The sequence below is a fragment of the Chenopodium album genome, chromosome 23, assembly GCF_948465745.1.
Source record: "Chenopodium album chromosome 23, dcCheAlbu1.1, whole genome shotgun sequence".
Classification (NCBI taxonomy): Eukaryota; Viridiplantae; Streptophyta; class Magnoliopsida; order Caryophyllales; family Amaranthaceae; genus Chenopodium; species Chenopodium album.
Genome location: NC_137856.1, coordinates 2,807,222 through 2,865,767, shown reverse-complemented (window position 1 = coordinate 2,865,767; position 58,546 = coordinate 2,807,222). Strand labels below are relative to the sequence as shown.

Below are 58,546 nucleotides of genomic sequence, written 5' to 3'. Positions count from 1 at the left end.
TAGTTTATAGCTCATGCACTCCCTTATTTATATATATATATTTCCTATTTAATTTTCTCAATCTCAACCTCTTTGCTTCAGATACGTATGCACACTCAACACTACATTACTAAAATTGGTGATAGTGCAAAGTATAAATTTTTAATTGTGACTACGAGGAATACCAAAACTTTTTTTTTTTTTTTTTGACAAAAGATACTATTAAAGAAATGCAGAATACGAAAAAGTTATTTGATTACAAACAAAGAAAAAAGAGAAAATTTGAAATAATTATGAGTAATATCAAAGGTAGAATGAGTATTTGATTTATGCATTCATACAATAAGGCCCTGTTCATTTCACCTTAAAAAAATACTCGTAATATTTAGTAAGAATAATATTAATTCAGTAAAATTAATTTTATTTTAGTAAAAATAAGTTCGATTCAGTAAAAATATTTTCAGTTTAGTAAAAATCAGTAAACTTAAAAAAGAAATATAATAGAAAATCAGTAATAAAAAAAATCAGTTCAGCAAAAATAATTTCAATTCGGTAAAATTAATTTCAGTTCAGTAAAAATAATTTAAGTTCGGTAAAAATAATTTCAATTCAGCAAAAATAAGGTGAAGTGAACGGGGCCTAAGTGTGACCATGTGTTAATAATGTACGAAGTACATTGGTGCAATTATTATACAATATCTCATAAAAGTAAAACATAATGCATTTAAGGAAACGAATAAAAGTAATTGAAGACAGAAAATTTATAATATGACTAAACTTTTTGTACACTTGGCGTATATTGGCTAGTCGTAGAGACGTAGGGCCTGTTCACATTTACTTAATTTCACTTCAGCTCCAATCAGTTCAGTTCAGTTCAGCTCAGCTCCTAATTTCCTTCTCTTATAAAATATTCATTTCAGATCAATTCAGTTTAGTTTAATTTAGTTCAGTTCAGTTCAGCTTAATTCAGTAAATGTGAACATGCCCGTGGAGTAGCTGTAAACGATTTAAGGTAACTGAGTGATTTTTATATCGAGAATCGAGATAACTATTGATTATTTTAGTGTACTACCTAAATTTCATCTCAAATTATTTGCAACAATTAAACATTTTATGCTCACACATTATGTCAAAACGTTACAAATAATTTGAAAAGAGATAGTATTTTTTTAAAAAAAATGTATAAAATGACATATATGCCCTTGATATCCTAAAAAATACTTTCCTTAAGACGGCCAACACAATCTCAAGTGTTATAGAGAGAAGAGAGTATAAGTGTATAACTGTAATAAGGACCCTCAAATCCCGGAAAAATAAAACTATAACCCCTAAAAAAAAAAATCATAAGAAAAGTCTCCTTATTTCCTTTTTTTTTTTTTTTTTTTTTTTCCCTCTTTATATATTAATTTTTTTTTGTAACAGTACCCCATATTAAAAAGCTGAAAAGAAGCACCAACAAGATCCACCTCGAACACCCCTCCTCCACCACCCACCACCACATTTTCTCTCTCTTTCTCTCCATAACCAATTGTTCAATAACCATTTTTTTTATAGCGAAATTTCTGTTAATTGGGATTTAGTTTTATGGAATTATCTCAATTGTCTCCTTTTTATTCATACTTCTTCAATTATCCTTAATAAAACCTCACTAATCTTCTTCACTTGTTTGTTGTACCCACAAATAATTTCCCACCAAAATTGAAATTAAGCCATACCCATTTGAGACAATTAGATGAATTTTTTTGGGTAATTGTTGAATTTTTTTGGGTAGTTTGAATTTTTTTTTTTTTGTTGTTGTTGAAGGTTGTGAAAAGTTTTTGTACCAAAAAATACATACACATATAATAAAAGAAAAAAAGGGAGAAGATGAGAGAAGAGGAGTCAAATTGGTTCTCCAAATGGGACGAAGAGTTACCGTCGCCGGACGAACTAATTTCTCTTTCCCAAACCCTAATAACTCCCGATCTCGCCTCGGCTTTTGATATTCAAAGCCCTGGGAGCAACGGGAATACCCCAATCTCTATTCTCCACCACCACGCAACGTCATCGCCGCAGCTGCTGAGCCAATACCACCACCACGGGGGGCAGCAGCAGAGCAGCTCGGCGCCCCAGCCGCCCCCTAACCAACCCAACTCGTCTGAATTCGAGTCGTCCTCAGCCGAGTTGGGCGGGGGCGGTGGGGGTGGTGGTGGAGGAGGCGGGGCCACTTCAGGGAATGACGAACCAGCCCGAACCCTGAAGCGGCCCCGCCTCGTGTGGACCCCACAGCTCCACAAGAGATTCGTGGATGCTGTGGCCCACTTGGGTATCAAGAATGCTGTACCCAAGACTATAATGCAGCTGATGAGCGTTGATGGTCTTACTAGAGAGAATGTTGCAAGTCATCTCCAGAAATACCGCCTTTATCTTAAAAGGATGCAAGGTCTCAACAATGGTGGCGGACCCGGTGGTGTCAATGGTGGTCCCAATGGTGGATCCGGTGATTCTGCTACTGATCATTTGTTCGCCAGCTCACCCGTTCCGGCCCATTTCTTGCACCAGAGTGGGCCCGGTGCTGCTGGTGGTGCTGCTGGTGGTAGGCCCAATTCTGACCATTTCATGCCGTATATGCCGGTTGCGGCTCTTAATCACCATCAGATGGCGGCTGCTGTGGTTGGTCATCAACAAATTCAGGCCCAATATCAGCATCATCGACAGTTGGGCCATTTCGGGTCAGGTCAAGGTGGCGGGCAGTTTGAGCATCCGTTTTTGTCAAGGCAGGCCCAATTGGGCCCGAATAGAAATGGTATGATGCAGAGTAATTCTGGGTTTGTGGAAGATGTTGAGTCTGGAACAGCCAACAATGGTGGCAGGAAAGTCCTCACTCTCTTTCCTACTGGAGAAGATTGATTAATAATTCCCAAAAAAAAAAAAAAAAAAAAAAAAAAAAATTATGACAAACATTTCATCAATTTCAAAAAAAAAAAAAAGAAAAAAATTATAGTTGTTGTGATTAACTTGGGATTATTTGTTGGTTTCTAGTTAATTAATTGGCAATTAGTGTTTGTTGATGGGTAATTTAGTCATTTTTAGATAGGGTGTTATCATGGGGCAGTGTTAATTCTGGCTTCTTTGGACATAATTAAGCTTATATTAATATTATTATTACTATTAATCATGGTGTAATTAATTTAATTAAGGAAGGTTTATCTATTATATAGAGAGAGGTGTTATCATTTTCACTTCTGTTTATAATTAGGCTTTTCTAGTGACTGAGTAAAATTGATCATGATGTCACTTTTTGGAGAAGCAGCCTGCAATCATACTTGTTGTTTTTGAGTATGTGATCATGTGCTGATTATTCTTAGTTTTTTCTGAGGCCTTCTTTTATCATTGAGCAATGAAGAGGCATCATATCATATGTTCAAGATTATGTCATAAATCTTGGTTGCTATACTGTCGGACGGTCGGACCCGGCTATAGAATCGCCTTTTCCGGTAATGTCGGGATTAAAAACATCGGCCTCTTCGTTGAGACGGGGTGGACCGATGTTTCGACAGCCTTCATCTAGTGTCTAGTGGACTAGTGACTGTAGTAGTCTCATATCATGTAACAGTTCAAATGTAGTTTAAATTTTTTTTGTTGCCAATGTAGTAGTAGTAGTACTATCATGTAGATGTTCTTTCTTGTTGTAAATTGTGTCATACAATATATTAAAAGCCTCTGATTTTCATAACTTGCATGAACAAACTAGTATTGTTCTGTTGTACTAGTATTATACTTCTTCTGTCCTAGTTATGATCTCCTGAACATTCAACCTGTATGCATACTTAATTCGCGTTGTTATGTTGGTGACTGTTTTTCCTACATTAGGATAAACAAACAATGTGATTCTTGATCGGATTAAAATATACCGATATTCCTACATTTAATCTTGTATTATCGACGAGTATTTCTGTAATCTATAACTAGATCCATCGTATTCAGCCAGATCTCTTTGCGTTTGCTACATTTTATAATGAAGGTTGAATCATTCAATTTGCATTATTTAACAGCTGTATTAGACAACTCCATGCTGTTAGGACCTGGCAAAATGCGTGTTACTTAACTGATTAACAGGATTCTCTGTTCTCCGATCATGTGTGTGTTCGACAGTATCAGCTTCAGTTTCCCTGCACTCGAAATCGTTTGTGTTTTCTGCTGAAATGTCGAAAATTACGTGGGCACATATTAGTATATGTACTTGCAGCTGTAACTTCTGTTAGATCATGATTCATTCAGCTTCTTCCGCAGCAATTCAGGGGCTGGATCTTCGAATATCTTTGTGGTGTTATTTAGACCTCGCAAAACTAACTCATCCTCGATTCCAAATTATCTCACTCAGAATCAAAGTGATGTCCTCGAGATCATATTGTCCAAGCTAAACAGAATTTGACACGATCCAAGCCCAACCTATAAATTAATATTATTTTTGACGGGTACATAAATTATTGTGATGTGATTGATAGTGGGTACTAATCCGTGTATCATCATAATAAAATATTTGTATGATTCTATCCTAAATTCATCTACTCAAGACCCAATTCATTAGCTCTCCATTCACTCAAATATGGATGGATGAAACGATTCATTTGCCACCTCTAATTTTATTACTTTAGCTACAATCGTATTAATTTACATAACTGAATTGCCACTCATTCACAAGTGATTAAAAACTAATCCTGCAAAGGTGGAAGCTTCGATGTTGCTTCAGGTTTAATTTAAATAATAGAATCTTAAAGTGTCGTATTAAAATTGCTAATTATACATGATTAGGATTATATCATAATTAGGGAAGATACTAGGAATCTCACACATAACATGCATGTTACTGTAATATTTACAGCAATTCCCGGAAAAACAAGTAATATTTGGGGTGTCTTGGTTTTGCTTCTGAATAAATCTTTGTTAGAATTGGTGTTGCCCCTAGTATTACTAGGTCCTAATTTTAAGCCTGTTTATAATAAGAGCTTGAAATAGTAATATTTCTTCGATTATATGCAAATATTATTTATGTCATTTATACTATATGCTAAAATGAAATAAATGTCCCTATTACCAGGGTATGTATCTTAGTAGTAAAGGCTGGCATAAGCAATTGTAGTACGTTTATTGGCAAGGCAACTTTATTAGGCTTATAGTCACAAGGTGCCAATTTTCACTGTCATTTTTGAACCACATAATTTAGCTTTTCTCAAAAGGGTTCTATTCCTCTCTTGTTTACTACTACTTGTATGTAGCACGAACGCAATTATATAGCGCAAAAGTGGTTGTATGGTCAATCCCGGCCCGGGACATATGATCCAATAATGGATGTCCTTCCATCCTAACGATACATAGTGTTTTAAAGATCGCAATGCAATCAACTTCTAGCTAATTATTGTAATCTATAAGACATCTGTTGTTTTGGAATTGATTGGTTGTCCAATCGTCAATCATTTCATATCATATATAAATTTCTAAGTGCACGACATAAACTGAGAGACTGCAACAAGTTCACACTCGTAGGTGTACATGAACGGGTATAGGAGTAGCCTTGTTGGCTATCTAGCATGTGTGATCCACATATCATGGACAATACATGCCTACAACAGGCACTGTGTCACATGTTCAATCATCAGCACTATGGGCCTGTTCTCTTCATATTACTTTCAGTTCAGTATAGATTATTTCTTAGTTTCCTTCTCTTATAAAATATTCATTTCAATTGATAGGTCCTATGTCACGACTTGTATACAAAAGGAAAAGAGAAACAATGCTAAAGGATTCACTCATTATTGCCTCTCATCCTATGATCCATGTAATGCTTATGGATTGAGAAAATCATGGATCACAAAGTGATGTCAATAAGAAAGGTAGCAAACAAAATGAAAAAGGGAGACATACAAACTACATGGTAGGCCTTAAGGGGTAGTGCTAGGAATTTTCACATGGGAGTTTTGAGGAGAACATAAACAAGAAAGGACACTAAAAAATTAAAATATATATATTAAAAAAATCAATTATTTTTAATTTATAATTTTAAATTTTAAATTTGTTGAGGTTTAGGATTTGATGTGGGGACCTCCCAAAAAAAATGAGTAAGAGCCAAATTAGTAGAGAGTATATCTCGTTAAACACATTTGAGATTTGGGACCAAACAAGGCACAAGGAATTTTCGATCATATGTGGCAATGTGGGGCGGCATCAATATCATCATCTAGCTATATGCCTATATATGCTAAGTACTTTATATTATTTATAGTATTTATTTTATTTTTCTATATTTATAATTTCACTCTCATGATCCAAGACCCCCACCAATGAAGGCAAAAGGTTTTTATTTTACACTGTATATAAAAAAAATTATTTTAGAAATTAAATAAAAAAGAAATGACTTTAGTTGACCTTGTGTTTGTTTGTGATCTGGATTGCCTTACTACAACCCTTAAAAATATGGTAATTAGCAAAATTTATGACTTCGTGGTACGTAAAAGCCACACAATGTGCTTCGAATTGACAAATATTAGATTGCTTTCTTCAATAGTAATACTTATGGAGTCGCTATTTAAGATACATATTGTCTTTTAAAAAAATTCTACTTTTTATATAAAATATAATATTTAGAGTTGTGCATTACAAAAGGGATCAAAATCACAGCAAAACATTGCTGAAAGAATGTAAATAATATATATTGTATTAATAAATGTTTGTTAGTACATTCTTTTCCATCCTCTTAAAAATAACAATATTATGGTCAATAAAAAGATTATTAAAATTAATTTGCTATTCATATTGTTATTGTTATCGATGGTCAAATACGTTATCATAACACAATTTAAACAAATAAAAAAAAGGGACAAGCAACTATACTTGTAAAAATCGGCATTCAAACCATGATCACTACATCAACAACTCATATAAGTCACATCACATTTATTGCATATATAAAATATTCAGCATAATTTTCAATTATGAAATTTTGATTGGTAGGATTATTTTGAGCCTAAAGATAATTAGTTGACTTAATCTATTATTAGTGGCAAAAAAACAAAATGTCACATACATTTTAAATTTTTTAATAATAAAAATACTACAATATTAAATGTCACATCTTCGACAAAAATAATGTTCATAAATCTTGGTGATCATGAATCATGATATATACGTATTTACATTTTTTTTTTTTTTTTTTATAAAAAAAAAAAAAAAAAAACAGCTCATATAGTAAATCTTATTTGTCGTCATATGTCCAAGTTCACGACTCCCATCCACATTGCTCATGATCTAAATCCACCAACCATTCTCTCATACATCACACTTAATTCAACTTCGTCCGTTACTAAATGATCTTCTCAATTAGAATCTTTTTAACAGACAAAACAAAAAGTCGAATTATGAAAAACATTTTGGAATAGAGAAGTACAAATGAAGCATATATACATCTAGTATATGTTGTGTTGCCCCTTATATTGTTTTTCATCTAATTATGCTATTGGATGATTGTGAAACAATTGGACAATGTTAGCCCCACAAATTACTTATTAATTAAAAGGATGGTACTATTATATGTGTTTAAAGACATCTTAATCATTTACTAATCTCCGAGGGTTAGGATTCACTGGATCAAATCTGATCAACAAAGCAAAAAGAAGGTTCGAATAAAACAATAATCTTAAATAAATATAATTATACTCCTTAATTGTTTATTATCTTTATCATGATATTCTCTTCACTTAAGTGACCTTTTGATTTTATGAAAAGTTTTATGTGATACCTTTGTATGTTTGTGAATTGCGATATTTATTATACACAATTTTATATCTAACATTCTGTACCATAATATCTTTGATTAAGTTATAAGTTTTCGTACCAATTGGATGTTGGTGTGTTGTGATTGAGACTAAATTTGGTAGGGAGGATCTGTGTTCGATCCCCCGCAACAATCATTGGGAGGGAACTGAAACCTAACCACCCATAACTGATTCTCGAATCCGAATTAACCCAAAAGGGTGAACTGGGTGGAACACTCAAAAAAAGTTTAAATGTTAAAAAGAATAAGGTCAAAATTGTCAACCTACTATTTAAAATGTTACTACACATCTAAAGTTAAAAAGAATAAGGTCAAAATTGTCAACCTACTATTCTAGCTTATTAACTTTCTAGTTAACCACATCAACATTGTTCACATTACTTTTATTTTTCATACATTGTGCATGATTTAGAGTTTAGGAATATGTTATGCACGAATCAATACATGAATATTGCATAGTATAGTCATGTACCATGAAATTTCTGTGTCATTTTGTAATCACTTTGGTTAAAGTGTTCACATACAAGTAATTAACTTACGAACTTCATCCTTTTTTGGCTTTATCTTATTCGACTTTTTGCACAGCTTTTAATTGTATGTAGGTTAAAAATTGTAAAAAAATTTAACAATATTCTATGTAAGTATGATTTTACTCCGTATTACATAAATTGAGGACTATTACTTTTCTCTATACAAATAAAAGACTTTAAATGAAATAAATAAAAAGAAACAAAATGGGTACTCGTAATATATTTCGACATCTGTTAAGAAACGGAAGAAGCGGTATGAAATAAGTTTGGGTATAAGCAAATTTGTAGAAGGGTATTGTACTTGTTCATAAGTTTGGTCTGACAGCTCAGAAGTAGAGACGCACGAAAGCTCCACTAACCCATGCAAATTAACTAATTAATCAATTGATTAATTAATAAAGAAAGTAATGGGATAAGGAATAATGTAATCTTTGTTATGGCGTACTCCATTTAAAAAAGGACAACCTGGCGAATCACTTGTAAACAAATAATTAGGCCATAATTTAGTACACAAGCTAAGTTACCTTTATCTTTTCTATACATTATTATTCCTTCCATCTGGATTTGAGTAATCTAATCATAAAGTTTTTTCTTTTTTTCATGACATTTATACATATGAAATTCGATCACAACTTTTGGTGCCTAGTGGCTGTATAATTGTATTCATTCTAATAAAATCCCAATTTTGTAACTTAATTTTATTGTACAGTTGTACTCGTATTTGTTATTAGTAATTCGAACTGAGCGATCAATTACCTCAAATTATCAAAGTTTAAACATTCGTGAACTAATTATTATGAGTAATCGATACTCGATATTTATATAATAAATTCATAAGTGAATAGTAAAGATGCAAAAAAGAGTGAAAAATATCAAAATTCTATGGTGTATAATCAAAGTGTATCCTTAAAATCATAATAATTAGGTCATATTCATACAAAAGCACTTAAACCCAATGGGAAATTTTAATTTCTAGGTCAACATGTCACTTTGTCAGGATTATCAAATCAATAACTAACAAATTCTCTGTAACTTTAATCTCAATTGGCCATTAAATTAAGGATATAAAGGAAGTTCCAAATCCTGAACCCCCAAGATTTGATCTTATGTAGTACTATATCCTTAAATCTCAACTAGCCTTTAAATTAAGACACCGATCATCAAATCCTTCAATCATATGATTAAATTTAGCTATCTTAAAAAATTAAAAACAATTAATATAGGTACTCTCTCTCTGTCTTTAAAAGTGCTTCCTACTTGAACGATAGTACTCCGTATCTCACAAAAATAGTTATAGAGAGTAACTGAAACCTTGAGACACAGCTGCAGTACTATTATAAACTCATACTATTTCTAAGCCATAAAAAACTTGTCGAAATACTAGAAAATATAACATGAAATAAGACAAAGAATCAGGATAAATTTAGTGAAGCAATTTGATGTTTAGCCTAAACAAGTTCATTCCCATGTGAAAAAATGAAAAGGTTTTTGGCATGGAGTGTTTGTCACTTCAAAGATAGGCAATAACTTTTAGGGAGGTTTGACCGCACTTACCCTTAATCTCAAGGGAACATTTTTAGATCTCCAAGATTAATACTGATAAAGTGTCCCAACTCATTTATAACTGTACCAATTACTTCAGCAAATTCTTAGGGTTTTTTTTTTTTTTTTTTTTTTTTTTTTTTGGTTGACAAAGGGAATCTTTAGCATTAGATGTTGGGACTTTTAGGGTAATGTCATCATGTCCAATATCACAAGCATGCAAAGTATTCAACTACTTTTTGAATCCTAATAATGCCTTGATTTTATGTCACTTGCAACTACTTTTACTAGTAGATAGAAAGAACAATTACCTAGGCTGTGTATGGTGAGCAAGCAGTTCTAGCAAGTAGGGCTGATCGCTTATTGCTGGTCGCGACGTCGCGTACTCGCGTTCCATCCAGGTTTGCATCAACTAGCCTATTCAAGGCTCGAAAAACAGTACTTAACTTGATTCAGCCCCAAGCTTATGCAAGACAATGGTACAGATAATAGTAACCCTGAAGGTTTGCCACACTCTACTACGACTAGTCCCCCCAAATAAAAAAAAAAAAATTGACTCTCTCTCTCTCTCTCTCTCTCTCTCTGAGACTGGTAGTTCAATAAAATAAGACAAATCCTTAAAATATAGAATGTCATTAATATTCTACTGCCTGGCAGAAAGTAACATAAGTTATGGAAAAGGAGAGTGATGAACGAATTTAGTTGATTTTACTACAAAGTCGACCTGAAAAAAGTTCTGAATCTTTGGACATAAGACTAAGAAATGGCTCAGTCGCCAGGTATCAACTGAAATAAACTAGGAAAGGTCCTATTTTTTAATGAAATATAAGTAGCACACAGACTAAAGTTTTCCACATATAATTCAACAAATGACCCTAAACACGTAGCCTAGTAAGAAGTAATGATATAGACCCAACGGAAACAGGTATCAAATCATCCATTGGCAGTCAGACTGTCAAATGTTCTGCGAGTAGTCAAAGCTGAGAGGCTGCTGACAGAATGGAGCCTGAAACAAAGAGAGCAAATTTCCAAACATAACATCAGATAACTGAAAAAAAAAAAAATATCAGATGAACTTATAGTTGACCTCTAAAAGAAGATTTTAAAGTCCAATTTCAGTTACCCAAATCAACCCTTCAATTTGCATGAGAAAATGTCAGATACCGTCTAACTTATACCTCAAAACTATTGCTCTGGGATTATACTAAAAAGCCCGATCCCAGGAATTATCTCGTCATTTTTTTACGGGCCAAGTACAGAAGTGTAGGGGGTGGGATGTAAGGGAATCCCTACCCCAAGCATCCTCACTTAGCAAGATTCAAACCCTAGACCTCCAGGATCTAAGGTAAAAACCTTACCAAGTGAGCCAAGCCTTGCTTGGTAATGACTGTCTCATCATTGCTCATAAAAAGTACATCTATCCTAGTGCGCAAAAAGCATAAATTAAATTGGGATAAACAATTGGTTATGCTTATTTCTTCCTATCAGTACTTACAATAGCATATGCTTGGACACTAATTCAAATGCACAAGTGCAAAAATTACGTGTCAATTAGGACAACCATATATGATAGTTATGTTCGAATTGATTGTATAAATAAAAAATTCCCTAAAACAACATGCACAGGTTGATATGCTGCAACCTTGAGTCCTTGATAAGGATGATAAGTTGATAACTACCAACCTATTAACACATAATGGCCATTAGATGAACAGAATTTTAAAACTGCATCATACCTGGAAAACAGAATGTCTAAATTGATCATATGATTGTGCATACATCATAGCAGGACTAGGCCACTGCATGTAAACGGCATCTCTGGAAGGTTGATTCAATCCCATGGCACAATAATGATTCATACTTGGGTCTGATGGACCATAGTTGAGGGCGTTTTGTGCTCTTGGGATTTGACCCATCTGAGGAAAAGCAGCATCATACTGCACATAGGGAGGCTGAAACTTGGGCATGCTGAAAGGAGGCATAAACCTCTGACCAGTAGGAAAGCTTTTCACATACCTACAGATGACCAAATAGGACAAATTAACTCACATACAAACATCTCTGAAATCCTCAGCAAATGTAAAATGGCCCAACTAACAAATTCAGGACAATAGCACACTTATACCAGACTTGAGTTGGGTCTGAATTTGCAACAAAAAAAAAAAAAAAAAAAACATCCACAGGTTTTACCCAATTACCTCTAATACGAACATACAAAGAGAATAGCATTACAAGGACAAGAACAAATATAGAGATCAAGAAAGATTAGCAGAAGAGCATTATGTCAATAGCCTAGACGTAGCAACAAATTCTTTATTCCTAGAGAAACATAGAAGAATAGGATAATAGAAAAGGATGTTTTCAGCTTCCAAAATCAAATTCAAGAAAAATAAGTTCTCAGAAGTGAGGCTTTCTTAATAAAAAAATCATCCAGCCTTCAGAATCCTCTACGAAAGCGTTACCTCTGATTTCATGCTCCCCAGCCCCCAGGCAGTATTATCAATACAATCCAACAAAGATCTAAAGTAAAATGCAAGATTAAGCAAAAAAAAGATTCATCACAGAGAAGCGCAGATGTACCTGTCATAACTACGGTCATAATCTGGATCATATCGATCTTTTTCTCTGTCTTTGAAGATGGCAGCAACACGAGAAGAAGTTCCTATGTCCCTGACATTGACACTCTTCTCCGGTTCATTGATAAAGTTCTGGCATCCACCCATTTCATCCTTGCTAGGACACAAACTTTTCCCATCTGCTGAGACCTGAGATGATGTATCATCTGACGTAGGACTGCTTGGACTGCTAAAGATGCGAGCTCTAGCCTTATCATACTCCTCCTTCCTCTCTTCGACACTCCTTACAGAGTTTCGTTTAAGATCCATGTCACCTGCACCAGAAGATGATCTACAAGGCCTACGCCTGATAGCAATTTTGACCATCTCATGTTTGTTGTTATCTGACTGTCTAGGTATGTCAGATAAACAAACTGATGGGTACTTGCTCTCCGCTGTTTTCATAACCATGATTTTAGTTCCAGCCCCATCAACAAGATTGTCCAACACCATGGTCTGCAGACCATAATGTTGAGCAACCCTGTGTGCTGCAAGGCGTAAATAGGAAGTAGGGAAATGTTGGAACTCAAATTGCAATTGCTCCGGATTCTGTAAGAATTTCTGAATATCGAGTTCCATACGCAGAACTGAAAATTTCAATTTAAAAATCATTATTCAGTCAAACTAAAGAGATCACATAGGAGCAACATATGTAATGTATATTGAGGAATCTAATCAAAGCCAACTACAACCATTATAAACAAACAAAGAACAAAAAAAATTAATAAGAACAAGGGAACATAGGCCAAGATAATTCACAAACTTTTAGTCATTGTAATTAGCCAATCTCCAGATCTGAAATAACATCAATCCTTAGGATGCAATCAAGGGCATATTTCTTGAGATTTGCTGGGCACAAAAAGATTTATTCAATATTCTGAGTCTGAACACTTCCTAATGATTAATTGGATCAGAACCAACTCTTGAAGATATTAGACCAGCAAAAGAAAAGAAAAGCGTAAACAGAGCATGAACAGATGTAGACACAAGGAGTCAAGGTGCCTTAAACCATGCTTCTTCCATAATCAGCACATTTGAGATTGGTCAAAAGCAGTCATCCAAGAAAGTAGGCAATATAAGATAACTTAAAAAGCCACAGTTGTAGGTACATGGCACTATGGAAGAACGCCAATGAAGGTCTTATAACTGAGTAGTAGCACTGTATTAGGCATAATATAAGAAAGAAATTCAGAACCTAATTTTCAAAGTATATCTGGAGAATGATTGGAGCCCAAGGGATATTCATGGATCAGAAGGCACATAATAAGACTCTAGAATGGAATTAGAATCAAAAGATTTAAGGAACCCCTTGAATGTAAAAATTAATACACTAGCATGTGGAACAGAGCATCCCAACATGACACCTACATCATCCCAACTCCCAGAGGTATACAGAGAAATGGATTTGATAAAAATATAAAACACAACGCAAAAACACGTACAAATACAAACATACAGCACAAACAGTGACCCGCCAGCCAACGGGCTTACTTTCACACCAAAGTTCATAAAGCAGTGTTGGTTTTAACATCAGTAAAGCCTTAAGAAAATATCAATCCTATTTATCTGATCCCTTAACTCCTTGGCAGAGCCATCAACAGCAAAAGCATCGTGTTAGTATAAGAGCAAGGGTGATGATGTTTTAAGATATCCCAAAGTAGTAAGTGAGCAAATAAGGGAATAGATAATATAATTTAAAAATAAGACTTTGCCGTGCACTAATTTCAATTCATAATGAAATTCTTGTCACTGGATTGCTTTACATAAATGAACACTAGTTATCGCAGCTACATAGACAATATCAGCAGCATGAAATCATATGAAGTACAATTACTAATCCAGTTATCTTTCCTCTCCCTTTGAATATTGTCTACACTCTACAGGGCTAGCTATCCATTGAAAGTGTTAAACAAAGACACCCCCCCCCCCCCCCTTCTCTTTTCAACACAAATTAATCAGAATAATTTATACTCAGAGTACCTAACCCTTCTCTAATCTTGGTGTTCAAATTATTTTGAAAAAGTCACCAGTTTACCTACTCTAATCAACTCCTGAAAAAGCGTGCCAAGAAGGTTTATCGCATTTAAAAGAAAACGGAGGAAGTATAATATAATAGTCATTGGGGGAAAAAAACAGTAGCAATTATAACACCTTGACCACAACCTAGGGTAGTGGAGTAAAAATTGCAAAATTGACATCACATGCATGTGCACAAAAGGAGGAAATGAAAGAGATACCAACCAGCCTAGTAGGGAGTATAAAACACGGAAGTAGAAAAAAAAAATGCAACTATATTTCTACCTTACTATATGCACAATTGCCACCACATACAGAATTATCATAATCAACCTTTCTCTCTGTCTGTATCACCCACCCTGTCACTCCCTCTTTGGAACCTTGTTGGAGAATAGCAACAAGGATAAAACAAGTGGTAACACTTGGATTACATCAAAAACCCAGACAAAAACATATTTAGGCACAATTAGTACAATAGCTGGGTGATGCCCAAGCATGTAGCCTACTACCTATTGCAAGCTCCCTTTACTTTACCTTCACAGATCTAGATGTATGCAGTACATAAATTTAACAAGAGAAACAAACAATTTCATTTGGTCATTCAAAATAGTAGGGAAATAAAGCCAGGGGACAACATAAATGCACATTGTTAACAACTAAATCAACCACGCCATATTTACATGCAAAACTTTCTCATAAATCACAATGTTCAGGAAAACCATAAGCAACCGCCACAATACAATCTCATTTAAGTGTCATAGAACCTTTTTGCGAAAGATACTGCCTTACACAAGCATATATTTTAATGGACAGGATACTGACGGTAACTAACCCCACTTTAACACTTTGAGCCTATAAATTGATATCCAAAATCTCCACTAGAAACTCAAGAGTTTTAAAAGTAAACCAATCAAAAAGGAAAGCCCTCTCTATTCAAAAGATGCTCCATCAATTAACCCCCCCCCCCCTCTGTATAGAGAAGACATGCTCCATTATAAAGGTCCACACACTTCTAGCATGCAACACATCCCCTATGGCCTCTAATAGGGTTGATTCCACATTCTTAGATTTTGTTTCCGCATTTAATAAAGAAGCATAGCTTACAGATTCTAGAAAGGTTAAGAGAATCAACTGAGTTGATTCCCTAAAGTGCTGCTTGTTAGGTCAATTTAATCACTCCCTTTACCTTCTCCTTGCCCCCCGATTCTTCCCCACTCCCTCCCCAGGTTTCACTTACCCTTTCTCTTCTTGACTCCATGCTCACCTTGACCACCACTACACCAAACAATCAAGACCACCCATCTTCTGACCTCTCGACCCTAACCACCGACACTACCCTACTCAACCACCATGAAACCCACTAACAAATCACCATGAAAATCACTACTCCACACACAAAGTTAAAAATAAAAAAATAAAAAATAAAAAGAAGAAGATAAAGGTGCACCAATGCAATTTGGAGTTCCAAGCACCTTATGCATACCTTGTTGAGGTGAGGTGCATGTAACAAACAATAAAATACTTTGAAGCATCATTATGCACCTTGCACCTACACTACAAAAGGTGCATGATCCCTAACACCAAGCACCTTAGCGCCTCTGGACACAATTTTTCAAACATTGCACACACCTCGAAAACTCAACCTAACCCTACCCTTGAAATTTCATTGCCCTTTGAAACTTCACTTCATCCACCCGAAAAATGTAACCCCACCCCTAAAAATCCACCACAGCCCACCGAAAATCCACCACCACCCATAAAAAGTTGAAAACAGCCCCACCGACCAACAAAAACTAGATCTGAAAAGCGAGGAAAATATCATTGGGTTTGGCAACAACACACCAAGGGGTGGACGGTGAAGAGACAATAGAAAAAGAGAGAGTAGTGCAGCAAAGATAGAGAAGGGATAGTGGTGAGACAACCCAAACAATAACTTATATCAAAGGGTTTTTTTTTTCTATTCCTTGCTTGATTCTATTCCCTTTCTTTTTAGATTGCCAAACACCCCCCTTAATCCTTTGACATTCACATTCTTTTAGCATTCTTACCAATAAAAACCAAGCCTTGTTCGGATTATGAAGTTGCATCCAACAAGAATAACAACCTATAGAGAAGCACCAATATATCAATGAAAGTGACATGATAATAGAGGCATGAGATTAATTCGCTTCAACTTAAGAAAACATGGCTCTTAGGACACCTAAAACATAGGAATTGCTTCTTATAAAGGATTGATTGACCTGGTTTGCTACTCAATTCTTTGCAATTTTACCATACTAAATTCTCCAAAGACTAACTAATAAATCCATGTTAACCACTAGCTAAAGCCATACTTCACTAGCATCTTCAAACCATTATAAACCTTTACAACAAAACATAAAAGGGTCAAAATAAATATTAAAAAAAAAAATTACGTGAAAGAGTATGCTACACCAATAAAACACCATCAAATACTTACCAAGTACTCCCTCTGTCCCTATTTGTTTGCCACATATTCTATATTTGGATGTCCCTTAAAGATTGCTCTATTTCCTTATTTGGTAGTTTGTCCCCACTATCAACCCCACTTGCCCACTCATAAAATTGTAAAAGACAAAGATACCCCAAACCCACTTGCAAACTTTAGTTCAATCTTTAATAAAACACATTTTGCATATGGGGCAAACAAATAGGGACAGAAGGAGTAATTGATAGTCAGACATGCCTTATGATTGGAGAAGCATTACACAACTACATTTCATTAACAAACATCGAGTGTTTACCACAAAGATGTTATATTCAACTATCCCCACCAATTGCCTACAAACTCCAACACAAATTCTTATAATTAGTAGTAAATTATAAAACACGCACACACACACATCAGAAAGGACATGTGTATGTCCTCATCCCTACAAGTCCCAAGAAAACCTAAAACAAGAATACCGAAGACATTCTAAAGAATTTCCTAGGCAACAATGGGGGGTATCCAACATCATTAATGCATTAAGAAGAGACCTCAAAATACGGATGACATTGATCATTAATCTAATTTATACCTTGTTTGGAAGGCCAATAGGAATAGGAGGGAAAGGAAAAAGTTCCCTTGTTTGGTTAAGAGGCTGGGGAGAGTGAGGGGAGGATCCATTTTCCCTCCATCCTTAATAAACACCATCCCTCCAAAAATGAGGTTCCACCTTCTCCCCTCCCTTTCCTTCCATTCCCTTCCCCTTCCTCTTTCCATATCCTTCCTTTTCTTCTATCTTGCTACCCGAACAAAGTGTTAAGTTTAAACTACATGGTAAGTAGATAAGTGAGTCTCAGCATAGTTATCAGGACACCTCTTATGTATACTACAAGAAAAGACATATTTGGGAACAGAAATATTTGAACATTTCTCTCATCTCTATGCACCAAACATACGTCGTACCATTTTACACCAAAATTGAAAAGCATAGTACATTAACATGGCAGTAGAAGACTATGCTACTAAGAAAAACAAGTTAGGGGAACCGGGGAAGATATCTTTGAAAACCGTGCTCATATTCCCTTTGCTGACCACCAAGCATAAAGATTACTCAAGTAAAAAGGCATAACTGCATAAGTATATGACCATTCTCAACCAAAAAAAAGCATAAAAGCATAGGGCATTCACACAACGGTAGAAAACACTCAACATCTATAGACCTTATCTAACTTTGAGATGCATTCATATTAGAACATACCCAATTTTGAAATATGCATGACTGATTCCACCACAACACATTCACTACAAAAGAACATGATCTAATACCTAAAGAAAGACACATTCTAAAACGGAACACAATCGAAGAAGACTACAAACAATTGGATTCCAAACCACAGGTCCGCAAAGATTCTAACAAAAGCTCATCTACATTTTACACAGACAAAAACGATTCCTCAGCTGGAAGCTCGTCGCTTCACCTGCCATTACAAATACTAATTGATACCAACAACTCACACAACAGCAATAAATACGAAATTAAGCATGCTAGCTTCATACAAACACAACAAATCTCCACAAACCAATCACACATTCATCTATTCTACTCCCATTTACCAAATCAACCAGATCTAAGCCCTAACACAAAACAACCCACCATACATTAAACTTAATTCAACGCAAAAACACCAATAAAATCACAACATTAACATCAAATCAAAACAAATTCAATCCCAAATCTGCAAAAATTTACCCCCAAAATTCCAAAACCACGCAAAATTGAACAAATTACAGAAAAATTAAGCCAAAATTAACCAAACAAGAGCAATTAGAAACTCAACTGGTTAAACGATGACGAGGGTTTTGAAGAGCTTCAACGAGAAAAGGGTCGACCAATGAAACATAATTGTTGACCAACGCCGCCTCCTTTTCCTTCTCAATCAAATCAATTGACGAAACTTGAGTAGAATCCATTACAATAACCCACAAAACTTCAAACAAACCCAGAAAATCCCACAACCCAATTACCCTAAAATCACCCCCAAATTAAAAAATTTCCTAAAAAAAAACGATCCCAATTTTCTCTCTCCAAAATTGCGGATGCTTCTGCTTCTACTACAGCAAATTCCTCTTCAAATCTTCTTCTGGGTAATTGCCTAAATTGACAATTGAGGGTTTAAGAAGAAGAAGAAACTGTGTTGTTTGTTGATGTTGGTTGTTCTAAAACATCCAGGGTGAAGAGGAGAGAGAAAATGAAGAGATGGAGAGAAAAAGAGGCAAACTCTCTTTGGTTTATCTCCCACCCAAAAAAGGGGTATTAATTTATGATATTAACCTCTATTTATATGTCCCCTATTTTTTTATTGTAATGTTAAATCTTTTTCTTACTTTAATTAATTTTTCCCACTATTTTTTTCTTCTTTTGTCTCCCTAATGTTTTCTTTCCTCAATTATTACCCCTTTTTAAATAGGGTTGGAGTGTGGGTGGGGGTATGAGGGAGAGTTTTATTCAATTTTTAATTCGCTTTTGTTTGGGTTTTTAGATCTTAGAAAAAATATGTTGTAAATTATTTTTCGTTTATTACTCTTTCTGTGTTTTAATAAGTGTTATATTTTGATTTTTTTCACTATTCACATAATTACTTTAGTTGGATTATTTTGCTAATAAATTATAAACAATTGCTATTGCATAAGACATTGTTGGATTCTTTAAAGTGTATATTTTTTTATTATAAATTTCCTATGATTTAATTAACATATAATTAGATAAATTAATGATCAAAGTTTTGTATCGGCATGTGTGCTTGGTCAAACTGTAATACTTGTTAAAATACGAAGGGAGTATAAATAATCATGTCATAATATTAAGTTATTTCTTTTAATATGAAGGCTAAAAAGTTCAAAGCCAAATGATCAATTGAAGATTTTTCAATGCTACAAGAGTTTTTTCTCATCGATTGGTAATATTTTTTGACCATGTATCAAAATCTATAAACTATGAATAAATGCGTTGAAAGTTGAGCTTTCTAGTTTCAATGATCTTCAAATAGCATAGCAAGTTTAGCCATTTTCACACTCCATCTTGCTTGAAGTATCATATTGCTAAACTACACCATTTTGATTCTTGGCTTTGTGGGAATTGTATTTGTTATCTCACCATGTTATTGCTTCATTGTATGGGTTTAGAGTTTGGTTGTATTTTGTCAGGGGAATTGATTCACTATTTAGGGCATGGCAAGGAATTTGTAAGAAACGTATTGACATACTCATTCTACGTAGTAGTTGTTAATCAAATTAAAGGCTTAAAGCTACTATATTTGTATGTAGTACTTTATTATTAGTGCTAAAAAATCAATTTTTGCAAGGCGCGATTACCATGTAAGAAAAACACACAATTTTTAAGTACAAATTCTTAAATGGACCTGGTTCACACTAATTTATTGTGGACCACTATCATTAAGAAACTATGGTTATTTTATTTAATACAAAAAAAAGTCACTATAATAAAATAAAGGTCATTATGTTGAAAATAAAAGTCATTTTGGTAATATATAGGCTATAAGAGGTTAATTTTTTTTAATAAAATATTTTATATGGTCAATATTAATAATAAAGGTCACTGTGTTAAAATAAGGGTCATAACGTCGTACTTCAAGTTCACAATTATATTAAACATTATGCAACTTTTAATCAAGGTTACTATGTTAAAAATAAGGTTACTATGTTAAAAATAAAGGTCACTATGTTCAATACAATGTCAATTGCGTGTGTATAAACCTCGGGTCCACAATAATATTATTGTGAACCAGGTCCACGCAAGTATTTCTGATTTTTAAGAACTATATATTTTCATCGGTACTTTTTTTTTATTATTATTAAAAGCCGAAAATTGTGTTTTTGAGCTTTTTTGCATCTCACTTGTATTATACTATATTGGGCTTAAGAGCAATGTTCTTGTGGCCAACTAAATTATATGGGCCTACGAGCCTAAATGGATGTGCTCATTACGAAGCCGCTGACTCGCTAAGCTTTAACTATAGGTTGACTTTCCATTTTCCATTTAAGGTGCAAATTTGCAATACAAGAGGCTTGTATGGTCCGAGCCACTCTTCTATGCCTTAACCAAGCCACGATGTATTGGACCTTGGCCAGCCCAACAGTCACTTTTGGGCCTACTTTGCAAACTACCCCAATGCCCAAGGGTTAAACATGCCTAAAATACACTCATTCACGGTATCTAATGGCATAATGGGCGTGTTCAACAAATTAGTTGTTGTGGAGGTTGGACCTGTTCAGTTTAGCTCAACTTCAGTTTAGTTTAGTTCAGTTCAGTTTCCAATTCCCTTCTCTTATAAACAATTGATTTCAGCTTTATTCAATTTAGTTCCGGCCCAATCAGTTCAGTTTAATTCAGTTGTTTTCAGTAAATCGAAACAGGCTCGTAGTTGTTAATTGTAATAGTACTTGCAAGAAATTATAATCCACCAACAAATTGTTACTCCGTAACTATGAAGATAGATAATTAAATTTTCATTAACTACTCTAATTCTCGTAAGCTAATTCTAATTTTAGCTTTTGATAAAAGATATCTCCAGCCATTACATAGTCAAAAACTCAAACGGTCTAATTTTTTATTAAGTAGTTGTTTGACTTGGTCAAACCACTGAAAGCTAATCAAATCTAGTGTTGAACACAACCTATTATTTAATAACATTTTATTGTACTTGCTCTATAAGCTCTCAACACTCCCTCAATTATTGTATTGTGATCAAGCTAATAAATTAAGCACCATAGGGGTTCTCTCGGACACACCCTATAGGTGCACTCACGACCTCACGGTGCTCAGCCTAGTCAACTTGGGTCCATAGAAGCCTTTAACCCACATTAAAAGTGAGCCGCACACGAGGTGATTGTTTTCAAACCGAAACATTATTTGTTAGAGATGATAGATTAGATACTGGAAAAAAAGTGATCAAAGTTTTTGAAGTTTGACCCCAAAAATACAATGATAATGGGTTAAACAGATAGTGATAGGGAAAGTAATTAAAAATTATTATTAACTATGTAATTGATTATTAATGTGTATTGTGTAACAAAGTTTGTATCTACGTTATGATTTTTTCTATGAAAATTAAAACATTTAAATTTACGCATTTGGTTGAGAAAAAACTCGACAAGACTATACATTATCACCTTAATAATGTATGGTAAGTGTACTAATGTAAATACTAATATAACGTTTTAATTAGGGTTAGTTATAAAAGGTATGAGGTTAATAGGTTAATATCATTAACATTACTACTAGGCAGAAACTCAAAAAGCTTCTCAAAATTTCAATAATAATTCAAAGAGAAGCCACCTCTATCACACTTCATATGATGAACATGCAAAAAGAAGTGATTAATTAGCCTACACTTCATGAACCATTATTATCCATCTACATTCTACACACATTATAATATAAGGTGTGACAAAATAATGGAATCTAAATCTAAAACATAAAAATAATTAAAGCATCAACGATGTACTTAAAAATGAAGGCAATAAATATAATTAATAATATTACATCACATTATGACATTATGTGGCGTAACGTAACAGAAATCTTACATACGAAGTACTCAAAATCTCAAATAATTTTTTATTTTTTTATTTGTAACTGTTTTTTAATTTTAATACACGAGGGAAGTTTCGAGAGACACGCGGGCGTCAAGAGTAGACCCAGCCTCATCCATAATTTTCCACGCCCAAAAGCCAATTAGTACGGAGATTATTGATTTATGATGTCATAATTCAAGGATAACCCACTCTCATGGTGTTTGTGATTTCACTCGCGGTCCCCCAATGGTCAAGTCTCATACTCATTTTCCACGTTGTTTCTTGTTCACCTTCTTTTTAGACCAATTTTCCTCCATTCAAATTAATTTCCTTTGGATATTTGAAATTGAAATTATTTTTGAAGTCATTTAATTCTCAACGAAAATCACATTATTATTCTTTTATTTTCAATATTATATTTGCGGTGTTTCAATTTTTATTGGAGATTATTGTTAGAAACTTAAATATGCAGAAAGATAAATACTTATACATTGTATAATTATTTATCAACTAGATGTCAGTTACTCTTTAAGTTGTGTATCAAACCCTTGTTTAATTAGGTTAAGCCCTTGTGCACGACACTTGGCCCATCAACGTATCTCATTATCTCTCAAGTTGTGTCAGACTTGTGGTGAACTCGTGCTAATAAAGTTGGGTTGATGTCCAGTCCAATCGATTATTAATTTGTCATGCTAGCCTAGCATATGCGTAACTCTGATGATGAACATACATGCTTAATTGTTTGTGACAATTTGAAAAATATGCACGTTAACAATTGCATCAAAATTTGAAAATCCACAATTAATTACTTTATTCACATTCTAGCTTATGTGTTAAATCATACAAATTCCATTGATTTATCGCTATATGTGTTGTGTAAAGCAATAAAGAGATAAACAAAGGGTAAATAGTGCATAAAAGATTCAATTCCAACTATTTTCAAGTCATATGTACCATCTCTGATCCAAATAAAACCTTAACTAACCAAATTAGTTAACACTTACATTTCTCACAAATGATACCTTTTAATTGATTTTTTTGCACACTTTTTAAGAGTCATAGGCCCTCTATATTTTAGAAACAAATACATGCAGTTTTCAAAAAAAAAAAAGAAACAAATACATGCATTTTGATTCTTTTAGCTTTAGGATTTTACACAAATTTAATTCCATTATATGAAATTTATGAAAATTACTACTTCCTATGTTATGCTAATTATGATTTGCATTTACTTATAATCAATAATTGACAATAGTTCTTTCCATATTTTATATAGCCTATAAGTAAAAATCCAAACTATGTTCAATTCACATTAACTGATAAAATCATCTGATTTAACATACGAGTACATGATATAAGCAAATAAATGCTTAATTAAGTTGAAATTTAAGTTGATATCAATCCAATATGATACTATTGATATTGACTATATTGTAATTAATTAATTTATTATCATATTTATTATGAAAATCCTACATGATCTCAATAATTCAATATATCCATATTTTGATTTACTTACACAATAAAAACCAAAAAGACTATTTCCACACTAGTAGTAGAATAAAACAACACCCAAGTAAAGCGCGTGAAAAATAGACTATTACTCCTTCTTCACCACTTTCTCTCTCCTAAAAAACAACCACCCACTTGTCTTATCTCTCCTAAATCCTCCGAAAAACCCCTCTTTTTTTTAATTCAATTCAACCCAAACCCAGAAAACCTCCTCTATTTCCTTCTTTCTAGTGTCTTCCTCCTCTTTCTCTCTCCTCCTTCTTCAACAACCTCCATTAATGGAAGATCCACTACCTTACGATCCCCACCCTTCAACCCCTCTTCCCATCCCTCCTCTCGACCACGCCCACCTTCTCTCCTCCGATTTCTTCCCAGAAAACGGCGATGATTTCAACTTTGGTGCTGACTTCGATTTCACCTTTGATGATCTTACATTCGCTGATGATCTTCTTTTGGACCCGCAAGGAGATGGGGTTTTTGATTCGGATGTTTCTGATGTTTTAGAGGGTCGGAATTCTGGGGATTCCGAGATTGTTGTTGGAAACCCTAATTTGAGGGTTTACGATTGTTCGTCGCCGGAAGGGGGGATTCATCATGGTGGGGTTTCTTCTGAGGAGTCGAATTTTGGGGTGAAGTTGAATTGTGCTTCGCCGGAGTCCGGGAGTTGTAAGAGTAATTCCGCCGTTTCGCAGACGTTTCGTGGTGGTGGTGGTGATTCAGGTAATATTAGTGATGATCGTGATGTTTCTTCCAGTTCTTTTATTGAGAATAATGTTGATGATTTGTCTAGTAAGGTTAAAGTAGAGGAAATTGGTGGGAAGAATAATAATCATATTCATAATAATGATAATGTTAGTAAAAGTGTTGTTTCGAAGAGGAAGAAAGAGTATGATCATGAACAAATTGAAGAGGGTAATAAAATTAATAAGTTTAGGAAATCGGGGATGTCGGAAAATGTGAGTATTGATGTGGGTAGTGTTGATGGGGATGATAAGAAGAAAGCTAGATTAATGAGGAATAGAGAAAGTGCGCAGCTTTCTAGGCAGAGGAAGAAACAGTATGTAGAGGAGCTTGAGGATAAGGTTAGATCAATGCATTCTACGATCACTGATTTGAATGGGAAGATTTCATATATGATGGCGGAGAATGTGAGTTTGAGACAGCAATTGGCCGGTGCTGGAGGGGTTTGTGCGCCCCCTCCACCGCCTCATGGGATGTATCCGATGGCTCCAATGCCATACCCGTGGATGGCGTGTCCTCCTTATATGGTTAAGCCGCAAGGATCACATGTTCCGTTGGTTCCGATTCCTAGATTGAAGCCTCAGCAGCCTGCGCCGGCTCCTAAGGTTAGTAGGAGGTCGGATAGTAAGAAGGGTGAGGGGAAGACTAAGAAGGTTGCGAGTGTTAGTTTGTTAGGGTTGTTGTTTTGTATGTTGCTCTTTGGAGGGTTGGTTCCGTTGGTTAATGTTAAGTATGGCGGTGTTGGGTTTGATGGTGTGCAAAAGGGAAATGTATTCATGGTTGATAAGCATGTTGGGGTTTCGGAGGGTAAGATTAATAGTCATGGGAGAATACTTCAGCAATCGAATAGTTCTGATGGGTTTGGTCCAAATGGGAATTCTAGTGAGCCATTGGTTGCGTCGCTGTATGTCCCAAGGAATGATAAGCTGGTTAAGATTGATGGGAACTTGATTATTCATTCGGTTCTTGCCAGTGAGAAGGCTAAGGCATCGAAAACGGATGAGGAGAGTAAGCCCAGTGAAGAAACAAGCTTGGCTATCCATGGTAGTTATCCACCTTATCCTATCCCTGGACCTGGGAGCAATAATTGGAGACATCCTCACCTTGACAGAAATCAAAATGGGAGGCAAAGGGCTCTCGGTTCTAGCTCCTCTGAAGGGTTTACACCAGCTGGATCTGATGGCAAGCTGCAGCAGTGGTTCCGTGAGGGACTTGCAGGTAATGATATCAAACTTTGTGTTGTTTTGATAGTTTTGTTCCCTCAGTTAAATGTGTTTGAACGAATTTGCTGGTATTAGAACTCACAATTATCTTATTTTCGCGTGTTTATCTACTCTCTTTTGTATTTTCTTTTTCCCTGTTCTCCAGTCTGAAGTTGGCTTTTATATCAGTTGTCCAAGTTAAATAATTAGGTTTGGTTGATGGGTAATTCTGATTTTCTGAAATCCACGAGCACAGCTTCTAGAAAACCGATCAACTTTCTTTAACCATGTGTATTATCATAGAATAAATTTTTTCCTTAACTTAATTTTTGTTCAAGCCACTGCAAGATGCTCTTTTTAAGAAATAGCTCAAATGTACAAGATCTTGAGCATCTATCAACGATGCTCTGTATTGCACAGAAGAAAGTTTTGCCAGTGATATGTAGTTATAATATTTTCTGTGCATGCCTGTAATATATTATATATGTGAAAGCTGCCATAGCCGTCTCACTGGCAAGAACCAATTGAATAATCAAGTTTTGTGACCTGTGTCAGCTCTGATGGAGGGTGTATGCTTGAGTTTGCTTTTCTTTGGTATCCGAGGATGGAAGAAAATCCTCATTTAGTCTACTGCTAAGCAGCAAAGTTTCTTTTTTGTTTTGCTTGGTGCGAGGCTGTGAAAACAATGGTATTGGATGCATAAACTGTTTAGCAGGCTAGAAAAGGTGGTGGGTTTGTGTGCTTTAAAAATCAGGGCAGATTAGGTCGTTCCTTGTTAGTGAAAAAGATTATTGCATCATTTTGTAGTCAAGTAGCCTGTGCATATTACCTTTTCTTAAGTCTACTAGTTTTTGTATGTGTGGTATGATATCGCTAACTGTCTGCAGCCACATTTTACTCTTGTGCAGGGCCTATGTTGAGTTCTGGCATGTGTACTGAAGTGTTTCAGTTTGATATCTCACCCACTCCAGGATCAATAGTTCCTGCTACATCCATTGTTAATGTTACCTCTGAACGCCGACAGAATTCTACTCGCCCTAACAAACCCAGGAATAGAAGGATCCTCCATGAGCCTGTTGTTCCTCTTGATGGCCATACACTGAATGCTACTGAAGAGCATGTGGCACATGAGCAAAAGGATGGGCTTCAGGGCAACAGAACCAGTTCTTCAATGGTTGTCTCTGTTCTTGTCGATCCCAGGGAAGTTGGTGATGGAGATGGAGAAGGCGTGATTAGATCAAAGACTATGTCTAGAATCTTTGTCGTCGTACTTATTGACAGTGTCAAGTACGTTACTTACTCATGCATGCTCCCATTTTTGGGTTCAAGCAATCATTTAGTAACAACCTGAAGTGCGGGATAGAATAAGATGAGTGATGGATATAAAGTATTCATCTCCACCACAGTTTTGTACAGGATCGATAGTTATGTAGAGCTTTTAAATCTTCTAGTGACACCTTTAATCAGCCGGTCTTTCCATTGCTAAGAAACCTTTGTAAATTAGGTTCTTATCTTCATGTTGAGATCTTGGTGTGCTAACAGGCATCAATCGGCCTACCTTGAGGATGCGTTCAGGAACGTACTGCTTGTGACTTATGTAATCTGATATACTTAAATGCAAATTTACCTTTTAATCTGTATTTGCACATTTGCTTCTTTTCAATATGTTACTAATACAATGTATACTTGTATCATATTCATGAATCTAGTTTAATATTTTGATCAGAAACTGGTTTCATCTACGTTTTTAGTCAGCTTTCATCTTAATATGCACCAATGCATCTGTTATTCTTGCACATAAGCAAAAATATTTCTTCACTGCACAACAAGAATATCTGATCTGTTATATTACATGATCAGAATTACACTATGATCCTGCAATTTATTGTGATCTTTTCTGTTGTATTACAGTTTAAACACTATAATCTATAGTGAAAGAAGGATTACATGATTCAGCATAAAACTATACTTGAAAAGAGTCTACTATAGTTTGCAGAGTTTTCTGGGAGGTCTGCCACTGTTTATCATTTGCACTGGCGACGAATAAAATGACTGTGTTCCCCTTTGCTGTTGCTTTGGCGAGATTGTGTGTTCCTGTCAGAGCATATGGCGTCTCCAATACATATTTGTAGTACTGCAAGCACAAGACAAAGAACCTAGTTATTCCACCACCAACTTATACTCCACACTGAAATAAGCTAAACTAACATCGATAACTGTAATTGAAACTACGAGGCTTTGTTCTTTTCACCTTTTAAGAAAGCAAGAATCCTAGATCAATTCACGACTAAATCTCCTAAAGTAAGCAAACGATTAAGATGAGTACAAGAGATAATACCGTCTGATCCCCTATATTCTCAACATTAGTCTCAATCAATTCATCAGGATCTAAGGTGTTCCCAGTAACAAAAGGTCCGAGGGAAGCAATTAGCTTATCAGGGCTACCAATTTCTTCGATTGTTGCATTAGGCTTGTTGGTTAAGCGAATGAGAGGGGAAGCTACAACTTGTATCTTCCCTTGTTTCTCATCTTCAAACTTAACCTCAATCCATGGTTCTGCACACTTTGGCTGACAGTAATTCCCAGACAGTATGTTAGCTATTCGCAACTGCTTCCATGTTGGTGGCAATACGAATTGGTAAGGCGCTACGTTCCCTGCAAAACCATCACTATAACCTTGCTTTCAATGCTACAACTCAACCTACACTCTGCATTACATATAACACCCTTTCTTGTTCTAGCAATGTACCATGCTAAACAAAATAAAACACTCGAAAGCATTAAGAGCGCCACATAGCAAAATAACACATTCCGAAAACATAATATTCAAACTTGAAATTACAACAGACTGACCTGCACGAAGGGCAGGGGTGTCCTTAGAAGTGGCTTTGAAGAGAACAAAGGAAGGGTCAGACGGCGAAGGAGGCAAAAACGATCCTACATCGACATCTCTAGCATGTGAAGGAGGAGGGGATTTTAGTACTAAAGGAAGAAGAGAAAAAGAGACACCCTTTAACAAATCTCTTCTTATTATTAGTGATTTTCCTTGTTCTTGTTTTTGGGTATGTAATTGTAACATTGATGGGTTTGTGGGAGGTTTAATGGAGGTTGATGAAGATGAAGATGAAGATGAAGTGAGGGGTAATTTGGGTAGTGAAGAAGTAGCCATGTTTGAGATAGAGAATGATGTGGAGAGAGAAAATGAAGGTTATGTATGCATATGGATGAGGTCTGAAATTTCAGTTGGGATTTGGTTGGCTCAGAGATTGTTTTAGAAAGGAAAGTTTTGTTATAAGATGTGGCATCTCGTAAAACCGACTAGCCTAAAATATTGACTTGCTTGAATTAAGTTTGACTCTATTGCTATAAAAAAACACACACACACGCACAAAAAAAAAAAAAAAAAAAAAAAAAACTTAGGACCTGTTCTCTTCAGCTTAATTTCAGTTCAGTTTAGTTCTGCTCCAATCAGTTCAGTTCAGCTCAGCTCAATTAACAATTTCTTCTCTCATTAACAATTCATTTTAGGTCTATTCAGTTCAGTTCATTAAGTCAGAACATGCCCTTAAATAATTAAATCTAATATGAGCATGATCAATATTGATTTATCACTATAAATTTATATAATTGATAGTGTGTGATTGGATTTGAGTTTAATTAGACTTAAATTGAACCTATGTTTAGATGATTCATCAACGTACTTCTTGGTTAGATGTTAGATTATGAGCTCTAATTACAGCGATTCTAGGCATACAACAATAATAGAGATAAGAAAGATTAGCACAATGTCTTAAGATTAGCAGAAATAGAGTTGTAAATCAAATATAAAATCTTCACATGACTCATGTGAAAGATGAGGTAAACTACATTCACTTTAGGGTTTTACCAATGGCTATTATCCTTAAACAATTAGATTTTTTTGTTGTACTAAGTGGCTAAAGAGGGATAATCTTTCTCCTTTTGATTTTACATTACCAAAATAATAATAATAATAATAATAATCTCAAATCTCTTTATCATCACAAATTCACGATCATATTAACAAGATGAGTATATGTAGCAGAATTCAATAGATTATGCTTTTCGATTTAAGTTGATTTCGGTTCAAATAATCCATTTATAGTCTTTAGAGTTTAGGTACGATATTTCTTAGAATTCTCACATTTGTTTTATAAAAATATTACAATTTTTTATAAAATATTTAGCATTTAAATTCAGCTTAAATAATACCCCCAATTCCAAAAGTTTTTTCTGTTTGACTGTGCGAGTTTTGCCAATGCAAGACTTTGACTATAAATAACATTTGTTGTACATTAGTAAATGTAACAATTGAATATTACTTAGTAGTAAACTACTCTACAAATTTAATAAAACCCAACATAACTATATTATGTTTTTTTTTTTAATTTTTTTTTTTTTTTTTTTTTTTTTTTTTTTTTTGAGAAAACATAACTATATTATGTTGCATATAAAAAAAGTAATTTTGAAGATTTGTATAATTTACATAAAAATAATTAATTACAAAAAAAAAGTCATATTACTACTCGTACTAAATTTAATTTTACAACTACTCTTTAATTTGAAATTTTTTTTTGAAACAAACCATTTGAAAATCTAATATATAATTGTAGAGTTTTTTTTTCCAACTTTCATTCACAGCACTCCAAATTCCCATCCTTGCAATTCTAGCCCTTCTTAAATTTTTATTTTATTTTTTTTGGAAAAAAATAACCAATAACTACCATTTTACTCATAACTACCCATATCACTCAATTCCTCTATTAAAAAAAAAAAAAAACAATAACCACCCTTTAATAACTATCACTTCTACTATTTTTTTCCTATATAATATATATACTACATAAATCCCGTGCATGAGCACGGGTACAATCTAGCCCATATCACTCAATTAAAATATAGCCCTCTATTTAAAAAAAAAATTAAAAATAAAAATAAAAAAATAACCACCACCCTTTAATAACTATTACTTCTACTATTTTTTTTTCTCATAATATATATACTACATATATCCCGTGCATGAGCACGGGTTCACTCTAGTAATAATAAAATACGAAGTAATAAACTTCTTGTCAAAAAAAAAAAAAAAAAAAACTTTAATCCCAAAAAAGGGGGAAAAATAATGGAAGGGAAAAATGATAAAAATTCACTACTTTTAGCAAATTAGCAATTTCTCACAAAAACACCTTTTTGCACTTCCACTGTACAACTCCCCCCCTCTCTCTCTCCGCCCTCTGCTCAGCCTTTCCGCCACCGTATTCCGCCGTGCGCCGTTTAACTCAAGTTGCACGGCCGTGATCTTGCCGTTGAGGTAATTTTTCTTTTCTTTTCTTTCTATTTTTCCATTAAATTCTTTTATTTTTTGTATTTTCTTGTTTAATTCATTGAAAGTTTTCTGGGTTATTTAAAATTTGAATCGTATTGCTGATTTTAGGTCATTTCAACCTAAAAATTAAGGGTTCAAAATTGTAGGGAAATATTCATTTGATCAATGTAAATGTAGAACATATTTGGGAATTTTCTGAGGAAGAAGAAAGAAGTATATGGTGTGCCAGATTACTTCATTTTATACGAATTAATTATCTTATTATATAATTGTACATTCTAAGCAATTAAGGAGTAATATTATATTTAATTTGGTTTAATCTGACCACCATTTAATTTTCCCAGAATTTCTTGATTGTTTAGAACGTGCATTATTTAAAAAATAAGAATAATTAGAGGAAAATTGTATGATTTGATCTTGCAAGCCCGACTGAATTGGTTTTATGGGTGTGTAAGGAGCTACAATGTGCTGAATGTAGACGGGATTTGATCTCGGGTCTTGGGTAGTTGGGTACGACCCCAAATCTTTAACGAACTAAGCTAATTGGCATCCTCCAAGCATGATTGATTGGTGTACATTATTGTAATTCTGGTTCTTTCAAGTTTGGGTGTGTCCTTTTGCTTTCCAATTGATAAGATTCTTCTGGGATTTTTCTATGAAAAATATTAATTGAATTGAGAAATGTTTTTTCTTGAGATATCATTTATGTATTGCATGTTGTCTACTTCATGTTATTTTGACTCCCTTGGAAAAAAAAAAAAAATGAATAAAGTACTACCTCATTTTACTAATGCTATCAATGTATTAATATTCTCCATCATGGATTGAATGGATTATTTTTAATCTTATCTGGGGTAAACTTTGAAATGTGTCGAAATATAGAATTGATTGATTAGACCCCTGCTAAAAATGTGTGAATTAATACCCCTACATTTCTAATGACACCCTTGTTTTAATAATGAATAGGTTCCATGCTGTAAAACCATGAATGCAAAAACGAAAAAGAGAACTGTAGTTGAAAATGGTGACACTGGGACGGGTGAGGACTTAGTCCTTGCTACATTGATAGGGAATGGGGAGGATTTGAGTCCTCTTGTTCGACATGCCTTTGAAACAGGCCGTCCTGAGCCACTTCTTCAGCAGCTGAGGCACGTGTCAAAAAAGAAGGAAGCAGAGATAGAGGAGTTATGCAGACTTCACTATGAGGAATTCATTATTGCGGTTGATGAGCTTCGTGGTGTGCTCGTTGATGCAGAGGAACTGAAGTCTGAACTCCAAACTGATAATTTTAAATTGCAAGAGGTTGGGACTTCTCTGTTGTCTAAGCTTGATGAGCTTCTAGAATCGTATTCGATAAAGAAGAATATAAGTGAAGCTATTAAGATGTCCAAAATGTGCTTTCAATTGCTGGAGCTTTGTTCAAAGTGTAATGCCCATGTGTCTGAGGGGAAATTTTATCCTGCGTTGAAGACTATTGAGTTGATTGAGAAGGATTACTTGAAGAATATTCCTGTCAGAAAGCTGAGAGTGGTAGTGGAACATAAAATTCCAGCCATAAAGTCGCATATTGAGAAAAAAGTGTGCAGTGAAGTTAATGAATGGCTAGTTCATATCAGGACCCTGGCCAAGGATATTGGACAGACAGCAATAGCACATACTTCATCAGTGCGTCAGAAGGATGAAGAAACAAAGGCTCGTCAGAGAGAGATAGAAGAAAACAATTGTTCACAGCTACCAGAGGTTGCATACAGTTTAGATGTTGAAGAGGTAGATGAGGATCTGAGTTTGAAAATTGATCTTACTCCTATTTACAGGGCATATCATATCCACAAATGCCTAGCGATTGGGGAACGGTTTCGGGAATACTATTATAATAACCGGCTGGCGCAACTCAATTCAGACTTGCAGATATTCTCATCGCAGCCATTTCTTGAATCTCATCAAACCTTTTTGGGCCAGGTAGCTGGGTATTTTATTGTGGAGGATCGTGTTCTCAGGACTGCAGGAGGGTTATTGGAAGAAAGTCAGGTTGAGACTATGTGGGAAACTGCTGTTTCTAAAATCACTTCTGTGGTTGGGGCCCAGTTTTCCAGGATGAATAATACCGCACATTTCCTTCTTATCAAAGACTATATGACCCTTTTTGGAACAACATTGAGACATCATGGGTATGAAGTAACATCTCTTCTCGAGACTATTAATGGCACTAAAGATAAGTATAGCAAGCTTCTTATGGAAGAGTGTCGCAGGCAGATTTCTGAAATAGTTGCTAATGATAGCTTTGATCAAATGCTGTTGAAAAAAGAATCTGACTACCAGGCAAATGTACTCTCTTTTCAACTGCAGACATCAGACATCATGCCTGCCTTTCCTTATGTTGCACCATTCTCCTCCATGGTACCAGAAGCTTGCCGTATTGTCAGATCATTTATAAAGGACTTTGTAGATTACTTATCTTCTGGTGGGGATGTAAATCTTTTTGATGGTGTGAAGAAGTGCCTGGATACACTATTGATCGATGTGCTTAATGAAGTCATACTTGATAAAATTAGTGACACCTCCATTGGTGTATCAAAAGCCATGCAGATTGCTGCAAATGTGGCTTTCCTCGAAAAAGCTTGTGATTTTTTCGTGAAAACTGCATCAAATCTCTGTGGAGTCCCTACACGGTCAATAGACCATCCTCAAGCTACTTTAACAGCTAAAGTGGTCCTTAAAACATCAAGAGATGCAGCGTATATTGCTCTGCTGAGTCTGGTTAACACTCAGCTGGATGAGTTTATGTCACTCCCTGAAAATATCAATTGGATACCAGATGATGTACCTGAAAATGGACATGAATACATGAATGAGGTGATTATTTATCTTGACACTCTTCTGTCAACTGCCCAGCAAATTCTACCAATGGATGCTTTATACAAGGTTGGCAGTGGTGCTCTTGAGCATATATCAAATACTATTACAGGCGCATTTCTTAGTGACAGTGTTAAAAGATTCAATGCTAATGCAGTTGAGGCCATTAACAATGATCTGGAGATTTTAGAGAACTTTGCTGATCAGCGATTTGAGAGCACTGGTTTGAGTGAAGATTACAAGGATGGTAATTTTAGATATTACTTGATAGAAGCTCGTCAATTAATAAACCTTTTAAGGAGTAATACAGCAGAAAACTTCATGAACCCTGTCATCAGGCAGAAGAATTACCATACTTTGGAAATTAAGAAGATTGCAGTTATCTGTGACAAGTACAAGGATTCTGCGGATAGTCTGTTTGGAAGTCTTTCAAATCGAAATGCAAAAACTAGTGCCCGGAAGAAATCTATGGATATTTTGAAAAGAAGATTGCGGGACTTCAGTTAGACAGCTGGCAGCCTCTTATTATATGAAGCAGAAAGAAATTGTGATTTTTCTTTGGTAACACAACTAGATTTTTCTCTTTTGTAGCTCACTTATATAGGTACCCGTTTTACCTGTGGTATTATTTCTCTATGACTCTATGTTCTCTTCAATTTTGTTTCTCTTAACATTTCAATTGACTGAATTTTCTTAATATTGGTGTTGAACGATCAGAGGGTCATTGGATTCCTATTTCCTAATATTAATATATGATAATGACGATCCATTTATAGTGCAGAACCAAGTGATTTTTTTTGGCAACAATGATGAAGGGGCAAAAAAAAAAAGAAAAAAAAGAAAAAAAAAAGGTATGCAAGAAAAAAAAAAGAAAAAAAAAGAAAGAAAGAACTGAAAAAAAAGGACTTATATGGAAAGCATATTGTGCCTTTTGTTAAATTTGAAGAACACACCACTAGGTGTTTTTTTTTCTCTTTATTATCTGGATCACATATCATGGAGATTTTGGTTCTGTACCTGTTCATTAAGCATGAGAAACATATTTGGTCACATGTCAAGCTTTCACTTTTACCGTTTTAGTAAAACTTCAAAACTTATAGTCTTGTTGTAAGTTTTTGGATTTAATATTTATCAATAAGCTGTGCAACTCATATTTGCTTTGTTTTATTTTTTAATATGTTTTTTTTGGACTTCTGGTATGACTCAGAAGGATGACTTCCATAAAAAATGAAAATCTATTTGAAATTTGTTTGTTGCTAATGCTAACCTCTGGTTCTGGTAATGTTATGTTGTGTTTGCAGAGTTCAGAGTTGTTAAGTATCTATGAGTAAATTATCGAGGTCATCAGTTCCTGAATGTGGCAGGACTTCCATGGATATATCTGAACCTGAGATTGGGCCTGTTTCTCGGTTTTACAGATTGCCCTTTGTAGTGGGAGCTGTTTTTTTTTTTTCTCAAATTTAATTTTATTTTTTTTGGTAGTGGGGGCTTTTCTGAGAAACTGCATTGCACTTGGCCCTTTTAAATCACTACCTACTGTTAGTTCTGAAACTCCATGCCTGAATACATTTCTTTTAAAGAATTTTATTTTATGTTATATTATTTTATTTTATTTTATTTTATTTTATTTTTTATTTTTTAAAATATTATCATGAGATTGTTGATCAACTGAATGGTGTTTAGTTTGAAAAGATGACCCTCAGGATTCTGAAGAATCTGAAATCGTGCTTTAGCTCATAACTGGCTGAAACTTTGCTTGGCAAGGGATTATCGTGTTAACAATATCATTCGGATGAGATTCTAATTTGTGGACTTTGCTATTGATCAACTCTTGTCTTAGTGCAATTTGTTGTGAAGTTTTCCTTATAAGGAGCTTGCTAGACATTTTTCTGGATCCATGCTACATGAAATTCGTACAATCAGTGAGGTGCTCATGGTGTGGGATTGGGTCTTTTTAATTGCCTGAATTCATCCTTTCAAGATGAAGATTTTATGAAGTGACAAAGGCAATGTCTCACAAGGCTTACATCAAAGTTCTTGAAAGGATTCTTGTGTTGCCATAATTTTGTGCCCGTGCTTCCTGCTGGATAATCATATCATCATTCTTACCATCCTCTACTCTTCAGTGTCTCACTTTTTAAGGGTCCTAATAGGCGAATTATTTTATGTATTGCCTGGAGATCCATCTGATGGCTGGTAAGGGGATTATTTTGATCAACTTGATTTTATTTTGTTTTGACTTTTGAGACTTTCAGATATTACAAACAGTGTTGGAGCTAACTTACTGTAGATTATTGGACCTGCATCAACCTATTTCAGCTGCACTTAACTAAAGGTGAGGTACATGTGATTCGTCTGATGATATTCAAATTTAGCTTTGCAATCTTTTTAACTGGATGTCCAAGTTTATCCTACAAAAATGTCTTTCTTTAGAAGTTGCAATGGTGTTATAATATCATTTTTGGAAGATTTCCTTAAGTTGTGATGTACTGACCGTCTGAATATGCAGTGACAATAGAGTAACAGACAATTACCCCTTTCCAAATTCATTCTAATGTAGTCCGAGTTTGATCACATATCAAATATTCTCTAATCTTCTTGTTATTTTATTCTCCAGCCTACTCTCTTTCTTAAGGCTCAATACTTCCACCTAACTGGAAATTTTATGACAAAGATTTTCAATATGCTTCTCTTAGCAGCATTGCTGTATCACAATCCTTTCTGGTGATGGAGAGGAAGGTTCTCATCAGCCTTTGTTTCTTTTAGTCTTTTAAGGACATTTGAATTGCATTGCGCTGGATTACCATGTTTTGGCAATCTAGCATGTAATGCACATATGCCATCTTATGTCATCGAATTTGCGTTTAAATTATGATGTACTTTGAACTGTCCAGGAGGCCCAAATATAGTTATGATAGATGGCTAGTATTCGACGCTTTACAATTCCATATTCTATTTTCTTCCCTTATACCAAGAATTTTGGTCCTCTTCATCCAGTTATCAGAATTTGCTAGTATATAGAAACAACATCATTCCCATATAGAAATTTATTTCGGATGCAGTCCTCTTGTATAGATATCTGTCCTGGTTAGGTTTTGGAAAGACAAAAGTGGTTCATGTCTAGGAAGCAAGATGGTTCGCAGATGACTTGTTTGCAGTCTGCACTTCCTATGAGACCAAATTAATAGAAATAAATAATTCCCATTCTCCTCAGTACTATTTTGTTAAGAAAAATAGGTTATGTTAACAGCTGAAAAAAAGGAGTATTAGCAAAAAGGAAACCATTCTTTATACGTAGTATATGCTAATTTGCTAGTCTCAGAATTGTAATTCATTCTGCCTTGATATGAAACTTGGATATGTCAGGAATGTCTGTGCCGTTTCTTTTAATTTAGAACAAGATTACTGTCATACACATGGTGTGGTAATGTTTATACAGAACTGACTTATCATGGTCCTTAGATAAAGGTATTGTAGCCTTACAATTACTTCCATAGTGTCTATTTTATCAGTTAAGAATAAGAAGTCTGACAAAGATACAGTGACAATGGATTATATAGTGGCTGTTGCTGTTATATGCATCTATCAGCTATCGTCGCCTGTTTGTTATTACCTGTTATGTTATGAGACAGGGTTTCAAGTTTAGAAACTGCTATAGAATGGCCCTGTTTTGTTAACCTTATTTCTACTTATTCCAAGAAAATTAAGTCAACAAATAAGTTAAGTTTAAGAATAAGTGTTACCCAAGTTTAACGTACAATAAAAATATATTCTAATAAGCTCAGGCGGAATCAAGTAAGGTTAGATTAGTTTAGTTAAGTTCGGATGAATTCTTATAAGTGAAAAACTGAAAATCAGGTGAATAATGCATAAATGCCTCTTGGACTGATACAAGTAGTCAGGATCAGTTAATGAGGCATGCAGGCCATGGAAGTGGCTAGAAAGAAGGTGGGCTGATTCGCAGTCCGATCCTGGGCCTTAACACATTGGCCTATGCTTTGCTCAAAAAAGCAGGGCTTAATCTGACTGGGATGTAAGTGTGGTTGGTTTGTGCCAGGCTGATCCTTGAAAACTTGGCCCATGACCCACTTGCTAGTAGGATCAATCTGATCCAGGCCTTTGTCAGGCTGGGCTAGACGGCCGGGCTTGGCTTGTGGCAACAGCTTGTTCCCATGATTTCAATGACAAGAAGAGATGACTCAGATGAGTATACAAGGAATGTTCTAAATACTTGAAGGAAAGCTGGAAAACCAGCATGGTTGCTTGTCAGATTGCAGTACATTACATTAGATGCTAGATTCGATCTCGAGCGAGATTCAATTGTACTAGCATTCCTATTTAAGGAACCTAACCTCTGTTACTGAGGTTGGACTACTGTTAGGCACGGGACTACTGTTTTTTTTTTTTTTTTTCCCGAAGTGTGAATGCAGGTTGAATTGATAAGAAAAGACCAATGAGAAGACATAAGATCATGCTCTGGACAGACCAGGTTAGAAGAGAGTTATCAATTGTGATATTGGTGGTAATCCTGATTCATATAATTGAGTCATGGACCACTGACAATACAATCTCTTTCCTTTTTATTAAAGTTTAAATCTTTAACGTTCACCAAACACATCAATATCTGTATTTGGCTTTAATATCAATCATTATGTAAGTAGCTACGTCATTTCAGACTACATGTTCTTCTAGTGTGACAGATTAAACCTTTGTCAAAAATTTCAGCACCATTCTTCTGTTGTCTTGTGAACCTACAGTTACTTAAGAATATTACTCGTAGGATTGTTAATTATGCTTAACAACTGAATAGAAGTGTAAGTGTTTACTTTACATATCGGATAGTGGACCACATTGGGACCGATTGAGTGGACCGGGTTGTGACCGGTTAAACTCTGTCTGGACCAGCTTAGACCTATGATGTATGGGGTGTAGAGAATAGTTGGAAGTCTGTTTCAGTTAACAGTCCTAACGTGTTCGTTTTATTCTGTTAGCCATGCTTTGGTTCATGCTTTCTCGTGACCTCATTGCTCCCATATTGAGCGATACACAATACTTCTCTTGGTCGTGATCCATGTAAGGTATGAACCTAACCGATGTTGGCAATGTGAACGATATCAAGCCGATATTTTAAATGTATATGACCTTGTGTTATTCAGCTTATCCATATCATATCAAGCCGAGACATAGAGATAAGGTGTCGCCAAAAAAAAAAAAAAAAAATTCGAAAAACAGAAGTCGACATGATTAATAAATTTGTGTAAGAGAACAATGTGAAGAAGGGAATCTTGTGAATGATCTCACGGGTCAATTTTTATGGCTTGGTTAAGCTTATGAAGAAGGTCACTGGTTATGATTAATTATGAGTTTGTTTTTATTCTTCTCTGATTTTGTTTGTTTGCGTTAAGCGTGTAGTTGGAATAAATTGTAGACCACAGATGATTTTCACTGTAACATTTCTGCTGCGCATGTGTTTTAAGGTCATTTTATGGCTATGTGATAGAGAAATGCACCACATATATTGTTTGTTGGATATTGCGTTGGATCTCTTCCATCCCTGCAAGTTCTTCTTAGACGCTGCTCTCTTCGTCTTTGTGATTAAGGAATCCTTTACCTCATTTCGTGTCCCTATATCCGAGTGTACCATATTATCCATAATTATGAAGTAGACTGTAACTTGTAAATAAAATTTAGGAAGAATTGGGACGCAAGATGAGACATAAAATAAAGGGAAAATAAAACATATTCAAGTTGGTAGTTGTATGTTACCATCTCAATCTAAACCCCCACCCTTGTGAAACGAAGCTGTCCATATTGTCATATTGATATGCAGAAAGAAATTAGTTGTAGGTTAGTTTGAAGTTGTTACAGATGTTACAAGTAATTATGCAGTGATTTTAGCTATCAAAATGACGAGTTAATTAATTTTATTCAGCTTGCAATAATAAAGTGGGCAGTTAACCAAAAAATTTAGAAAGGTTGGAGCCTAGATACCTACCTAATTCTTGATTTGAGTCCAGTTTGATTCTGACATTAACTTCTTAATGATGTTATAACAGAGTACTGACATTAGAATCCAATTCACAATTTAAAATTAATTACTGTCTTGGTTAATTGTGCTTAATTACCCACCATATAGCACTTTTTGTAGATTCACTACTGTAACAACTATTTTCGGATTTTACTAACATGACTTTAATATACTCGTGTGTACCTAGAAATGCATTTATTTATGCCTCAACCCTTAAATTCTACGGAGTAATGTTTGATGAATCTTGTTCTATAGGGAAATTTCATGCATCCTTTCAGAACATAGCAATGCATATTTTGAGCTATCAATAATCAATGTTTTCACCTTATTAACACTTATTTCTAAATTATACGCCAGATGAGTTTAGATAGAATAAATTTAAGAAATAATTTATATAAGTTTAAGTTTAAGGTTTAGATAATGGCCACCTATAATTAAAAAAAGGAAAATTTGTCAAAAACAACCTTTTAAAGTGTCCACTTTATTTAAAACAACCTTTTAAATTTTTTTTTTTTGCAATTTCAAACCACATTATAAATTTTTTTTATCAAAGACAACCAAATGTTACTTTTCGGCGTTAACTCTATTTTTCCCAATGTTGACCACGAGGGTGCGAGTCACGTGACCTCCTATTTTGCTTATTACACCCTCTTTTCCCTCCAATTAACTCTTATTAAAACCCCTGCTTCTCTTTCATCCCTATTTTAGTACGAGTAAATTGGAGGGAAAATTAGTGTATTAAGCAATATACGAGGTCTTGTGTGTTGCACACTAGTGGTCAACATCGGGAAAAATAGAATCAACGCTAGAAAGTAGCATTTGGTTGTCTTTGATAAAATTTTTTTATAATGTGGTCTGAAGTTGCAAAAAAAAATTTAAAAGGTTGTTTTAAATAAAGTGGGTATTTTAAAAGGTTGTTTCTGACAAATTTTCCTTAAAAAAATCACAATACTTTCTTAAACCACAATTCTTAAAAACTATGTGCCCTCCAAAATTAACAACAATATATTTAGCCCGTGTGTAACCAAATTACGAAAACAAAATAGCTTTAATTGTATAACTCTGCTAGCCATCAACTCATTAAGTCTTGTCTTTTTTTTGCAAATTGGATATATTCTAATTAACAATGGTACACTCTATTAAATATTAATATATTAAATTGTAAAGGACAAGATTACTAAGCATGTAGATTAGAGGCAGTATTTAACATACTTTCTAATCAAGCTAAGTCTACAGCTAGATTAAATTAAAAAGATTAAGCAACATTCTCCTAATGGTTACCTTTTCCAATTAATATAATACAGAATACTCCGTAACATTTTGTAGGATTTTAATAATAATAAATCACATTATTTTTTTGTTTTTACTCCATAGTTGATTAAAATTTGGAGACACTATTCAAGATTTAAAATCACTATGATATTTGTTATTTGAAATTTGTCAAAAAAATAAATGATTTGTTCATTAATAATAACCCAACTCTGAGTATTTAAGTTGTTGAGGCTTAACTAAGGACCTGTTCTCAGCTAAACTGAACTGAACAGAATTTCAACGTAAGAGAACAGGCCCTAAGTATTTATAAAGTTACTTGTTCATTAATAATTTTAGACAAATATAGAATATTTTTTTGGTGTTTAGAGAGCCACAAGGGCGGGGGTGAGAATCGAACCCAGGATCTCCTGGAATCGGGAGGGAGCTCTAACCACTTGTGCTATCCCTCACTCTCAGACAAATATAGAATATGGTTAGATGTCACAAAGATTTCATGACTTAAAGATGCATATGAGTAATCCATTAGACTTAGGCAATAATAGAGTGTACATCAAAGTCTTCAATACTTACCAGGCAGATGGATTAATATCAAATTTCTATATTAGTGTATCTTAAACATCAAAATTAAGGATGTCACACAATAATAGTAGCAAGCAAAAGCTATATATAGGTTTAATGAACTTTTGAAAAGAAAATAATAGAAGATAATTTTTTTCAAAAATAGAAGAGACAATGATGGCGACCTTGTTATAAATCCTACTAGCTTTTCTCTTTAAACTTACGTCTGTCACACATTCTATTGAATTATTATCAGCCACAACCTCATATTTAAAAAACAAACGTTATTTATGAGCTAATTCCGAATGTAATTATTATCAATCTCCAAACTCCTCATCCCAAGAAACGAGACCACATGTTTCTTGTACATAAGAACATATCAACGTAACACTAGATGATTAAGATTGAATTCCCATAATTGAGGGAATTAGCTAGAGAGGTGTTCTTGATGAATTTGAATTCTTCAAACGTTTGTCCAATCATTTGACACCTGTCATTCAACTATTGGACTTATAATCATGCCTAAAAAGGATTCAAAGATAGTTACTAGTAGGCACTACTACTAGCTAAAGGCCACAAATAAATTCATGGGGATGCTTAGTGGAAGGTATTTTTAGACAGTTTTCCCCACTTTAGTGGTTTCTGAAAACCCTAACTTTGCCCATCTCCAATGATTCAAATGACAATTTTTACTCACACGGAAAAATATCATCGCAACCATGTTACTCGATAATTTTGCACCACCACAAATTTTAAAGTTGTTAATTTACCTATCTAATATACCATCAAACGGTTTTATTAATCCCCGAGATTAACTATGTATTTGTTTGAAAGGGTCTAGCTTAGCTCGCTTGTCTTGATAATTAAAAAGAAAATCATGAATACAAATATCCAAGTAGGGATTTCATCAAAACATACTTGTATTTGACAAAGTGTCAAGTAAATACTTGTCCATAAGGTTAGTTTTTATTCTAAGCGGTTATATTATTTCCACAATAAAAAGCGATATATAGTCCTCATCTATCTAAACTCTATCTCACTAAATTCACTCTATCGTTATACATAACAAAATTTGAAGTTGTTAGCTTGTTGTTAGTCTTAACACCCCTATCTAATGTACCACTAAAGTATGAGATTGAACAGTCTTGTTGTCTTAAAATTTAAACCATAAGTCAAACCCGTCAGTCTTAATAAAAAGGAATTGGATAATGAATATACATATATATTCAAGTGGATTTAATCAAAATGTAGTTGACAAATTGTTAAATGAATACTAGTCCACAACTAAAAGGATACGAAGTAAAAGTTATTCTAAGTGAATTTTGTTTTCTCAATAAAAAGCAATAGTCCTCATTCATCTAAAAATCCACCTCACCAAAATCACACTGTCGTTTTCCCTTTACAATATTCTGAAGATTCTTCTGCTTTATATCTGCATAGATCCGAATACATTATTTTAGAATTGCTCATCATCTTACTATAATTCCTTTTAAGAATATTAAAATTTTGGCACTAAATTTATTTTAGAAGCTGTAAAGTAATATTCATCATAAATTTGTAGATCATGAATAAACAATGATTAATTTTAATATACTAGAAAATTAATTGGCCGGCTCTTCTAAAAAGATCACGAACAGTGTAATACAATATTACTAGACTCATCCATACTTATAATAGACAATCTTATTTACCTCCTTTGGCATCTAATTATATACTCGATTTGTCACTAAATGATAGATCACATTTGACTTTAACAATCACTTATTATGTAGGAATGTGTCTTGTATGAGTAGATTATCTTTGTGAGAATCGATCACAGGATTCCGAAAATCAAAGAAAAGCTCTAATCACATGAACTACCTCACTCTCAACTATTTTGGAATTTATTTGTTAATCTGTAATTTTTTTTGGTTGACAAGATTTATTAAAATATCGCACATACACTCACTCTCCTATTATTAGCAACCTAAAATCATGTTCTAAAATCTCTCCAAATATCCAAAAGTCCAATTCCCACAATTCTATCTTTTATCTAACTCTCATAAATGTTCAACCTTTTTTTCTTCAATTCTCCATTTTTTCATATTTCTTCTACTATATTCATTAAGAGAGTAAATTGTATTTTTATGAAAGCATTTTGGAATATGTTTATCTAGATTGTGTGTCGCCCAAAATTTTATTAAAGATGTAAAGTTTATTTCGTTCATAAAATTAATAAGGGCACGACATTTATTTTAAAACAAGGTCTTTAAAATTTTCAAGACCGCATATTGTTTTTATTACGTATTTATCATACTTTAACATGCATATCTCCAACTATGCTCTAGGGTACGTTCTCTACACCTTAAGAAATTAAATGTTAGGTCTAATTAGTTTTAATAACGATTGAGAACTAAACTGAGCTTTGATACTATTTTTGCCACAAAAGTCAAATGTGATCTAATTTTTAGGTGCAAAAGTACAATGTTGGTGTAGATATTTTGTCACATACTTTTCTTACAATAAATGCATTTTTTTTTTAATTTGCAAGCCTTTTTTTTAAAAAAAAGAAAATGCTTGTCAAACATATTACAAATAATTTGAAAGTATAGCCATACCTCGTATTATGAATAATATAACAAGATCTCACATAACAATGCTTTTTTAAAAGAAAGAAATCACAAAGATACGCATCAATAGTGCAAAAGTCACAATACAAAGGAAAAAAAAAAAGGAAAGAAGCAATAATAATGCCTATAATGTTTTTATGTCAAATCTAATTTCCAAGCGCTCATTTTTTCCTACTAATTTAACACAGAGAATTGGAGATATATTTAGGAATAATCTTTGAAAAATTTGTCAATTGTAGCCATTTAAAGTTTGTATTTTGTAAATTGCAGCCATTTAAAAATAAAATTGTAAGTTGCAGCCCAAAAGTTCTTATAAGTTGTGAATTGCAACTCGATTCAATTTTTTAGTCGGTTTACGTGTCGAAAAATTTTCGGTTAAGGTTTTAAGGGCCATTTTAATTCTTAAGGATCCGAATTGAGCTCAGAATTAGCAAAAAAATAACGTAAGTGTCTGGGTAACAAAAATGTATTGATTTGAGGGCAACTATTTTTTACTGTAAAAACGAGGCACTTACGTTAATTTTTTACCAATTCCGAGCTCAATTTGGTTTCTTAAGAACTAAAATGGCCTAACCGAACATTTTTCGATACACAAACCGATGAAAAAATTGAATTAGATTGCAATTTACAAAATAACTTTTGGGCTGCAATTTACAATTTTTTTTTTAAATGGTTGCAATATGCAAAATACTAACTTTAAATGATTGCAATTTGCAATTTTCTATATTTTTTTTATAAAAATTGTGACATCTTTAATCGTGAACTGTTATATTACAAGATTTAAGACAATGTCACAACTAGTTCATGAATTAACAATGCATTGGTAGTTGGTGAAGATTGAAAGAAAGTTTGTAAGAAAATATACTAGTGTATCCATCATCACTAGACACATAAGAAAGCTAGAATAATAATGCAACGCAGTAATAAAATCGAGGGATAAGATAGTGAATAATATCTATCACAATAATGGTGGGTCTCACTTCACACTCAGGCACCATGCACGTTCATCACTGATCCTAGGCTTTGTTATTGCTTATAAATACCACCCTTCATTAAACTTCTTCTAGAACTCACAATAACTCTTAGGCTCTTAGCTTCATTGTTCATTAAATTAAAATTTTAGATCAACAATGGATTTGGAGAAGAAATTAGATGCAGAATATGTTGAAGAAAAGATTATTGATGACAATCCTAAGAAGAAGAAGCGTGGTGGGATTCGAACATTGCCTTTCATTCTCGGTGAGTTTTTTCAAAAATTCACATTAGAAGTTACTTCTCTCAACGTGACTATTAATTTTGAATGACAGATTAATTAGCAAATGAACACTTTGAATTCCACTTATAAGTTAATAATCATCTTGTTCTATGTGTGGAATTTTGTAGTCTTGAGTTGGATTTGGATAAATGTTCTTACCATAATTTTAGTTTAACTTGCTAATCTAGAAGGCCTTGAAAGAAATGTAGGCAAATTTTTTTTTTTTTTTTTGATGTTAAAATATACAAGTACTTTGTATATAGTATTCAAATGCCATTCACAATTTCAAAGTGAAAATTTTATCAAATACTAAAATACATCTAATACAATCAACAACGAATTGTTTCAAAAAAAAAAAACAATCAACAACAAATAATATATTAGTTGTTTATACTTTCCATGTCTCAACTTATTCTCGTCAACTTTCTCACTATTTTAAATCTTGCACCGAACATCCAAACTAGTTTCACGTGCACATTAACACGAGTCATAAATTTTAGCTATGTAGCCAATTCAATGAGTGACAAAAGCAAGTACTAGTAGAGTAGTAGAGCATTATTGATTCATCAATGCTAACAGTTTGAGTCATTTGTAATTTTGCAGCAAATGAAATATGCGACAGATTTGCTGGAGTTGGATTTCATGCAAATATGATAACATACTTGACCCAACAACTGAACATGCCTCTTGTACAAGCCTCCAACACACTTACTAATTTTGGGGGGACTGCTAGTTTTACTCCTCTTATTGGTGCTTTGATTGCCGACTCTTTTGCTGGCCAATTTTGGACTATTACTATTGGTTCTATCTTCTATCAATTGGTATATATTTTATTCGCTCTTCGATCTCATCCTTTTATTTTATTGTCGTTTATTTATTAGATACGGAGATACGGAATGGTATCTATATGAATTGAGTCGAGAGGTGATACACATATCTCTGAGAGTGGATTTAATTTATAGTCGAATCTCACGAACATTTATAAGTAGTTTCTGCCTTTGACATATATCTCTAATAATTTACAAGGTGCATCAAATTATAGCGTGACAAATCTTTTAAAATGCACTAGAGAATAAGAAGACTTGCTAGTTGCCTAGTTATGATGAATATAAAGGACATGTTTTATGTAGAAATTTGTTTTAGTCCTTTGAATTGTGTACACATTGCACAATTTCTAATGTCTCTAATGGTTGCAGGGGATGTTCAGTGTTACCATGACAGCCATTCTTCCGAAACTCCACCCTCCGCCTTGCCCAACACAAGTGAACTGTCAAGAAGCATCAACACAACAACTTTGGGTATTATACATGGCTCTCCTCCTAACAACTATAGGGACGGGTGGCATCCGGCCTTGCGTGGTGACATTCGCAGCCAATCAGTTTGACATGAGCAAGTCAGGTGTTGCAGGGCGCAAGTGGAACTACTTCAACTGGTATTACTTCTTCATGGGACTCGCCACACTTACTGCACTGACAGTTATAGTCTATATCCAAGACAATGTGGGCTGGGGTTGGGGGCTCGGAATCCCAACAATGGCTATGACAATATCAGTTATAGCCTTTGTTATCGGATATCCGCTTTACCTCAAACATAAGCCTGCAGGAAGCCCTTTGGTTAGAATGTTTCAAGTTGCTGTTGCTGCTTGGAAGAAGAGGAATACTCCGTTGCCTGCTGACCGCAGTTTGCTGTACCAAAACAAGGAGCTTGATGCTCTTATCTCTACTGATGGAAGACTTCTGCACTCTGAACAGTTCACGTAAGTTTATTATACAAATACCAGCATTATTTTGTTGATCCGAATCACTCTAAAGTCATATAAAGTACAATACTAGCTAAGAAAGTAAATAAATCACTACAAATCTCGAAATTTTACTAACACACATCACATGTACTGCCCAATAATATTGCAATTATACAGAAAATCTGAATGTATGTCCAATCAAAATATTTATGAAGTTTTATGTATATTTACAATGGTACATTGCATATGTATGTAACGTACATATGTATTGCCATAACAAAGCTTCATCTTCGATGAAAACTGACAGTTCAGAGTAATATTGGTCCTTTATCTGTAGATGGCTCGACAAGGCAGCAATAGTAACAGAAGGAGAGGCAAAAGATTCAAAACCACCAAACTTATGGAGATTGTCTACAGTTCATAGAGTGGAAGAGCTGAAATCTATCATCCGGGTGTTACCGATATGGGCAGCTGGAATTCTGCTCGTGACTGCATCATCTCATCAAGGCAGCTTCGTGCTCACACAAGCTAGGACAATGGACCGTCACCTCTCTTCCTCATTTCAAATACCTCCAGCTAGTCTTTCAATATTTAGCATTGGGACCATGCTCATTGGGCTCGTTGTCTATGAACGTGTTTTTGTTCCTTTTGTACGTAGATTCACTGGAAATCCAGTAGGCATATCATGTTTACAGCGGATGGGGATAGGATACGTGATCAACATAGTTGCAACTCTTGTAGCCTCTCTGGTTGAGAAGAAGAGGAAATCAGTTGCTACTCATTACCACCTTTTGGACAGTCCTATGGCTATTATTCCTATCAGCGTCTTTTGGTTAGTCCCACAATATTGCCTCCATGGATTAGCAGAAGTTTTCATGAATGTCGGTCACCTTGAGTTTCTGTACGATCAAGCACCTGAGAGCATGAGAAGCACCGCTGTTGCACTCTATTGCTTAACGACATCAGTAGGAAACTACTTAGGGACGATGGTAGTATCAATGGTTCATGGCTACACAGGAAAAGAACACAATTGGCTTCCTGATAGGAACATCAACAAGGGAAGGTTGGAGTACTACTTCTTGCTTGTCTCTGGCATACAAGTAATAAATCTCATATATTATGTTATATGTGCATCGTTATACACATATAAGCCTTTGGAGCAGGTCAAAGACTCTGATGAGCAAGGGGAGGATTTATGTACCCATTCTCCATCGTCAAAAGTTTTAGTAGACAAGGATAGCGAAGTTGAACTCTCGAAAGGCAAATAGAATTTGATAAACTAGAAATAGCAGGGTTTAATGTATAATTAATAGACATGTAATCACATTTCACGCTTAATTAGCAGAAAACCTCTGCTTAGTCACCTGCATATAACTAGTTATAGCTTAATAACAAAGCAAATTTGTAAGTTGCGCAAGTAATTTAATGATAAATGCATCTTCAACCTACAATATAGTACACCAGAACATGGATCTGTCTACGTACGAAATGCACAAACAGAGCAACCTACTTGGAGTTAAGAAATATCTGCATGCTTCAACAATCAAATCCAGAATATACACCGCTATCTCTTAACATTCTCTTTTCTTCTTCAACATAATTCTTTCCTCTACTAGTTTGGCCGAGGTCTCTCTTTCTCTTTTCTTTCTGGGCAAAAGTCTTCTTCTCTTTCTGAGTAATAGCAGTTGCAAGCTCTTCTCCATCTGCTAAAGCAGCTCTTGTTTTCTGACGCTCTTTGTACGATTCCTCACTTTCCTGATCTTTTTTTCTATCCTTGCCAGTAGACCAAGTCCAGTCTCGATTAGGATCCTCCTTTGGTGGAGGCACTTTCAGGACAGATAGGCCTCCTTTATAACCATGGCGGCTCAAAGCTTCAAAATCAATTCCACCGCTTTTTCGTTTTGCAGATTTTACTGCATATAAAGAGCTAAACTATGATATATAACAAGCAAATTCTGGAGAAATATTTACTTCTGGAGCTCAGACACAAGGATATGAACTGCTCTAAATCATTTGAGGTTTCCATGATCAGCACAAATCCTCATATTTAATACATAACTCTGCCTCACATTGACTTTAATACCATGATTTAGGGTTGTATTCTAGGAAGTCAATTGAATTTAAGACCATAATTTAGGGTTGTATTCTAGGAAGTTCACTTGAATTCAGTAAAAACCCAGATGATCAATTTCCTTTATATAGCATGAAAGAATTTTTCCAGCCGTCTCAAAGACCTATCCATATGAGAAAAAAGAACTCTTTCCCCATTTTTTTGAAGCATATTATTTCACACCGATAAACAAAATAGAATTGAAAACAACAAAAACTTAAGTACCTCCAGAAGGTTTTTGTGATGACTTTGGCTTTCCAGACTCATCCTCAGCCTCTGATTCAGTATCACTAGATGATGATTCGTCATCTGATGATTCATCTTCTTTATCACTCCATGGTCTTTTCATGGTTTTCTGAACCAAGAGGATCCTTAAAAAAATAATAATTAGAACATAAACACACAAACTAACACTGCATTTTTTATAACAAAAACACAAATCACAAATGAGTTGGATGGCAAAAAGAAGATACATAAAACTACCAAAGAAAATCAAAGTCCTTATGGCACAATAGAAGGTTGCACACATTGACCCAACGTCACCCAACGCATCATTTATCGCTCTACCCTCCCTATTCCACTAAAGCTTGCCTCCACTTCCATAATCCTTATTCAACCGAACCCTCATATAGCACAGCACAAAACTCGACTTCCCTCATATAGCACGGTATGAAAGCCATATATTCCTCAATTACCATAGCACAGATGCAATACATCCCTCAATTACCATAGCACGGATGCAATACATCCCTCAATTACCACACTGCACAAAACCCTGACATCCCTGAAACAGCACATCATAAATGCCACAAAATCCTCGGTTAGCTGAGCACAAATGCCCGTCATCCCTCAATTACCACACAGCACAAAACCCCGACATCCCTGAAATAGCACATCATAAATGCCACAAAATCCTCAGTTAGCTGAGCACAAAAGCCCAACATCCCTCAGATAGCACAGCACAAACGTCCGACATCCCTCAATCAGCACAACACGAAAACCCGACATCCCTCAATTAGCACAGCACGAAATCCTGAAATCTCTTAATCCCAACAACAAGAAAGCTCAATCCTTTCACTTTCAGTTCATTTGGAACCCTCATTTCTCCTTCTATACTCAACAAGTCATCATAGATTCTACATAACTCATAGTTTGACAACAAACTCATAGCATCACTCACATTTCAGTTTAAACCCCAAATCCCAAACTCCAAATTGATACTTAGCTTATTCAATCTCCTCTAAAAATCTCATTTTTCCAATTTTCAAATTATAGGAGAATACTTGGATAATACGAAGAACTTGTATAAGTCATAAGAATTCATCCATTTCCCAAAAAAAAGTAAACTCAATGTAATCTCCAAAAAATTCTATTGATAAAATTTCCCAGTATTTTATGAACTAAATCTTACATATTTGAAAAAAAAAAAAATTAATAATAAACAAACTTCAAATTCGTAATTAATTGAGCATAAAATTAATAATCGTATATAATTGCAACTTTGCAAGAAAAAATGAAGATTACCTCAACGAAAGAGAGAAGATGAAGATGTCTGATGAGATTTGGAGTGCAGAGTCGCAGATTAGGGTTTTCGATTTGTAGAATTTCGCGGACAGATGGTATGCAAAAACGCTATCATCTGATTGAGTCATTATACGACCATAATTTAGCATGTGAAGTCTAATTTTTCAATGGTGAGACTCACACATAAATGTCACTTTTAAATTATGGCCCACCAAATTCATTTCTTTTTTCTTTTGTGAGGAATTGTTTTTTAATTTGTATTTATTTTAAAAAAGAAAAAAAAGGTAAAACCTAAATAAATTATAAAAGGGACTATTTGGTAAATGGCTTTTTGGTGGCTTTTTGGTTAGCTTTTAGCTTTTTTATGTGGTCAAACAGCCAAAAATGTGTTTGGTAATTGGCTTTTTAGCCAGTGTAAAAGCTGACTTTTAAGCCAAAATGAAAAAACTACTTTGAGTAGCTTTTTTTGTTGGCTTGTTGGCCTACAAATTATCTAATAAACAGACAACAACCAACAATTAATTTACCAAACACTTTTATAAACAGCCAGATTAAACAGCCAATTTCAAAAGCCATAATAAACAGCCAAACATACCAGCTAGTCAAACAAGCCAAGTGAACCAGCCAACAGCCAACCGCCAAACAAGGCCAATATACTACTTCGTATAATATTAACAAGAGACCCACATTTTTTTTTATCAAAAGAGACTTAAAGTTGTGTATTTAAACTTAGCAACTTTCTTTTAGACTTGCTAAGTTTAGATAGCAACTTATTGGTAAATATTACAAAACAATACATTCTCTCTCTTAAAAATACTCACTTGAGTCTCACCATTGAAGAGGGTCTACGACGTTGTTTTTCTCATCACTGCATCCTTTTATGCAAAGACTACAAATTCAAGTCAACAATAATTTAATACTTCCTTCATTTTTGGAAAATTTATCAGCTGCAACCATATAAAGCATATATTTTGCCAATTATAGTCACTGAAAATACATATTTTGCCAATTGCACCCATTTAAAAAAAAATTACAAACTAGAGCCCAAAAGTACTACTAACTTGTTAATTGCCTTCCTCAAAAAAAAAAAAAGAAGTTATTTACCATTCAATTTCATTTTTTTCTCGATTTATGTGCCGAAAAATATCCCGTTAAGATTTCCTTGATTAAAAAAAAATACTGTACAAGATACTTCAAACATAATCGTAAGTAACTATCTTTACGTTCAACATAATTATATTAAACGTCTCATAATCAACAACATACAAAATTAATATTGACTTATTGATGTACTTTTAATACATTATTAACTACATTGTTTAAATTATCATATGAGGATCCATGTGAACTCATGGTTACTTCTACTGCAATGTTTCTCCACTTTGCAACCTTCATCCCCATCTCTTTACCATTTTCTGTCTCCATCAACTCTTTCACCATCCTCTCAACATAATCTCTTTTAACTTGTTCACTCATCTTCATACCAATGCCAAGACGATTACAACAATACCAAGAATTAATCAATTGGTCTACAGCCGATGGCCAACAAATCATTGGCACCCCATAACTTATGCTCTCAATTGTTGAATTCCAACCACAATGAGTAAAGAACCCTCCAATAGAAGGATGTGCCAATACTTGCTCTTGGTCACACCAAGTGACAAGCACACCTCTACCATTTATCTCTTCCTTAAATCGATTGAATTCGATAGTATAACTCTTTTCAATGACTTGATCAGATCTCACAATCCATAAAAACTTTGTAAGACTATTTGCAAGCCCCCATGCAAGTTCAATGAATGTCTCTTGGTCGACTCCAACAAGGGAGCCAAAACTTACATAGAGAACAGATTTAGGCTCTTGAGAATCAAGCCATTTCATATACTCATGATCAATTGAAGAATCTTCTTCATCACATAAACTAATTGCTCCAATATTAATGGTGTCCTTCCTTGATATATGATGATCCACCATCAAATTAAGGGGTCCAATTGGATAAATGTTAGGAGAAATGGTGGAGAGATCTTCTAGGACATCATGTTCCAAGGCATCAAATGTGTTGATGAGGATGGCTTGGGACTTATTGAGAGCTCTATGTACATTTGACATAGCAATATTGAGCATCATATGATTCATATCATTTGGGCTCAATGTTCTAATAAAGGTTGGCATATCTTTTAAGGATATTCCCTTCAAACTTGGTATCCAATCTATTATTGTCTTTTCAAGATAACCATTTGTCAACCAACTTTTGTCTGAAAAATGACAAAATAATTATTAGATAAATGTTTAAGCTGTATTGATATTCTTGGCCATCATATATAGCCCACAAAAGATAACCTATACAATATCAAATTCTTATAGGTAATTAAACAATCCTAAATATCCTAATCTTAGACAATATCACTAAGATATATATATTTTTACCTAAATATGATGTGGGACAACATGATTACCTAAAAAGAAAGTAATGTTAATTTTATAAGGTTTAGGGGCTACTCCTTTAAGTCTCTAACTCATTGTCATATGATTTTAAGGTAAAACCTCTTCCTAGGACTTATAAAGTGGACACCTATGTGCATGCAACCCAATCCCCTTTATCATTTAGATTCGTCTTAATGTTTGCTTTGTTAAAATTTAACTTTTACATGCTATTTCTAGTATGTTGTGATATTTTAAATTTCTCTCCATTTTACACTCTTTTGATGTAGGCTCATCAAACAATCTCATGTGAAAACAATATTGAAGTGTTGCAATTAAATGGGAGACTTAATCACTTAAATGAAGACGGTGATGGATTAAGATAACGACAAGGGTGGTTGTGGTGGTACACAATTCTCTCGTATTGACTATTCACAATTTCACATCATATGATCGACTATTATTCATCCATTGGCCCCTTGTTGCTCCAATTTTGTTCGGACATACTCTATATTCTCAAATTATCTTTAATACAAATTCTTAAATGGACCTGGTTCACACTAATTTATTATGGACCACTAACATTAGAAAAACTATGGTTGTTTTATTAATAAAAAAAATGTCACTATAATAAAATGAAGGTCACTATGTTGAAAATAAAAGTCATTATAGTAATATATAGGCTATAAGAGGCTAATTTTTTTAATGAAATATTTTATAAGGTGAATATTAATAATAAAGGTCACTATGTTAAAATTAGGGTTATAACGTCATACTTCAAGTTCACAATAGTATTAAACATTATACAACTTTTAATAAAGGTTACTATGTTAAAAATAAGGTTACTATGTTCAATATAATGTCAGTTGCGCGAATATAAATCTCGGGTCCACAATAATATTATTATGAACCAGGTCTACGCAAGTATTTCTGTATCTTTAATAATAATCAATTGATACCACAAAAATATATCTATTCCTGTCCAAAAAAAAAAAAAAAAAAATCTATCAAATTGCAAATAAAATGTCGTAAGATTATACTATAGATAAATTGCATCAATTAAATAAACTTAAGGCCTGTTCACTTCAGCTTAATTTCTGTTCAGTTCAGTTCAGCTCCAAACAATTCAGTTTAGTTCAGTTCAGTTTTGTTCCTAATTTATTTCCTTCTCTCATAAAATATTCATTTCAGCTCTATTCAGTTCAGTTCAGTTCCAATCAGTTCAGTTCACCTCAATTCAATAAATGTGAACAGGTCCTTAGACCATTAACTTCAAGCAAATACATATTGCATCCATTTTGCAAATTACCTTTAGACCATTTAATTGAAACAATGCAAATTAGTGTGAATTATATTACTTAGTAAAATAGTACTAATAACTATTTAAAAAAGTACTTACCTTGGAGGGGTATGATACCCTTGTCAAAAAGTTGGCGGCAATGTGAATAAGCTAGAAGGCTACAAGCACTAGCAGTCTCAAGAAACACAGCAGGAATCCCCAATTCTTCAGCCACTCTATGTGTAAAGGATGACATAGTAACATCACTAATCATACAACTAACTCGCGGTTGCGAGCAATTACTATTACTATTATTATTACTATTATCAAGTTTTGTCGCTAGGAGCTTCTTAAGCGGGAGCTCCAGATTGTTAGCGACTATAGAGTTGATGACGGAAAGAAGATCTTTCGGGTCATTGTTTTCCGGAAAAGACTCAAATTGAAAGAAGGGATGAGTTTTTTTATCGGAAGAAGAAGAATGGTGATTTTTGAACAAGGTTTGATGGATGTGGTACATGTTTATAAAAGTTATGTTAAAATCGAATTTAAAATGGAGGAGTTGAGCAAGTTTTAGCATAGGCCTTATGTGACCTTGTACTGGAAATGGTATGCAAACAACATGATTTTCCATTATCATAGACTATAGAATTATATTATCTCTTTGAATTTTTTTGTGGTGGTGTTTGCAATTTTGAAAGAGGAAGCAAAGAAGAGACGTGATAATATTATATATATATATATATATATATATTTATATAAATAGAGGAATGCTCATATAAGAACCCTCCTCTATATAAGAATCCATCTCAACCGTTCAATGATTTTGATCTAACCATCTAAAATCCCTTTTTAGTAATGGCATTTTTGTAATTTTAATAACTCTTTTTCAATCTTTAAATAAAAGAAAACCCTAAATCTCTCTCCTCAGCATTTTCTCTGTTCTCTCTCCTCTACCTCAAGAACTTGGTAAGTTTTTTTTTTTTTTTTTTTTTTTTGCGTTTTTTTTTGCCATTTTAAGTTCAATTGTTTTTATATTTGGTTCGATTTTGTTGAATTTTTTTTTTTGGCAATTTAAAGTTTATTTTTTTGGTTTTTATATTTTTTTTCGATTTTTAATAATATATTTTTTTAATTTCCGGTTTTTTTTTTCGATTTTTTATTTTCAAGTTGTTTTTTCGATTCTTTTTTACGATTTTCCAGTTTTTTTTTTATTTTTATTTTCCAGTTTTTTTTTTTTGTCGATTTTCCATTTTTTTCGATTTCTTATTTTCAATTTTTTTTTTACGATTTTTTTTTCGATTTTCCATTTTTTATTCTATTTTTCATTTTTTTTTTTGTCGATTTTCCATTTTTTTCGATTTCTTATTTTCAATTTTTTTTTTACGATTTTTTTTCTATTTTCCAGTTTTTTTTTTTTTTTTTTTTTTTGTCGATTTTCCATTTTTTTCGATTTCTTATTTTCAATTTTTTTTTTCGATTTTCCATTTTGTTTTTTATATTTTCCAGTTTTTTTTTTTTTTTTTTTTCGATTTTTATTTTCAAGTTTTTTATTTTTATTTTTCGTTTTTTTTTCCAGTTTTTTTATTTTCGATTTCAATTTTTTATTTTTAATTCGTTTTTTCCTCTGTTTTTATTTTTCAATTTTTTTTCGATTTTCCATTTTGTTATTTATATTTTCCAGTTTTTTTTTATTGTCCATTTTCCATTTTTTTTTTCGATTTTTATTTTCAAGTTTTTTATTTTTATTTTTCATTTTTTTTCCAGTTTTTTTTTTCGATTTCAAATTTTTTATTTTTATTTCGTTTTTTTTCCTCGTTTTTTCCTCTCTTTTTTCCCTAATTTTTTTCGCTTTTTTTTTTTTTTTTTTTTTTTAAGTTTCTAGTTTTCATTTTCAATTTTTTTTCCAAATTTTTTTTTCTTGCTTGAGTTTTTCTATTATTGGATTTTAATTTCAAATTGTTTTTTTTATTATAATAGAAAACTTTAGAACATAAGGAAAAACTTTAGAACATAATAGAAATACTTTAGAACTAACATATAGATAGAAAATGTTAGAACATAATAGAAATACTTTAGAACATAAGGGAAAACTTTAGAACATAAGTAAAAAAATATAATAAAACATAATAGAAAATTTTAGAACATATGGGAAAACTTTAGAACATAATATAAATACTTTAGAACATAATAAGGGAAAACTTTAGAACATATGGGAAAACTTTAGAACATAATATAAATACTTTAGAACATAAGGGAAAACTTTAGAACATAAAGGGAAAAATAGAACATAATAGAAAACTTTTGAACATAATAGCAAACTTTATAACATAATAGAAATACTTTAGAACATAATAGAAAATCTTAGAATATAAAAGAATGATTTATATACATTAGCCTACTAGCTCAACGGATAGAGCATTGTGCAAATGCACAAAAGATGTGGGTTCGAATCCCACGTAGGTTCATTTTCATTGTGTCAAGACAAGAGGTTGTATGTGAGTTAAGTTGTTTTTGAAATTATTTATAGAGTTAACCTATGTAGGAATCGAACCTACATCTTCTATGCATTTGCATAGTGCTCTGCCAATTGAGCTAATAGGTTTAACATATGTTCTATAATATACTGAATTTGTTCTAAACCATGAACGAGAATATTAGAAAGATTATCATAATCATACTACGTACTTTAGAACATAAACAGAATTTTTTTTTTCTATGTTCTAAATTTTTTTTTCTTACTCCTATGTTCTAAATTTAGTCTACTTATGTTCTAAAGTTTTATTTTCCTATGTTCTAAATTTAGTCTACTTATGTTCTAAAGTTTTATTTTCATATGTTCTAAATTTAGTCTACTTATGTTCTAAAGTTTTATTTTCCTATGTTCTAAATTTAGTGTACTTATGTTCTAAAGTTTTATTTTCCTATGTTTTAAATTTTTTCTACCTATGTTCTAAAGTTTTTTTTTTCTATGTTCTAAATATTCTTTTTACCTATGTTCTAAATTCTTTTGTCTATGTTCTAATTTTTTTTTCTTATGTTCTAAATTTCTTCCTATGTTCTAAACATGTGCTCTACATTTTCTTCTTATGTTCTAAATTATATTTTTGTCTATGTTCTAAATTTTTTCTTATGTTCTAAACATGTGCTTTAAATTTTTTTCCTATGTTCTAAACATGTGCCTTCAATTTTCTTCTATGTTTTAATTATTTAGCCTATGTTCTAAATTTTCTTCTACCTATGTTCTAAATTTTTTTTCCTATGTTTTAAGTTTTCTTTTGCATGTGTTCTAAAATTTTTACTATGTTCTAAATTATTTTCCTATATTCTATATATTATTGTCTATGTTCGAAATATATTTCCTATGTTCGAAATTTTTCTCTATGTTCTAAATTTATTTTCAATGTTCTTAATTTTTTCTATATATGTTCTAAATTTTTTCTATCTATGTTCTAAATTTTAACCTATGTTCTAAATTTTTTCACCTTATGCTCTAAATTTTTTTTCCTATGTTTTAAATTGCTTTCCTATGTTCTAAACTTATTTTCTATGCTCTTATTTTTTCCC

General features: G+C 33.6%; 8 protein-coding genes across 8 annotated transcripts; 4 read left to right on the top strand and 4 right to left on the bottom strand.

Moving 5' to 3' along the window:
- The first annotated feature begins 1,346 nt into the window (after positions 1 to 1,346).
- Positions 1,347 to 3,133, top strand: LOC145609212 (transcription factor MYBC1-like). The gene has a single exon (XM_081664754.1). It carries the CDS (start codon positions 1,846 to 1,848, stop codon positions 2,866 to 2,868), a length of 1,023 nt encoding a protein of 340 aa, XP_081520880.1. The 5' UTR covers positions 1,347 to 1,845; the 3' UTR covers positions 2,869 to 3,133.
- A 7,333-nt stretch (positions 3,134 to 10,466) lies between these two features.
- On the bottom strand, positions 10,467 to 19,238 carry LOC145607824 (uncharacterized). The gene is made up of 4 exons (XM_081663422.1): positions 18,777 to 19,238; positions 12,442 to 13,063; positions 11,598 to 11,877; positions 10,467 to 10,867 (listed from the first exon to the last, which is right to left on the bottom strand). Exons 1-4 carry the CDS (start codon positions 18,907 to 18,909, stop codon positions 10,817 to 10,819), a joined length of 1,086 nt encoding a protein of 361 aa, XP_081519548.1. The 5' UTR covers positions 18,910 to 19,238; the 3' UTR covers positions 10,467 to 10,816.
- A 4,945-nt stretch (positions 19,239 to 24,183) lies between these two features.
- LOC145606672 (bZIP transcription factor 17-like) lies at positions 24,184 to 27,628 on the top strand. Its single transcript, XM_081662484.1, has 2 exons — positions 24,184 to 26,004; positions 26,897 to 27,628. Exons 1-2 carry the CDS (start codon positions 24,324 to 24,326, stop codon positions 27,337 to 27,339), a joined length of 2,124 nt encoding a protein of 707 aa, XP_081518610.1. The 5' UTR covers positions 24,184 to 24,323; the 3' UTR covers positions 27,340 to 27,628.
- Positions 27,629 to 27,786: 158 nt separating this feature from the next.
- LOC145606673 (psbP domain-containing protein 6, chloroplastic-like) lies at positions 27,787 to 29,253 on the bottom strand. Its single transcript, XM_081662485.1, has 3 exons — positions 28,842 to 29,253; positions 28,327 to 28,643; positions 27,787 to 28,122 (listed from the first exon to the last, which is right to left on the bottom strand). The coding sequence occupies exons 1-3, from the start codon at positions 29,155 to 29,157 to the stop codon at positions 27,952 to 27,954; spliced, it is 804 nt and encodes a 267-aa protein (XP_081518611.1). The 5' UTR covers positions 29,158 to 29,253; the 3' UTR covers positions 27,787 to 27,951.
- A 1,877-nt stretch (positions 29,254 to 31,130) lies between these two features.
- Positions 31,131 to 34,819, top strand: LOC145608425 (exocyst complex component SEC15A-like). Its single transcript, XM_081664039.1, has 2 exons — positions 31,131 to 31,317; positions 32,299 to 34,819. The coding sequence occupies exon 2, from the start codon at positions 32,317 to 32,319 to the stop codon at positions 34,690 to 34,692; it is 2,376 nt and encodes a 791-aa protein (XP_081520165.1). The 5' UTR covers positions 31,131 to 31,317; positions 32,299 to 32,316; the 3' UTR covers positions 34,693 to 34,819.
- Positions 34,820 to 45,725: 10,906 nt separating this feature from the next.
- Positions 45,726 to 49,056, top strand: LOC145608107 (protein NRT1/ PTR FAMILY 3.1-like). The gene is made up of 4 exons (XM_081663709.1): positions 45,726 to 45,891; positions 46,511 to 46,728; positions 47,104 to 47,663; positions 47,986 to 49,056. The coding sequence occupies exons 1-4, from the start codon at positions 45,783 to 45,785 to the stop codon at positions 48,914 to 48,916; spliced, it is 1,818 nt and encodes a 605-aa protein (XP_081519835.1). The 5' UTR covers positions 45,726 to 45,782; the 3' UTR covers positions 48,917 to 49,056.
- A 103-nt stretch (positions 49,057 to 49,159) lies between these two features.
- On the bottom strand, positions 49,160 to 51,412 carry LOC145608109 (uncharacterized). The gene is made up of 3 exons (XM_081663710.1): positions 51,283 to 51,412; positions 49,984 to 50,129; positions 49,160 to 49,561 (listed from the first exon to the last, which is right to left on the bottom strand). Exons 1-3 carry the CDS (start codon positions 51,408 to 51,410, stop codon positions 49,185 to 49,187), a joined length of 651 nt encoding a protein of 216 aa, XP_081519836.1. The 5' UTR covers positions 51,411 to 51,412; the 3' UTR covers positions 49,160 to 49,184.
- A 1,039-nt stretch (positions 51,413 to 52,451) lies between these two features.
- On the bottom strand, positions 52,452 to 55,690 carry LOC145609022 (7-deoxyloganetin glucosyltransferase-like). Its single transcript, XM_081664597.1, has 2 exons — positions 55,103 to 55,690; positions 52,452 to 53,537 (listed from the first exon to the last, which is right to left on the bottom strand). Exons 1-2 carry the CDS (start codon positions 55,617 to 55,619, stop codon positions 52,564 to 52,566), a joined length of 1,491 nt encoding a protein of 496 aa, XP_081520723.1. The 5' UTR covers positions 55,620 to 55,690; the 3' UTR covers positions 52,452 to 52,563.
- Between the last annotated feature and the right edge of the window lie 2,856 nt (positions 55,691 to 58,546).

Coding starts and splice junctions, on each gene's coding strand:
- LOC145609212 (XM_081664754.1), top strand. CDS start 1,846: ATGAGAGAAGAGGAGTCAAATTGGTTCTCCAAATGGGACGAAGAGTTA.
- LOC145607824 (XM_081663422.1), bottom strand. CDS start 18,909: ATGGATTCTACTCAAGTTTCGTCAATTGATTTGATTGAGAAGGAAAAG. Junction 13,064..18,776: donor CCCTCGTCATCGTTTAACCA/GTTGAGTTTCTA, acceptor TGAAATTTTCAG/TTCTGCGTATGGAACTCGAT. Junction 11,878..12,441: donor TATGACCGTAGTTATGACAG/GTACATCTGCGC, acceptor GGTCATCTGTAG/GTATGTGAAAAGCTTTCCTA.
- LOC145606672 (XM_081662484.1), top strand. CDS start 24,324: ATGGAAGATCCACTACCTTACGATCCCCACCCTTCAACCCCTCTTCCC. Junction 26,005..26,896: donor GTTCCGTGAGGGACTTGCAG/GTAATGATATCA, acceptor ACTCTTGTGCAG/GGCCTATGTTGAGTTCTGGC.
- LOC145606673 (XM_081662485.1), bottom strand. CDS start 29,157: ATGGCTACTTCTTCACTACCCAAATTACCCCTCACTTCATCTTCATCT. Junction 28,644..28,841: donor CACCCCTGCCCTTCGTGCAG/GTCAGTCTGTTG, acceptor ATGGTTTTGCAG/GGAACGTAGCGCCTTACCAA. Junction 28,123..28,326: donor AGAATATAGGGGATCAGACG/GTATTATCTCTT, acceptor TTGTGCTTGCAG/TACTACAAATATGTATTGGA.
- LOC145608425 (XM_081664039.1), top strand. CDS start 32,317: ATGAATGCAAAAACGAAAAAGAGAACTGTAGTTGAAAATGGTGACACT.
- LOC145608107 (XM_081663709.1), top strand. CDS start 45,783: ATGGATTTGGAGAAGAAATTAGATGCAGAATATGTTGAAGAAAAGATT. Junction 45,892..46,510: donor AACATTGCCTTTCATTCTCG/GTGAGTTTTTTC, acceptor GTAATTTTGCAG/CAAATGAAATATGCGACAGA. Junction 47,664..47,985: donor CTGCACTCTGAACAGTTCAC/GTAAGTTTATTA, acceptor CTTTATCTGTAG/ATGGCTCGACAAGGCAGCAA.
- LOC145608109 (XM_081663710.1), bottom strand. CDS start 51,410: ATGACTCAATCAGATGATAGCGTTTTTGCATACCATCTGTCCGCGAAA. Junction 50,130..51,282: donor ATCTTCTCTCTTTCGTTGAG/GTAATCTTCATT, acceptor TATTTTTTTAAG/GATCCTCTTGGTTCAGAAAA. Junction 49,562..49,983: donor ATCACAAAAACCTTCTGGAG/GTACTTAAGTTT, acceptor CTTTATATGCAG/TAAAATCTGCAAAACGAAAA.
- LOC145609022 (XM_081664597.1), bottom strand. CDS start 55,619: ATGATAATGGAAAATCATGTTGTTTGCATACCATTTCCAGTACAAGGT. Junction 53,538..55,102: donor GGGTATCATACCCCTCCAAG/GTAAGTACTTTT, acceptor GTCATTTTTCAG/ACAAAAGTTGGTTGACAAAT.